The 67,657-nt window shown below is 42.1% G+C and overlaps 3 protein-coding genes across 4 annotated transcripts in view; 1 reads left to right on the plus strand and 2 right to left on the minus strand.

Moving 5' to 3' along the window:
• The window catches only part of CALML4 (calmodulin like 4), a 16,521-nt gene extending 10,653 nt beyond the window's left edge, over nucleotides 1-5,868 (minus strand). The window contains exons 1-4 of the mRNA XM_075855299.1: nucleotides 5,579-5,868; nucleotides 5,346-5,376; nucleotides 2,278-2,418; nucleotides 1,439-1,627 (exon numbers count right to left, since the gene is read on the minus strand). Of these exons, the coding sequence (XP_075711414.1) occupies nucleotides 1,439-1,627; nucleotides 2,278-2,418; nucleotides 5,346-5,376; nucleotides 5,579-5,581 (364 nt within the window). The 5' untranslated portion in view covers nucleotides 5,582-5,868. The remainder of the gene's footprint in view (nucleotides 1-1,438; nucleotides 1,628-2,277; nucleotides 2,419-5,345; nucleotides 5,377-5,578) is intronic.
• Nucleotides 5,869-10,951: 5,083 nt separating this feature from the next.
• CLN6 (CLN6 transmembrane ER protein) lies at nucleotides 10,952-22,320 on the minus strand. Of its 2 annotated transcripts, none has more exons than XM_075858342.1 (7): nucleotides 21,967-22,320; nucleotides 19,423-19,537; nucleotides 14,218-14,316; nucleotides 13,568-13,756; nucleotides 12,813-12,868; nucleotides 11,817-11,939; nucleotides 10,952-11,500 (listed from the first exon to the last, which is right to left on the minus strand). In XM_075858342.1, the coding sequence occupies exons 1-7, from the start codon at nucleotides 22,017-22,019 to the stop codon at nucleotides 11,230-11,232; spliced, it is 906 nt and encodes a 301-aa protein (XP_075714457.1). In that variant the 5' UTR covers nucleotides 22,020-22,320; the 3' UTR covers nucleotides 10,952-11,229. The 2 variants fall into 2 exon arrangements, with proteins under 2 accessions (XP_075714457.1, XP_075714459.1); XM_075858344.1 differs by lacking the exon at nucleotides 21,967-22,320 and adding an exon at nucleotides 21,300-21,618.
• Nucleotides 22,321-22,376: 56 nt separating this feature from the next.
• On the plus strand, nucleotides 22,377-28,680 carry FEM1B (fem-1 homolog B). Its single transcript, XM_075858341.1, has 2 exons — nucleotides 22,377-22,687; nucleotides 26,458-28,680. Exons 1-2 carry the CDS (start codon nucleotides 22,434-22,436, stop codon nucleotides 28,091-28,093), a joined length of 1,890 nt encoding a protein of 629 aa, XP_075714456.1. The 5' UTR covers nucleotides 22,377-22,433; the 3' UTR covers nucleotides 28,094-28,680.
• The last annotated feature ends 38,977 nt before the right edge of the window (nucleotides 28,681-67,657 follow it).

The following is a 67,657-nucleotide window of genomic DNA, read 5'->3' on the forward strand; positions in this document are numbered from 1 at the left end:
TGTGTGTGTGTGTGTCACCATCTACAGGGGGCACGGTGGGTGGGTGTGTGACCTGCAGGGGTGCTCTGTGTGTCCACTTCTACAGAGGTGGTGTGTGTGTGTGTGTGTGTGTGTGTGTGTGTGTGTGTGTGTGTGTGTGTGTGTGTGTGTGTGTGTGTGTGTGTGTCACCTTCTACAGGGGGGTGTGTGTGTGTGTGTGTGTGTGTGTGTCACCTTCTGCAGGGGTCACTGTGTGTGTCACCTACAGGGGGCGCTGTGTGTGTGTCACCTTCTGCAAGGGGCGCTGTGTGTGTGTGTGTGTGTGTGTGTGTGTCACCATCTACAGGGGGCACGGTGGGTGGGTGTGACCTGCAGGGGGGGGGGGTGCTCTGTGTGTCCACTTCTACAGGGTGCAGTGTGTGTGTGTGTGTGTCACCTTCTGCAGGGGGCGCTGTGTGTGACCTTCTGCAGGGGACGCTGTGTGTGACCTTCTGCAGGGGACGCTGTGTGTGTGACCTTCTGCAGGGGACGCTGTGTGTGTGACCTTCTGCAGGGGACGCTGTGTGTGTGACCTTCTGCAGGGGACGCTGTGTGTGTGACCTTCTGCAGGGGACGCTGTGTGTGTGACCTTCTGCAGGGGACGCTGTGTGTGTGACCTTCTGCAGGGGACGCTGTGTGTGTGTGACCTTCTGCAGGGGACGCTGTGTGTGTGACCTTCTGCAGGGGTCGCTGTGTGTGACCTTCTGCAGGGGTCGCTGTGTGTGACCTTCTGCAGGGGTCGCTGTGTGTGACCTTCTGCAGGGGTCGCTGTGTGTGACCTTCTGCAGGGGTCGCTGTGTGTGACCTTCTGCAGGGGTCGCTGTGTGTGACCTTCTGCAGGGGACGCTGTGTGTGACCTTCTGCAGGGGACGCTGTGTGTGACCTTCTGCAGGGGACGCTGTGTGTGACCTTCTGCAGGGGACGCTGTGTGTGACCTTCTGCAGGGGACGCAGGGGTGTGTGTCCTACAGAGGGCGTTGTCCGTGGCACCTTCTACAGGGGGCGCTGTATGTGCGAGTCACCTACAGGGGGCGCTGTATGTGCGAGTCACCTTCTACAGGGGGTGCTGTGTGTGTGTGACCTTCTGCAAGGGGAGCTGTCCGTGGCACCTTCTACAGGTAGCGCTTTGTGTGTCACCTTCTGCAAGGGGCGCTGTGTGTGTGTCAGTCACCTTCTGCAGGGGTGTGTGAGTGTGTGTGTGTGTGTGTGTGTGTGTGTGTGTGTGTGTGTGTGTGTGTGTGTGTGTGTGTGTGTGTGTGTATATATATATATATATATATATATATATAGACACAGACACCCTTTTGCCCATCCTCTGGCAATTGCAGCCTATGGGCACGTTTAGTGTGTATGCCTGGAGATTTTCTGACGTACACGCTAAACGTAATGTTAACAGGGCCTTTTTTCTATATTAATTTTACCTTCCTCGGGTGTTAATTTTTCTCCCATTCTAGTTAGTTTAGCCTTGAGCTCAGCCAGTGGGATCTTTCCCTTCTTTTGACTGTCGGTCATCAGCATGGCTACAAGGATCTCATTCTCTGGGTCTTCCTGCTTCTGCTGACGGTACATAATGGTCAAGAAGGTTGAGAAATCCACTTCTCCATCTTTACCTGCAAAGTAGAGACAAGCGTTATTAACAGCAGGTGCATACCTATGACAGGCTCCATGCACACAACCGTATTTTCATCCATCCGTAAATATGAATCCGTAGTCATCCGAAACTTATCTGCATATACGGAATGGTGTCCACAAATACGGTTCGAAGTGCATCCCTATATACGGAATGCACAAAAAGAACAAAACCACAAATGATGTGCAATATCTGCAAACCTGGTGCCGCCTAGCAACGCTTCCGTAATTACGGATAGCTACGGGTGCACATCCGTAGCCGTTCGTAATTACGGAAGCGCCCATAGACTTCTATGTGGAGTCCGTGCCGTAATTACGGACAAGAATAGGACATTTTGTATATTTTATGGATCATTTCTTCGGAACGGACACCCATCCGTAAAATACGGAAAGGTGTCCGTAGCCCATAGAAATGAATGGGTCCGTAATTACAAATGAAAAATACGGTTGTGTGCATGTGGCCTCAGATAGAATACATCACTTATTACAAAACTACAAATAATCTACTTTGCATGCTTTTTGTTAGAAAACGCCACGCAGCTAAATGTGCAATTTTAAAATCCCAAGAGAGTCAAGTAAGATAGCTACAATATTTGATTTTCCAGGATATTTCTATCCCAGTAATTCATACCAATTTTCTGCACCTGCAGGTGACGGTTGACTTCTAGAGGGGTAGGACAAGTCCCCAAGCAGCGCATAACAGTCAGAAGATCTTGAGCAGGAATCTTACCCTTTCCCTTTTTATCATACAGGTTAAAACATTCCTTGAACTCTGTGAGAGAGTAAGAGATGACAGTGAGCAATACAACAGGTGAATAAAAAGGTTACATTTACAGTACATAGTCTAACCAGCAAGGTCGTACATAATAAGGGGGAGAGGAAAAAGCACGGCGCCACATAGTGTGAGTAAGCCCAGAAGTAGCAGTCAGTGAAATACAAATGAATGCTCACCACAGGACCGTAGAACAATCGTGTTGAATTGGTTAGTAGAAGGGAGTGCTGCTGCCGAAATCCCAACCGGTCAGGCCCATTGGCCACCGCAATGTAGACAATTAATGAATTAGGAAAAAACGGGAATAAGTGCGGCGCTGCTTCTCAATGATAGTACAAATAATGTAGAATGATGAAGTTTATTGAACAATCCAGGCTACGCGTTTCAATGCCACCATCATTGAGAAGCAGCGCCGCACTTATTCCCGTTTTTCCTAATTCATTAATTGGGTACATAATAAGGGGGCATCGCAGCAAAAAATTCATAAAGGGTCCTGCTAAGTGCTTGTTTGTGCCCCCATCCTGAGACAGGAGCGCTATGACCCTCAGGATGCTTTACCCACTTAGTCCTGCACAGCTTTGCGCCACCTATGCCGAAGTTTGGTGGGGCCATTGTGATCCAGGGCCTCTCTTTCCAGCAGCTTCAGAGCAGGAGTCTAGGGTATATACACTTCAGTCACCACAATTTGTGTAGATTTTAATGCACATTTTTGAGCCAGAAGTGGATCCAGGAGGAAGGAGAAGTATAGGTTCTTCCTTTATATTTCCTATTTCTTTTGAAACCACTTCTGGCTTTGGCTCAAAAATCTGCATCAAAATCTGCAACAAATCACAATGTGTGAACATGCCCTTATTATTTGACATAATAGTTACAAATACATTAAACACAATAACCTACCCCCATTAGGTCCCCTTCAAAACGCTAATTGTGTCCATAGGCTACGATTGCCAGGCAGAGGCCAAAAGGCTGTTTTCCCACTGCAGATTTTGCATGTGTTTTTTTTAAGCCAAAACCAGGAATGGAACCTAAACAGAAGAAATTTATAAAGAAAAGACTTATAGCTCTGCTCTCCTGGATCCAATTCTGGGTTTTGGCTAACTAAATGCAGGCAAAATCTGCACTGTGGGAACCCAGCCAAAGAACGTCCATTTGAAGTATGTCTGTCTGATATATGTCAGTATACGGAAGGAAAAAAAAAAAGAAGGTTATCTAATAGTCTAGACTAGCCCTGATCCTACGGTATCCTGTAAATTAGGCTGGACTTACATGGGACCTAAATGCTGCAGATTTTCCATGCGGGAAATCTGCAGCATATTACTGTCCGAGCCATATGGATGAGATTTTAACAATCTACCAAACATTTTCAGGACAGAAATCTGAGATTTTCAAAACCGCAGCATGCTAATTCTGTTCTGGATGTTCACTGTGGATTTGAACTTTTTCAATGTAGAAGGAGTGAAATACGCACTTACAACTAGTATTTTTCTGTGGAAACGCTGCGGCTAAATTCACAGCATTTGTCCTGTGTGAATCCAGGGGCTGCGCACGCACACGACTTTCTCCGTTCTGTTCAATGAGCGTTACGGAAATAACTGAGTAAGCGCTGCTCGGCTGTTTCTGTAATCCCGTACAACAGAATAGAGGGAGACACGCGCTTTTTATTATGGAGTCCAATGTATTAGCAGTATACAGTAACCTCATCCTCATGAGCTGCCCCTAATGGCGGCTGAAGCCAGACAGAATTGTATAGTTTAGAATTTTGGGATGAGGATCTAAATCTTTCTAAAACCTGATTTGCCAGGTTGGATATTTCAGACTTTGGCTCCAGGTGTCTTATGTTCATGTGATGACGGTCATCCAAAGCAGAAATGAATACATTCCTGCCTTTACATCATCCTCATCATCAGCTTAGGGCAACTAAGATCAGATACTATCTGATGTGCCTGTGAGAGCTCCAGCCCATTATATTCTACCAGCCTCTTAAAGGCTATGACCACCTTTGCAACCACTTTTTTTTTTATTGTCCCAATGCATATAAAATAAAAGAAAGGAAGTAACTTTTCAATAGATCTTAGTTAAACTGTCCTATTGTTATGTTTATACTACTTCTTTGCAGACCTTTGTGTCTTTATTGTAACAAATACCAAGTAATCTCTTTGTAGCCGGATTCTACAGTCTAATTGCCTTCCTTTGGTCCTCTATTCAAAGCTAACAAACATTCTGTAAGCTAGCGTAAAGTAGGGGACAGATAGGAGAGTATTACTGCAGGATCAGACTACAAAGGGTTTGTTGTCTGTTACTATGGAGACGCATTGGTGAGTTGCTTTATTTTATATTTTATACACATTGGGACAATAAAACCAATTTGAATTTAAAAGGTAGTCATAGCCTTTAAATGTCCATCATCTCAGCATAGCATGGGGACAAGGACACCACTTTCATGCATGTCCATGTTCTTCATTAATCTTTAGTTCACAAATGACTGGGCGCTGAATATACACAACTATTAGCACCAAATACGGTCACAATCAACAATAGGATAAAATCGTGACAGGGTAGGACATGGGGTTATAAACGGTTAGACTTTCCCAACACTATTATAAATATCTGAAAGCAGATCTATTGTTCAATTGCAAAACAGGGCAGAGGGTTAAAAGTATTAACTTTGCTTCCAAATGAAGGACCCTTGGGAAGTATAGATGGACAAAAGGGTCGCCTCCATATTAATAGTATAAATGAGCCCAAATGGGAGACAGATAAAATAAAGTTGGTATAATAGTTTACTTTGAGTTGATTTACTAGAACTTCTCGCTGTCAATTGCCGGCCATTCTTATACTATAATGGGCAGTGCAGTGTTTGATGAAGCACAAATTATTATTGATTAGGACAACAGAATGTCAGGCCTCCCACGCTCCCCCAAACTTACTTTGTATGTCATCCTGAGACAGAAACTTGGTCTGCAAAAAACACAATATCAGTTACCGAATGGCGAGATATTGCCAACAACACATACAAAGTGTAATAATAAAAAAAGATGAGAAACGAACGAAAGGTCTTCATCTTATAACAATATTATTAGCATTGATCTGCCCTCATGAAATAGAAGGGTACAGGAATGGCGCGCCACCGTGATAATGTGCCAATCTGAATATAACCTACCATCTCTGTGCTGTTCCTGCTTCCTGATCTGCGGGAGATGTTAAAGTCCACACAGGAAGAAGAACGTCCTGCATTCTATTGTCATGGAGACCCGGGGTCAGATTCCAGCAGTATCCGCCAGGTAACAGGTCCGATTACCCTCATAAAACAGCCGTCACAGAAGACTCCTATTCCTATGAAATATTTATGGCCTATACAACTCAACCTCTTGAATCATTCTCATGCTTATCCTTGTCCTAGGGAGTAGAAGAGATTCAAGACCATTAACTCCTTGTTTTCTGCAAATGCATATAAACCTAAGATTACCCCAAGTACATCTTATCCTCGTATCACCTATGGTGGGTCAATGCGAGCTTGGGTAAGTGCAAGGAAAAACATTCTTTTCTTTATGTCTGCCACAGAATTGGTTCAGGGCTTTCCACGGGATGAAAGTCCATGGGTAGAGCGGTCTACAAACTACTTTCCTCCTCAATTATAAAGATGTCCAGAAACCAATGTTAATGTTCACCTTTAAAATCACTTAATATAACTGCATTAACATTAGGCTCATCTACACAAGTGTGTTCGTCTGTACTAGTTCCATATCTGGAAGGTTCGTCAGTCAATGCAGGGAGACGTATATTTTTATGCATAGATTTCCTTTATGCAGTATATTCTATCGTCTTTATTGGTAATATACTTTCCCTATAGTGAATAGTTTAAAAAAAATAAAAAATCAGGAACGGACTCTTAAACTAGGGTATAATCCAACTATTTGAGTGAAGCTTCCAGGTGAATTCTTGAACATACCGACATCCAACAATCAATATAGTTTTTAATATTTATTTTCCGACAATCCAAATAGATTAAATTGATTGCATGCGTTTGTTTTTTTAATATCATAGACACAACTGTGATTACCACCGGATTTCATTTGTAGTCGTACCATCTCAGCAGCCAATAAACTGTGATAAATATTATGACATAATAGTAGGCTGGTTTCACTCATCCGTAATATGACCGCCAAAAAACGTACCCACGACAGTTCTACTGAACTTAAACGACTACACAACCATACAGTGCGACAAGGTTATCTACCTTGTCTGACAAATATCAGAACCTGCAGGGCCCGGGAAATTTCTGTATTTGCTTCAGGGACTCCGGAGGACTGTTATTACTATTTTTTAGTTGGGGTGCGCTCACACAGCCATATTGTTGGCCTGTGATATATCATTCTTTGTCCTGCCAAAAACAAAAAGCAGGGCCAGATCTCAATTGGCAAATTATTGCAAATTATTTTTTTTTGCCATTATAGTGTAGTCTTTATTCTTGATATATCAATTGCTGATGTTTTGATTGTACGTCCAGGTACACAATAAAACCGGATTTAAAATAGTCCTCATACATTTATTGCTGCCCATTCACGAACACGTAGCTGCTTGTGTGTCATTGACAGGACAACATGGCTCAACAGATGGGCTGCCCGCCAGCAGGAATCCTGCCTCCTACGTAGCAGTACGGTTGTGGCACAAGCCTACGGTCACAATAGTATGTTACAGCTCAATCTGAGAACTGTATATTTTGTACCAAAAAATGGGTTAGATCCCATTAGGGAAACGTAGCAAAACCTTTCAAAGGTTTATTTTTTTATTTATTTTTTAACAGATTTTCCTGCTTTCCCAGGACGGGATCCTATACCATGTTTGTCACTAAATACATGTCTCCCACAAAGAGTTTTAATACACTGTGTGAATATAGCCTAAAGGGGTTTTATGAGAGGAAAAAATAAACACGTGGTCGACTTTCTTCCAGAAACAGCACCCCTCTTGTCCATGGGCAGTGCCCGGTATTGCAGCTCAGCCCTACTTAAGTGAATGGAACTGATGTGCAATTCTAGTTTTTGTAATCTCGAACAACCCTCTTAAGTTTCAAGCTATTTTATAGCAAATACCTTTATATCAGGACCTATATATTATATGGTAAACTGGTTATCCACAGCACTCACATGGTGGGAATATCTCCACTCGATAACGGCATGATGCAAATTCCAAGTCCAGAGATCCCTTCTGGACAATGAATTGATGAAAATAAAAACTTGGACATCATCCTATATATTATAGTCTTCAGGCCACTACAAATAAAAAATTCGCTTTTGGGTAGAGATTTCAGTGTCTTACACCCCCCCAACACAGTTAGCTGGGTTCAAGAGGTGTAAGGATCAGAGGTGTCTTCTACTTTCAGGATGCTCCCACTGGTGGTCCTCTTCACATATCACAAGTGACTAGGAAAGAGTTGGACCTCAACCACTTTCCCGGTCAAAAAGTGGCAGCATAAAGCAATGTCTGTAGGAGTGGCCTGGACTTCTAAGAGTTGATGCCAACTTACAGTATTTACTATCAGAAAGGCCCAATAAAATTAAGAAATTCATTAACGGAAACGCTTTTCTATGTTTTTTCTCTGAAAACACATAAGAGTAACTTTTCACCTCCCCATACATGTGCAGCATATAATAGACTAATACAGGTCTAGAATACTCTTTCTGTATACATGAATGAGGCGTATGTAGGTTTTCTTTTTATAATAGGCAGGGTTGCACAAACCCTGGGGCACGTTACATATTTTCTTCTACCCTCCTCCGTAATTTAGATATCAGTGCCGTTATATTTGGCGCCCGATATTTAAATAACCCCTTGAACGGTCAATGGGGCGTGTAATGGCAAAGGGGCGTGTAACATGGCTGTGACTCTGTCCAATCAGATATGGACAGTCTTACAGCAAGAGCTAGGATAGAGTGTGCACGCGCACTCTCACTCTTCAGCTGTCAAGATTAGTCTTCTGCCGAACTGGCAAGGGGGCGTGTCACTGCTACGGACAGTGTAAGAGCTGGAGAGAGGAGAGCGCGCATGCTGTCCGTAGCAGTGACACGCCCCCTTTCCAGTTCGGCAGAAGACTAATCTTGACAGCTGAAGAGTGAGCGCGCGCACGCACGCACGCCAGATTGACAGTTCAGGGGGTTATTTAAATATCGAGCGCCGAATATAATGGCACCGATATCTAAATAACAGGGTAGAAAAATTTTCTAAAGTGCCCCAGGGTTTGTGCAGCCCTGCCCATTACATGCTGCACATGTATGGGGAGGTGGAAGCTTCTCTTTAAGATAGAAATACCGGTGAAAACAAAAGTCTTAGGCTGGGTTCACACGACCATGTTACGTCCGTAATGTACGGAACGTATTTCGGCCGGAAGACCCGGACCAAACACACTGCAGGGAGCCGGGCTCCTAGCATCATAGTGATGTACGACACTAGGAGTCCCTGCCTCTGCGTGGAACTACTGTCCCGTACTGAAAACATGATTACAGTACGGGACAGTTGTCCTGCAGCGAGGCAGGGACTCCTAGCATCGTACATAACTATGATGCTAGGAGCCCGGCTCCCTGCACTGTGCTCGGTCCGGGTCTTCCGGCCGAAATACGTTACGGACGTAACATGGTCGTGTGAACCCAGCCTTAAAGTGAAGCTCTGTCTTTTAACGATAATTGCCAGCCCTAAGGAAGTCAATCAGTTATCACACAATCCAAGTCTCATAAGAAAAATAATAATACTGCACAATAAAAAGAAAAAAATATAGCTTTTATTCTGAAATAACCATCCACAGGAAATTGCAGACAATTCGGAGTTGTCATATTGCAAAATCTGCCATCATATATGATGGGTAACAATAGTTAGCATTGTGTAAGAAGATGCATATCCACAATTGATTGTCTAAATGGATCCTTAGATCAATAGGCCCACAGCTCCGGACAGACATTGCATATTGAAATATATAAAAAAAATTTTTTACCTAATTCTTTGTAGAAGTCTAGTAATGTAATAGAGCACACAGCAGCTGAATAAAGCAATTGCCATATACTAAAATAGAATTATTCTGCATGAAAAACAACCAAGTCTACTACAATAAGAAGAAAACAGGCTCTCCTCTTCTTAATCCCCTCTATTTGGGTTATATACTAGTCCTTCACAATGAATTAGAATATCAAAAAGTTAATTTCAGTAATTCAATTCAAAAAGTGAAACTCATATTCTATAGATTCATTACACACACAGTAATCTATTTCCAGCATCTTTTTCTTTTAATGTTTAATATTGATGATTACCCAAAATTTAGTGTGTCCGAAAATTAGCATATCAAAGAAGCCCAGATTTCAAAAAGGATTTTTAATACTGAAATGTTGTCCTACTGAAAAGTCTGTCCAGTATCTGCCCTCAATACTTGGTCGGGGCTCCTTTTGCATGAATTACTTCATCAATGCAGCGTGGCATGGAGGCGATCAGCCTGTGGCACTGCTGAGGTGTCATCAATGCGGCGTGGCATGGAGGTAATCAGCCTGTAGCACTGCTGAGGTGTTATGGAAGCCCAGGTTGCTTTGATAGCGGCCTTCAGCTCGTCTGCATTGTTGGGTCTGGTGTCTCATCTTCCTCTTGACAATACCCCATAGATTCTCTATAGGATTTAGGTCAGGCGAGTTTGCTGGCCAATCAAGCACTGTGATACTGTGGTTTAGTAAACCAGGTATTGGTACTTTTGGCAGTGTGGACAGGTACCAAGTCCTGCTGGAAAATGAAATCAGCATCTCCATAAAGCTTGTCCGCAGAGGGAAGCATGAAGTGCTTGAAAATTTCCTGGTAGACGGCTGCGCTAACTCTGGACTTGATATAACACAGTGGACCAACACCAGCAGATGACATGGCCCCGAAACCATCACTGACTGGAGGAAGAGTGGAGAGGTATCAATCCAAGTTGCTTGTGGTCCAGTGTAAATTTTCCAGACTCTGGGACCTTGATTTCCAAATGAAATGCAAAATTTACATTCATCTGAATACAGGACTTTGAGCCACTGAGCAGCAGTGTTGGGCCACTGTGTTATATCAAGTCCCGAGTCAATGCAGCGTCTACCATGAAACTTTAGAGAACTTCATGCTTCCCTCTGCTGACAAGCTTTATGGAGATGCTGATTTTATTTTCCAGCAGGACTTGGCACCTGCCCACACTGCCAAAAGTACCAATACCTGGTTTACTAACCACAGTATCACTGCGCTTGATTGGCCAGCAAACTCACCTGACCTAAACCCCATAGAGAATCTATAGGGTATTGTCAAGAGGAAGATGAGACACCAGACCCAACAATGCAGACGAGCAGAAGGCCGCTATTGAAGCAACCTGGGCTTTTATAACACCTCAGCAGTGCCACAGGCTGATCCCCTCCATGCCACACCGCATTGATGCAGTAATTCGTGCAAAAGGAGCCCCAACCAAGTATTGAGTGCAGATACTGTACATACTTTTCAGTAGGATAACATTTCAGTATTAAAAATCATTTTTGAAATTAGGCTTATTTAATATTCAAATTTTCTGAGACACTAAATTTTGGGTTTTCATTAACTGTTAGCCAAAATCTTTAACATTAAAAGAAAAAGAAGCTGGAAATAGATCACTCTGTGTGTAATGAATCTATATAATATAGGAGTTTCACTTTTTGAATTACTGAAATAAATTTACTTTTTGATGATATTCTAATCCATTATTTTAACCTACTAGTCCTTCTCAATCAGTTTATTGCAAGTTCCACGCCTAAAGAGGACTACAACAGGAAAAGCAGATCCCGGCTCCTTTCAGTGCAAACTGTTGATGTGCAGTGTATAGAACGCCCAGGGCTCAGGAATATATATTACTCCAGGGTATTTCTTGCGCAGAATTTTGTCATTCCATAACCATACAATCCAGACTGCTATGAGAAGCAAAGTGACGGAAAATGAGAGCAGCAGGAAAAGGCCATTACTGTCCAGGCGCAGCCCTTTACGCTTCTGGTGCATGATGAGTGCAAGCATTGCAAAGAACGTGAATATGAAGATGATAAAAATCTGCCCCTCAGTCACCAGGTACCTGCAAAAAAGGGCAAAGTAAAACGAAGACAACAAATACACCAAATACACCCTGTTCAGCTTGTTCTCTTTCAAATTCATTTCACTGCTCAATGTTCTTAAAGCATATCTACTGGTCTGTGCACCTGACAGCATCTTCGCTACTGGTGGGAGTCAGGGGCTTCGATCTACTCTTACCATATATATTGGATCCGCTATACAACCATTACCCCATTTGGTGTTGAGCCCCCCGTTCCAAATATACTACAACATAGGGCTGGTATAATTATAAACATAAACGTGGGGTGCCCACTTAGGAGTGCTATACAGATACTTGCCAGTAATACAGGCTGCTTGGGAGAAGCAATGACCAGGCCGAAATAGGCATCTCACTTTCCCGCTTCACAGTTGTAAAGCAACCAGAGAAGTAGATGAACAGGATGAGAAAAAAAGGAAGGTACCTAAAATAACAAGCAAAACACCCAACAATTAAATTCCATCTATACAGTTTTATAAAGTAAAGATTAAGAGAACCATTGTGATCTTAAGGAAGTCAAAACACAGCGCGGTTTCAAAGTAACATATACATTTTGCAGAGTTTTTCTTTACATAATCTAAATGCAGGGGATCAATAATTTTGCAATCAAAGTGAAATATCACAAAAATAGTGTCATTTCAGCACAGAAAAATAGCAAACACGGCCGCAAGAGCTTTTAAATGTACTACTTGTTCTGGCGTTCTAGAATATTTTTCCCATAGCCTTACATTGTAAAGTCTTCCACAGTGAAAATATAAAGCAGCTACGCCACGTGTGACTGCACCCGTAAGGCCATATGCACATATTCCCCGAGGCAAATCTGCAACGTAATACAGTACCAGTAAAGTAAATGAGATTCCAAGTAATCTCATCTACACGTTGCAGAATTTCTACGCACGTAAATTAACTCGCTGTACGGATTTTAAAATTAACTGATTTTGCGTTTCCATCTCAGAATTGTATCTTACAAGTTTATGAAAAGACGACCGCCTCAAAATGTAAAATCTGCACCTAAAATGCATAATAAAAATTTGCAATGTTAAGTGCTGATTTTACCTGCGATTTTGATGCGTATTTTCAGCATCAAATTCCACAATATGTGCATGTAACCGTAAAAGTCTTCTGCCACATTTGTGAACTAGTTCAATAGATGCACGGTTTCTCAATTGACGTGTCTTGGGGGACATGGCGCATGCCAAGCTGTAGCTACATAACCGGATACGGTTTGGTGGTAGGCCTGTGCTAGGAAATGAGCTCCAAGGTCATTGGTGACAAAAATAGTCATGTAAATTCTTACCACATGGAATGACCCAAGTACTCATCATAGTAGTACAACAACTCAAAGGAATCCACCTAAAACGTAAAAAAAAAAAGAATGAACGCATAAGGCAAGGTGCACTAAATGACAATGAAATAATGACAAACCGTTTGGAAATTCTTTTTGCTGGCTGAAAACAAAAATGAAAAAAATGGAGTGGTCTAAGGGCCTGTTCACATCAGCGTCGAACTTCCGTTCACGGGTTCTGTTTGACCTTTCTGTCGGAGGAACTGATGAACAGAAAGCCAAAACGGAAACCATGAACGGAAGCCTGACACCGATGTGAACAGGCCCTAACCGACTCCTAAAGACTGCAGAAATTTGTCTACCCCTATGGCCAGCTTAAAATGCCACGGTCATAAAACAGTGGTACTTTAGATACAGGAAGCTACAAAGGTGCCTAAGGATAATTAGAATAGTGGGCATAGGATGGAGTTTGGGGGTACTGTAAGCCGCTTGCGGAGTCCTCTGATAAGGAGGTGTGGGTAATCACTTCTGGAGAGCGCTATTGGTCAGCGGCTCTCCTCCAATCAGTGGTACCCAGCTGTTATATGACAAAGACATACTTTGTTATTTCACATTTGCTATAAGTGATGTAATTTGAATTTATTGGCACCACGGTATTAACAAAGCACAACTGACAAAGCTTTCACTCGTGTCATTGTAGGGTTTTCTCCCCTCCCATACGTATGCTGCAGAACCCAAATTCCCATTTTACCTCCCTGCCGTCTTACCAGGGTGGGGGGCTGTAGATTTTGCATAATTGGGTTGTCTCGCACAGACAGGTGAAGCTGGTATCCGCTGAAGATCAACCTGTGATTGACAGAATCTCCCACCAGGTGGATACTTGCCCCCATGACGAATGTCATAATGCTGATGTATATCACAGAGTTAGGGAGGGTCTTTGGAGATCTTTCAATCAACTGGAAAATACAAAATATTATATATATATATATTATATATTTTATTATCTTACAAATGGTTAGCAGATTGGTTAAAACAGACTACTGAATCACGTGATTAAGATTCAATTTGGGAATGACATAAATAGTAATTTTCCAAATATATTATCATTGGACTCTCTTAAAGCAATACAAACACATTCTGTCATGATTGGAGAAAGTAAAAATAGAAGCCTGTATTCTGATGACGGCTAAATTCCCTACAGGATAGCAGATTGTTCCAGGTTGTAAAGGAACGATTCTAATATCACAAGAAACCTTCCGTTTTTCTATTTCTTAAAAACTTAACTTCCTATTTTCTGTTCTAATGTACATATTTTTCTTTCTACTTTTAATGTGGCTGCAAGGATGGAGCTCCGGTCTTTAATGTAGTTCACTCTTGAATATTCTCCTAGTCCAGAGTACTATTAATCCCATTTCACCTTCAGCAGCAACAGCGGAGTTATAATGTTATAAGCCATATGGAAGTAGTCGCCGGCACTGGGTTTATTCAATGGGAACCAATCCAAAGGAAGGATAATCTGCAGAGGAAACAGAAAACATGACGTCACCAGTAAATCACTTGATCTCCAGTCGCAATGAGAGGATACATCTGGAAAAACACACAGTGAAACATTATGCATTTGGAGCCTTAGGGAAGAAAAATCTTTATAATATGTGGAATTTAATACATTTCTTATGATTTGTGAACACTTCGCTCAACGTTTCGGTCCTCCCTGAGCTCGCCTTAGGACACCTGCATTACGGTTTGACAAAGAATGTTACAATGCAAAGAAAAAAGGCCACTAAATACAATTAATGTTAAACTATATAATGTGGACTATACCAATAAGATATTAGCAAGTATTAAATGGGCTCTTCCACAAATAACATTTATTACCAATCCACAGGATAGGTGATAAATCTCTGATCGCTGGGGGGGCCCGAGCCCCCATTTCTCCTCACTGCACGACCACAGTGAGAACTTTGAATGGCGCGGGGCTGCTCCATTTAAAGTCTATTGTACTGAAGGAGACAGTCAAGTACAGCACTCAGCTGTAGATATGATATCAATGTCTAGTGAGACAACAACTTCACTGGAATTTGTTAATATGCTAAAACAGGCTAAATACAGTCTATATCTAGCTTAATGTTAGGGAAAGATACAAAATGCACGAATATTCTGTAATACGATCAGGTTGCTAGCTGGGAATCTCTGTCTCAGACCTGCAGTGGATGACGTCATAGGGATTTCTTCTTTGGCGTCAGAGGGGGACCCTTAGGCCAAATTCACAAGAGCAAGGGGAAACTGACGTGAAAAAGGTGACTTTCACATCCGAGGTGCCCACGTGCGGGTCCTGCTTTCACGGATCACCATAGTCTTGAGCCTATGGAGGGATCTGTGAAAACTGAACAAAATAGGATAGGTTCTATTTCTCAACAGAACCTTCACACGGTCCGTTGAAATAACGGCCATGCGAACGGCCCCATTGAACATGCGTCCATGTGACGGCCATTGTTTTAACGGCCATCACACGGACGTATTCAACGCTCGTGTGAATCAGGCCTTATGCTGTAGCAGCCGTCAGTGCTGGCTGCGGTGTGTCTCTAACTCAGTGGAGATCGGGGGTTACTCTGATATCCAATTCTGGACAGGAATTTAGGGCAAGACCTAGATATAAGGTGCAGTGTTAAGGATACCTGCTGTCTCCGAGCTTCCCACAATCAGTTCTCGAAGTATTGCTGACTGTCCAAGAACAGGAAAGTAGGCAGGTATCTTACGGTCTTCTTTATCAATTGATGGAAGCAAAGTGCAGCCTTGATGTGGGGTTAGAGGGATTGTTTAATCTGTACATTTAGACCCTCTCCTTTAAAGGCTATGTGCACCTTTGATGTTTTTTTTTATTTTTTATAAATAGATCAGTCGTTGTGATTAGTGTAACGTCTTCATTAGTTTGTATTAAAAATGTGTTTTACTTTTTGAGATACAGCTGCTCTGTATTCTCTATACAGAACAGCTGTATCGATCGCTATTCACTGAATCCATCAGTCCCACGGACCTGACGGGTTCAGCGAGAGCGGGTCCTGTGTGTCTCTGACACGCAGGATCCACCTGTAAACTATCACATCTAAGTTCATATGGCCTCATGCCTACCTCAGTTATTTTCTTCAGGGTGCGATCTGTTTTTTTTAACGGATAGCACACTGACGCATTGATTTCTATGGGGCCACGCACACTCCCGTTGTTTTAACAGAACCGTGTGGCCGTTCCGACAAAAATAGAACAGGTCACAGAAGGAACATATTGGCCCGCTATTACTGGATACTCTTAACCATGCTCTGCTCACCCACTCTCTCCCCTCCACCTTCTATGATATCTCTATCATAGTCCTATTGATACCTGGTGATCCAGAGTGCTGTGGTTCATATGTGCTGATTTCCTTAGTCAATGCAGACTATAAAATCCTAACTAAAATTCTTGCTAAAAGGCTGAATCAGGTTATTTTGACAATAATTAATCTGGATTAAAGTGGGTTCATGCCTGGAAAATCTTCCACCATTAATATTAAGGGAGTGAAAACAATCATACAGGTGGGCAGAGCTTATAATAGGCCATGGGCTATTGCCCCATTAGATACCATGAAGGCATTTGACTCGAATGGTCATTTTTGTTAGCCTGCCTTCACCGTTTTGGCTTTGGACCCAATTTTATAGCCTGAATCCAGCTACTGTATAAATCTCCCAGGGCTAATGTGGTAGTAAATGGTATCCCCTCTGACTCCTTTCCCCTTGCCAGGGGAACGAGGCATGGTTGTCCCCTTTCACCAGCCTTCTTTGCAATAGCTATAGCGGTTCGCTTACGGTCTACCCCTGCAATAACGGGTGTGCAATGGAGGCGGACAACTAGTGTAGTGCGTTTGTATGCAGAGGACATGGTTCCTTTCCTACGTAATCCTAAGGAGTCCTTTGGCCTTGCCATCAATCTACTCGATACTTCAAGGTTTTCGGCGCTGAGAGTTAATTGGTAAAAATCAGCTATAATGTATACAGCCTCTAATCCAATTCCAGATCCGATAGTGTCACAATGTGGTTTGGCGGTAGTTTGCAAGTCCCCGTACTTAGGGATATTGATCTGTTATTGACTCATATAAGCCTGAAATTCAAATTGTGGTCTAAATTACCATTGTTGATTGCTGGACGTATCAATTTCATTAAAATGGTCATCCAACCTAAATGCCTATATATATTACAACATATTTCAGTCCCTCAATCATATTTCTGCTCTCTGAACTCTTTACTTATTAAATTTATCTGGGGCTCCTCTCGCTCAAAACTCAAACGCACTACCCTACCGTTCCCCAAGACAGTTGGAGGAATGGAACTACCAGACCGGCACACTTATTTCTTAGCGGGCCAATTGCGCGGCGTAAGAGACTGGTTTTTGGGTGAACCTTTGTTGAACTCGACTAGTTACACGGCCTCCCTTGTGGCTGGAAATAATCTTGTTAGTTATTTAGAATACCCTCAATATACACGACCTACAGCATTACTCCCCTTACATAAAATAGCTTTAACAGTATGGCGCATTGCTAAAAACACGTTGCATTTTGCCGATATTCTCCCAGACCTGCCTTCATGGAATAATCCCACCCTGCCATCCCTACATAGTATACCAGACTCTCAATTCTGGCAGAACTTGGGAATAGAGAGGGTTGGCGATGTATTTGATGAGGGATCCTCTCTCACACTAACACAGTTGCAAGAGACTTACAACTTCCCTCAGCTACAATGGTATAATAGATACCTCCAGCTTCGACATGCCATCCAATCTCAGTTTCGGCCCAACAATAGCATTATATCGGACTATCCTTATTGCTATATTAAAGTCACAAGGACCTAAGGGCCTCATATCAGCACTTTACACTCATTTACACCCTTCTAAGATAACTTCGATACCGATGTCCATGTTTGATAAATGGTTAATGCAGATTCCAGATCTCACCCCAGACGATAAAATTGAAGTGTTTAGTTCTCATATGTCGATTTCCCCGGCAAATAATAATAAACGGATTCAGCTTTATATTATACACCAATCCTATTTGACACCCACTAGACTACATCAAATGGGTAGAATACCCACAACAGAATGTCACATACGCCATCGCCTGGATACAGATTTCTGGCTTCTTATGTGGGACTGTTCATAGATCGGCACCTTTTGGCACGAGTATGTGACTTCCTCTCCTCCATTCTACCCTCCCCTGTTCCCATCTCTCCTAAGATCACTTTACTCTTAGATGAGGAAATATGGCCACACTTCATGCGAATATTCTTGAAAGAAACTTTGTTTTTGGCTAGGAAGGCTATAGCTATCCGCTGGATGGCTGACAACACGCCCTCTATTGCACAGCGGAAGGATCTTGTAAATACAGTAGTAACCTATGAGAGACTGGTATACCAACATAGGGGATGTCCGGATAAATTCTTTAAAATATGGGGCCCATGGTTGAGCACCTCTGAAACCTTTGATGTGGAGGAACCTTAACTTATGTCTTACGACACATATGTCTAACCTTCTTCGGTCCACTGGTCTAACCATCCCCTATTCTCCCGACACGTATGTAGCTTTCGAACGGCATAGACAAACGGGTTTTATTGTTGTTGATCGATTTGTTAAAAAACTAAATGCTTGAATGTTGCCGATCGCACCTTTTTTTTGTGTTCCATGTGATGTAATAGGACTTATTTTATTTGTGCATTTGTGATACATTATTGTTTGCCATTTCATCCTGTCTGCAACATTTTAAATAAAACGAATAAAACAAAATAGAACAGGTCCTACTCCTGCCATTTTTTGATGTGAACAGTATCGGCCATTCCATTCATTTGGCTAATAACTTGGATGTAAACTATTACAGGTGGATCCTGCGTATTGACCCGCTGACACTGAACCGGTCAGGTCAACAGGACTGACGGAGTCAGTGAATAGTGCTAGATACAGCTGTTCTGTATAGAGAATACAGGAGCAGCTGTATCTCAAAAAGTAAAACATATTTGTAATAAAAACTAATTAAGAAGTTACACCAAAAACACGGACTGACCGGTTTATTAAAAAAAACATCAAAGGTTTACATAGCCTTTAAGGTTGTCTTTGAGGAGCCCGTGTTGTAAAGAGCATCTGGCAGACGACAAGTGCACTGTAAATTAATAAGCACCATTGAGGTAACATGCACCAAGTGACCCCCATACCCAGAGCCTCATGTTACCGTACAGGATAATGTGACACAGCAGCAAACCATTCCTAGTACTGCCACCTTTCACAACGATAACTTAACTTTTCAACATTGAAAATAGTTTTGTGCTCTAGAGGAACTGGAATTTCTCTGCACAGACAGCCCTTTGATTTTAATGATATCTGTGTAATTGCATAATTTCTTCTGAGGTGGCGCTGCAGAGGAATTGAACACTTGCTTAGGTCAAAGCCAGCCATTTCAGCATTAGGTAGTAAAGGACCTTATAAAATTACCGAAGATTAATCTGACGGCATTAGGCGCACGTGCACTGTGCAGATAAAGCCGAAAACCGTACACATACGGATGCACGAGATATCGCAAAACAAGGGACTTACCAATATTTCATGCACTCACCATAACAATCGGACGTCCAAAGTCCAGAAGCCAGTTCTGCAAGGTGAAATAGAACCACAGGTCCAGGTGAAAGCGGTTATATCTTGTGTCATCATGGGGCTGAACCGCACCAAATCTGAGGAACCAGCAAAATTACTGCTCATTAAAATGAAAAGAGATACATAGCTTTCAATGATTATTATTAGGACTATTTAATGAATACATTTATAAGTAATTTTTTTAATAAGGAACATTATTAATCAATCAATTACTGAAATGGAGTTCAGCTCCTCCTTGAGTTCCGAACAGACGGTATGTACATTTTTTTGTGAGAATTTTTAATGGGAAGACACCAGTTTTAGGCTGGGGATGTACAGAGACATTTGTAGCGTGACCGCTCTAGTTCAACTGTTGCGCAACAGTCGCAGTCCATAGAAACACACTACATACAAAAAAAGAAGGGGAAAAAAAAAAAGTGTAAGGATAAAAAAGGTATATAAAGAAAAATTATAATAAATTTGTGTAAGTCAGTGATGTTGAAATTGGAGCGCTGACACTATAAAACGTCTTTGTTAACCCCAGCCTCAAAGGGAACCTGTCACCAGCATTTCACCTATTGAACTCTACTCACCCCTCGCTGGCCGCTGCTGTCAAAATTCCATTGCCGTTAACCCCTCTCCTAAACTCCTCCTCCGACCGTAAATACGTCTGCAAACATTTCGCACTTTTTACGGTAATAATCCGACAGTCTCGTTCGTTTCTCTTCTTATGCCCGCCCACCGCCGAAAACTGGCCCGCCCTGAATGCCGAAATCTCGTGTGAGATCACACGCATGCGCCTGTCATGAATGGTCCGACACTTCCCTGCTCCATCCGGGAGTCAAATCTAGTTACTGCACATGCGCCACTATGGTGTCCCGTTGTGCGCACGCACCAGAACATCAATGCGCAAGTGTAGTTTTTTGTGTGTGCTGGGGCAGGCGAGCAGCTGTCAATCAAAAGTAAGGAGGCGGGGTTAACTCGAAAAGGCTTGAGGAATGAAGATATGACTCTGAGTGATATGACTTATGCTCATTACCATACGGTACAGGAACACTAAAGGTACAGAGCCTACTTAGAAGATAATTACAGGTAACAAAAATTATTTTTCAACCACTTCCACCAGGTATTGCTGGTTTATAGGTGAAATGCTGGTGACAGGTTCCCTTTAGCATGATTGCAGTTTTTAGAAAATAGACCTTATTCACCGTATAACGAAAAGTAAAAAAAAAAAAATCCAATAAGATTTGTGTATCAATTCTTGAGTTTTCAAGATCTCCGCTTGCAGTCATTCAATATGAATCTTCATTACTTACTTCCAGGGGATAAAAATCTGTCCTGGTCTTGTGATGGACACAAATCTCATTACAGTACAGGTATCAGTACTGTATATTGTAATGAGTCATGCAACCGCTTGATAACCACATGACTAGCGCTCAGTACTCCAAACTAATCTATACTCATGCCAACAAACGTTCACGTGACTTACAAGGTTCATCAAGTGCAACAGATTTACTAACGTTTTCCTCTACTTTTCGGTTTAGAAAGATGCAGTGAACCACTCCAGGTAACACATTTCTCCTCTTATATCTAAAAGGAAAATTCCAGGCAAAACTGATACATGGTGTTCTAACTAACGCAGGGCCTGACGGGGCGGTGCATGACTCACATTCAATAAACACCAAAAATAGAAACATGCACTGCCCCCTCAGGCCCTGCACTAGACAGAACACAAAAGGAACACTCCAGGTAAAACTCATACAATAAATCCTGCTCACTCTGTGATGCACAGACATGTCATTTCTGGGGCACGATAGGATTATTCCAAACTACGCCATTGCATTATAATATTACACTTACACTACAGTAAGGGTTAAGCTGACACATGACTTCTATGAAGAATGATTCAAAGCATGAAAAAGTCTAGTTGTGACCCACTTGCAGAGGGCACCGAAAGTAACCACCTAGCACTGAAGCCGAAGGTTGCCCGTACACATTAGATTAAAAAAAATTGACCAATTTCAACCAATCTGTTGTTTTTGAATGTATGGAAATTTTACGTTTGGCAGAAAAACTGATCGATCGTGACTTTGACATGTGACCGGGGGCCTGGCATGTCGATGGACGAATCCTTTCTCTTACACACATCTAACGTGGTTGGGCTGGTAGAAGGGAGTACGCAGCTACACCTAAAGTAGCAGGTGTCAAAAGTTGTGCAAAATTTGTAATCCATAGAAATCAACGTAAATCGTGCAGAATTTGCAAAAGTTGTTCAACACGTCCATTGAGGAACAGAAAGTAGAGGGACTCAAATCATTCAAAGTGACATCAAGCCAAAATAATTGCATGGTAGCCGTACGAGTAGTGGTGCAGGCCGAGCAATTCCTGCATGCCCATCACCATCACTGCTGTACAGCTAAGGGGCATGGGCAGGAGAAGTGTGCACAGGGCGAGATATATAGTGCACAGGCTCCATTACAATTATCTAAAGCTGGAGCTTCATTGCAACTGGATGCCCGCTGGGTACCTGGCCGGAGATCCCGGGGACTGGTGCTGTCTCCGGCGAACTGGGCTCTGCATCCTGATGCTGTGCGGGTATCCGACGCGACCGGCTATAGACCTGGCGGTGTAGCAAGAGCCCAGTGCAGCAGCCAATAAGCACCAACATGGGGGCGGGACGAGGCAGGGGAGGAGCGATAACTACAACTACAATCACGTGACAGGGGAATTAGTTACCCTGGTTACAGAGTGGAGTGTGTCAGTGTTACCGGCTCAGGTAATTACGGTAATATTAGAGCTGATAACATGGCGCCCGGGGCACAAAGACGTAGAACTGACCGGTTATTGTGCCCTCTTAGCCCGCCCCGTGTCATGTAAACACACCCTTCTCCTCAGGTTTCAATGTTTGTACCCGGAACTCGAGTGACGTCTGCGTCTGTTTTGTGCAGGACGGACCGGAAGTGAACACTTGCGGACTTCCTGCTCTGCCCCGGGATGGCCCTGGAGGGGCTGTCAATGTATGTGTATAAGGCTGCGGCTGAGGGTCGTGTATTGACTTTGGCAGCGCTGCTGCTTAACCGAACCGAATCGGAGATCCGGACGCTGCTTAGTGCCGTCACACATCATGGCGGGCAGCGCTCTACTCCTCTTATTATTGCTGCTCGCAATGGACACAGCAAGGTGGTGCGCCTGCTGCTCGAGCACTACGGAATGGACACCCAGCAGACTGGCACCGTGCGCTTTGATGGGTGAGATGAGATGACTGGCAATAGGGAGGAGGTGCCCAGTCCCTTTGGTGTAGATGAGGGAAACCTGTATACACGTGTGGAAATGTAGAGGAATATAACCTGCAGTGTAGAGCAGGGAGGGTAAATCCAGAGCTAGGTGGCCATAGAAGGCTCTGCTGGGAGAGGCTGGACGTGTTACATAACAAAATGGACATGTACAGGAGGGTGAGACTTGGGCAGTCTGGGACTTTGCCCACGCGTTGTGAAGCTCCATGTGTGATCTGATCCTGTTTTATTTATTTTCAGCTTTTTACCTGGCACCATGCGATTGTGTGACCAGTGGAAATCTACGCATCTCGCTGGACCATTGTAGATTTTTTTTTTCTTTCTTGGAATGGAACTCAAATTGACTTGGTTTGAGTCCCATAACAATCCTATTGCGCTGGGCATTGCACAAGATGCCTTGTAGCCCTGGCCCGACAGTCGTCAGTTTCAATGACTTATATATAAAGAAAGTCATGGCATTCCTATCACAAGAAAATTGTGCTGTGGCTCTTTGTTTTTTTTATTTTTTTAAAAGGGATCTTCCCATCTTATAAAGTGGTGACGTGGCGCAAATTTTTTGACTTCCATGATTCTTTCATTCCATGTGACTGGCAGCCCGGGGAGTACAAGGCAGTGCCCTCACGGGTGGAGCTGCTGTAGGCCGGCTCTTGCCTGCTTTTCAGATGGTTGAATAAAGCTTGGAACTTCTAACAGAAGGGCCAATATGCAGCGGACGTGCAGGTCTGCTAACAGAAGGGCCACTATGCAGCGGACGTGCAGGTCTGCTAACAGAAGGGCCACTATGCAGCGGGCGTGCAGGTCTGCTAACAGAAGGGCCACTTTGCAGCGGGCGTGCAGGTCTGCTAACAGAAGGGCCACTATGCAGCGGACGTGCAGGTCTGCTAACAGAAGGGCCACTATGCAGCGGACGTGCAGGACTGCTAACAGAAGGGCCACTATGCAGCGGGCGTGCAGGTCTGCTAACAGAAGGGCCACTTTGCAGCGGGCGTGCAGGTCTGCTAACAGAAGGGCCACTATGCAGCGGACGTGCAGAACTGCTAACAGAAGGGCCACTATGCAGCGGGCGTGCAGGACTGCTAACAGAAGGGCCACTATGCAGCGGGCGTGCAGGACTGCTAACAGAAGGGCCACTATGCAGCGGTCGTGCAGGACTGCTAACAGAAGGGCCACTATGCAGCGGTCGTGCAGGACTGCTAACAAGGGCCACTATGCAGCGGTCGTGCAGGACTGCTAACAGAAGGGCCACTATGCAGCGGACGTGCAGGACTGCTAACAGAAGGGCCACTATGCAGCGGGCGTGCAGGACTGCTAACAGAAGGGCCACTATGCAGCGGATGTGTAGAACTGCTAACAGAAGGGCCACTATGCAGCAGGCGTGCAGGACTGCTAACAGAAGGGCCACTATGCAGCAGGCGTGCAGGACTGCTAACAGAAGGGCCACTATGCAGCAGACGTGCAGAACTGCTAACAGAAGGGCCACTATGCAGCGGGCGTGCAGCACTGCTAACAGAAGGGCCACTATGCAGCGGGCGTGCAGCACTGCTAACAGAAGGGCCAATATGCAGCGGACGTGCAGGACTGCTAACAGAAGGGCCACTATGCAGCGGACGTGCAGGACTGCTAACAAGGGCCACTATGCAGCGGGCGTGCAGGACTGCTAACAGAAGGGCCACTATGCAGCGGGCGTGCAGGTCTGCTAACAGAAGGGCCACTTTGCAGCGGGCGTGCAGGTCTGCTAACAGAAGGGCCACTATGCAGCGGACGTGCAGGACTGCTAACAGAAGGGCCACTATGCAGCGGGCGTGCAGGACTACTAACAGAAGGGCCACTATGCAGCGGACGTGCAGAACTGCTAACAGAAGGGCCACTATGCAGCGGGCGTGCAGGACTGCTAACAGAAGGGCCACTATGCAGCGGGCGTGCAGGACTGCTAACAGAAGGGCCACTATGCAGCGGTCGTGCAGGACTGCTAACAGAAGGGCCACTATGCAGCGGTCGTGCAGGACTGCTAACAAGGGCCACTATGCAGCGGTCGTGCAGGACTGCTAACAGAAGGGCCACTATGCAGCGGACGTGCAGGACTGCTAACAGAAGGGCCACTATGCAGCGGGCGTGCAGGACTGCTAACAGAAGGGCCACTATGCAGCGGATGTGTAGAACTGCTAACAGAAGGGCCACTATGCAGCAGGCGTGCAGGACTGCTAACAGAAGGGCCACTATGCAGCGGGCGTGCAGCACTGCTAACAGAAGGGCCACTATGCAGCGGGCGTGCAGCACTGCTAACAGAAGGGCCACTATGCAGCGGGCGTGCAGCACTGCTAACAGAAGGGCCACTATGCAGCGGGCGTGCAGCACTGCTAACAGAAGGGCCACTATGCAGCGGGCGTGCAGCACTGCTAACAGAAGGGCCACTATGCAGCGGGCGTGCAGCACTGCTAACAGAAGGGCCACTATGCAGCGGGCGTGCAGGACTGCTAACAGAAGGGCCACTTTGCAGCGGGCGTGCAGGACTGCTAACAGAAGGGCCACTATGCAGCGGGCGTGCAGGACTGCTAACAGAATGGCCACTATGCAGCGGGCGTGCAGCACTGCTAACAGAATGGCCACTATGCAGCGGGCGTGCAGCACTGCTAACAGAAGGGCCACTATGCAGCGGGCGTGCAGCACTGCTAACAGAAGGGCCACTATGCAGCGGGCGTGCAGGACTGCTATTGTCCTGCTCCTGTGGTCCCTTTCAGATGAGCATATTTTACATCTGTGTATCTCATTCCGTAATACGCAGCTGATGTTACCAATGAAGCTCTTCACATGGGCGTACATTAAAAAGGCCGCACTCACTACTTTCCTCTGTGTTGCGGGTGGAAAACGCTCAATGAAGTCTATTGAGAGTGATTAAAATACAGACTCGTCCGTATCTGATCCTTGTGTGATCTGTTTGGAACCATTTTTCAAAGGGGCTGTCCTATGTCATTCCGTTATCTCTCCAGAAGACAGCCCATCCGTATTCTTTCTGTAATACTAATGAAATACGGGATGTTTACAAATCCGCTCGTGTGAAGGAGGCCTAACTGAGGACCTCATTATAAAACTGCTTCTGTCCTGTGACTGTGAAGGCGCCTATACACATCAGACAAAGCTCGGCCAAAACCATTCATTTTGTTGGGATTGGATGACAATCTAATGTGTATGGGGGACTCTCCCCTCCCCCAACTGCAGGTTTCAGGGGAAAGAAGGATCGGGATTGTTGAGTTTCAACATGTTTGCTCCTATGTTCCCATGGGGGATATGCCACTGCCAGGTATCTGACAGCGTCTTCTTCCCCTCTTTCGGTTGACATAAACACGCATGCTGAGCTGATTGTGTATGTTTGTGGGGGAGTCAGGAAAAAGAACTGTTCAACAATCGTTTGGCTGACGGTTTGTATGTGTATGGCCCCTTTAAATGGGGGGCATTTACTTGAGTTACGACTAACCTGTCGCTTTTTTCATGCTGCCCTATCTGAAGCAGATCTGCTGACCTTAGCCATATGTGCTTTATGCGGGGGGGCCCCATGTTTATTAGTAATTAAACCGTAAAATCGGGTGTGTGCCCTAAGACGCAGGTCTCCGGGAGATGTCTTCTGGGCAGGTGCACCCCACCTTTCAATGCCTCCTTATATACTGAATTGTGGTGTATTATAGCCTGTCATGATACTCATTTCTATTCTTTCTTATTGTGTCTTTCAGATATGTCATTGATGGAGCTACTGCCCTTTGGTGTGCAGCTGGTGCCGGACATTACGAAGTGGTGAAGCTTTTAGTCAGCCATGGAGCCAATGTTAACCATACAACTGTAACCAATTCCACTCCACTGCGGGCTGCCTGCTTTGACGGGAGACTAGACATTGTCCGCTTCCTTGTGGAAAATAATGCAAACATTAGTATTGCCAACAAGTATGACAACACGTGCCTAATGATCGCCGCCTACAAGGGCCACACTGATGTCGTCCGTTACCTCCTAGAGCAGCTTGCTGATCCGAATGCCAGGGCCCATTGCGGAGCCACAGCTTTGCACTTTGCTTCTGAAGCTGGACACTTAGTTATTGTGCGTGAACTGGTTAAATGGAAAGCTGCAATGGTTGTCAACGGTCACGGCATGACGCCATTAAAAGTCGCCGCTGAGAGCTGTAAAGCCGAGGTGGTGGAATTACTTCTTGCACACTCAGATGTCGATCTCCAAAGTAGGGTAGAAGCTCTAGAATTGCTAGGCGCATCCTTTGCCAATGACCGGGAAAATTACAATATCACCAAGACTTATCAGTACTTGTACCTGGCAATGCTGGAACGGTTCCGAGATCCTGACAACCTTCTGCACAAGGAAGTTCTTCCCCCGATTGCAGCCTATAGTATGAGAACTGAATGTCGCACTCCACGGGAGTTGGATTCTATTCGCCATGATACAGATGCATTACACATGGAGGGTTTGATTGTACGGGAACGGATTCTCGGATCTGATAATATTGACGTGTCACATCCAATAATATACCGAGGTGCCGTGTATGCAGATAACATGGAGTTTGAGCAATGCATTAAGCTTTGGTTGCATGCACTGCAGCTGCGACAGAAGGGAAACCGAAACACACACAAAGACCTGTTGAGATTTGCTCAGGTATTCTCGCAAATGATTCATCTGAACGAGCCGGTGAAGGCGCGCGACGTGGAGAATGTGTTGCGATGTAGTGTCTTGGAGATAGAACGTGGTATGACTCGAATTCAGAATCCACAAGAGCCTGATGCTCATTCCGCACTGGAAAACCATGAATGCAATTTGTACACTTTTCTCTACCTCGTCTGCATCTCCACCAAGACTCAGTGCCCAGAAGAGGAGCAGTCACGCGTCAACAAACAGATCTACCGGTTAGTGCACCTAGACCCTCGCACCCGGGAGAGAGGCAGCCTCTTACATTTAGCGGTGGACTCTGGCACTCCGGTAGACGACTTCCACACTAATGACGTTTGCAGCTTCCCCAGTGCTCCTGTAGCCAAATTGCTTATAGACTGCGGCGCTAATGTCAACGCTACAGACAATATAGGCAACACCCCACTTCATCTGATTGTACAATACAACCGCCCCATAAGTGACTTTCTCACATTGCACTCCATCATTATCAGCTTGGTGGAGGCCGGTGCTCATACAGATATGACCAACAAAGAGAAGAAGACCCCGCTGGACAGGAGCACTACAGGCGTATCTGAGATCCTTCTAAAAACACAGATGAAGCTGAGCTTGAAGTGCCTGGCAGCCCGGGCTGTGCGCCTACATAACATTAAATATCACAACCAGATCCCCCGAACACTTGAGGAGTTTGTAGAAATTCACTAAATGCCTGCATAGCCTAAGCCCACTTACATGTCCGCGTCTCCAGGATGGGGTGTAGACCATTCCGGAATTTTCATTTGCCTATTCTGACAACAAGGGGCTGATTCAGCGCCAATTTGCTTAGTTCATGTGTGTGTTGGTCTTCCAGCTTTGTACAGAACTGTAACTAGGCATGCCGTATGGCAGGGGGCTGCATCCTCCGATAGGAGTGAGACCCAAGATGAGGTGCTGAATTAAGAGTGTGGAGATCCTGTCAGGACAGGACCTCTCATGGGGAACCATAACTCCGCTGTCTTTTTAATTCCATTTAATGAAGCTTTGCACAATTTTAAGTTTAATTATCAGAATAGTTGGAATATCTTCATGAACCAAGTAGCAGCTTTTTATTTTTGAGATGTTAACGCCTTATGGGGAGGAAAACGTCACTCCTCGGGTCTTCACATCACGTCCTTGAATGTGTGCCATTTACCAGTGCTGGACGTATTCCAGTTAGCCATATGTTGAGTAGATTTCTGCTGGCTTTTTATATGGTCATTGTCTGGATTCTCACCTTTTTCAGTCTCAAATAAAATCTCAGGCTGGCTCCTAAACTCTTGTATGTTCACCTATTGAAATTCATTCTTTTACCTAATTTCCGTAACAGAAGTAATTCCAGTCTAAGGCTACGGCTACACCCAGACTATTTGTAGTAAATCTTTCTTTCTATGGAGTAACCCAAACTTTAATGAGCGATTTTCAAGATATTTTCATGTTCTGATAGGGAGGAAAACAGTAACTACTACTTTTTAAAATCGATCAGAAATCCCAGCATGAAGCAATGAAAACATTTGTTTTGGTTTTTTTTTAAGCAAAGTGCTTGACTGGAGCAATTTTAAAGACATTTTCAAGCTACTCATTGTATTTCTAGCGAGAGCGATTTGTATTATTCCTTTTTTTTTTTTTGTGAGCAATTAAAAGTCTAGTGGTAGTCCTAACCTAATGCTGCACTCGGATGGTGCGGTCAAATCGCTGTTTATTATCGCCACAAACTCCCCTTCAGGTCATGTATACCGGTGATTTAGTTTGTATCCATTCATCAGTGATCATCACAGGTGTTCTCACTCTTGGAAGTCTTAAAGGTCCATTCACACGTTGCGGTTAGAACCAAATCCAAAAACCGCATGTGGTTTTACCATAATTTGGTGCATTTTTCGATGCGATTTTATTTTTTCTTTAACACAACTACATCAAATTGCGGTATTTCGATGCGGTTCTAACCTCCTCTCAACCGCAACGTGTGAATGGACTCCAAGGGTCCGATGAGGGCCGTGTAAACGAGCGCCATTCAACGAGGCATCTTGTCCCCATACATTTCTATCATGTCAGCACCACGTCCGGTTTGGGGAACACACTGTCATGACTTTTTCAAGCGGTAGTATTTTGGTCAGTATTTTTCATCAGGATTTGTAAGCCAAAATTAGGAGTAGAAAATAAACAGAGAAAAAGTATATTGGAAAGATTTGTACCTAAACCGACAAACACTGCCATGTGAAGGAGACCTTAATGTTTTTTTCTGAGTTATTTTAAAAAAATTGGTCAAAGTAGCAGGGATGAAAAAAAAATTGCGCCTCAGCCCTGCTGCTCCGTTCCTCCCCGTTGCTGTTTGACAAGCCCGTATACCCACAAGATTACAGCAGCCAACCACTGGTCTCAGCGGTTCTGTGCCGTTTACCCACTGAGGCCAGTGATTGGCTGCAGCGATCATGTGGGTATACAAGCACATCGTTGCTGCAGCTATGTCTATACATAGCGGTGGGGGGACTGGAAGCGGCGCTCTAGTATCACGGGGATCTGTGTGCAATGGCTTCAGTATCCGACATCTCTAGATGATCGTAGGAGTCCAACACCTGGATCCTGCACCAATCATCTATTTCGGCTTTATCTGGGAAGGGAAGCTTTGCAGCGTCGGTGCTGGGGGCAGAAGGCTCTGAACACTGTATAGCGGCTGTGCTGGGTTACTGCAGCTCTGCTCCTATTCACTTGAATGGGAACAAAGCTGCAACACGGCCGCTATACGGTAGTCTGAGCCATACTCTTCTGGCACGACCCTGCACAGCTTCCTGCGCCCGCAGACAGCCAAAACAGCTGATCAGTGCAAGGTCTTGGTGTCTGAACCCCACCGATCATATACCGATGAGCTTTCCTGTGGATAGGTCATCAGTGTGTGTGTGTGTGTGTGTGTATGTATGTATGTATGTATGTATATATATATATATTTTTATTTTATTTCATGTAGTAACAATGTTGGGGGGGGGGGTCAATGGCAGTTCTGTGTGGATGTTATTACTGTGCTGGTATTACTCGTACTGTACAGGCTTACATCTAAAAGGATTAGCTGCGTCATGTGCTTCCATTATTGAGGCTCTGAAACAGCAGCTTGCTGTTTTGTGGCTCCCAAAATTGGTTGGATGAGATTAGAAAAAAGGGTCTTGATTTTTTTCCAGAAACACAGCGCCACTTCCACTACCAGACACCGCTCAATGACCAGAGTGGCGCAGTTTCTGTGAATTAAGAAAAAAACTTTTTTTTTTTTTGTTCTAATGTCCATTTTCCTTTTACTAAACACTGCTACTTTATCACGCTTTGTGATTAATCTCAAGAGGTCAATCCTTACATACTCTGAACCCCCCTCCCCCCCCCCCCTCAAGAGACAGCAATCTCTACTTAGATGCTTAGACTAGGATTTACTGCAGAGAATGACCTGAATTAGTGATTTAAATAATCATTCCACGAAGTACGGTGGAAGAAAAAATAATTGCCAGAAGTTCATAAGATTAAAATTGCTACTCGTACGTGACAAAAAACAAGGGCGTGATATTTGCAGAGCGTAACGTTGTCCATACACATAGGAATGCAGCTGATCGATCGTCTGTGGTAATATTCAATCACATGATCTCACCAGCAACATAACAGAGTAATCTGGCCGATCAGTGAGTCAGTTTAAAAAAGACACCCCCTGGGACCAGCGCAAAGTGGCAAATGTTCACAGGTAGTTTTGCCCGACCACAGGTGAAATTTTCCAACCTGGTCGGTCGTAGTTTTGGCAGACAGAAGACTGCCGTCGGCCATTGTGAGCGATCGTTCGCTTTAATTCGCTTAAAAGATAGTTGGCCAAAATTGGCCATTTCGGGTGCCTAACACAAGGTCAGTAGGTGTTGTCCTCCTCAGTCATATCTGGGACTACATTCGGTTTTATTGCTTCCCTGCTGGCCATACACATGAAAGAACAGTTGGCCGAACGCTAACTCGGCTACTATAAGCCAAGTTGGCTTAGAAATTTCTCCCGACTCCAAAATAAATGTGCATGCTTGGCTGTGCGTGCAGTTTTATTTCAATGGGGAGAGGCAGTGGCTTATTGCCTGCGGGAACAAAGTATTAGGTATGTTGACATCCAACATCCCCATAATCCTTTATTTTATTTTTATTTTTTTCCTGGCATTGGGGAGAGTCGGACGATTTTTCACTTATGTGTATGGCTAGATTTAGGCTAAGTTGAAAGTTTGCGTTTTTGTATATCTCAAAGCCCGAACCACAGAGGGAAGCCTGTTGGAATTGTTTCTAGAACTGCTTCGATGGAAAGCTATGATCACATTTTTTTTTACATTTTTCAATGCTACTTTTTTTCACTATGAATCCAATGGGGAAAATCCACAACATGATTTTCCAACGCAAAAGGCATATGAGATTTTTACTTCTGTCGCTGGTTTTTCCCCACGACGGTACCACCCCCCTTCCCCCGCCCAGTACAAGCCGTGCTCATTCCTCCATGTGCAGCACATTTTATCAGCAGACGAATGGTCAGTTACTCTTTATATGGGAAGCTACAATACTGCAGAGTTCAATGCATTCTAGGAGCTTATCAAGGCTGGTAGGCATGTCTATCAATACACGGTAGACAGATTGCTAGTGACAGACAGCAGAATTTTAAATGCAGCTTTGAATCTAAGGCTGGGTTCACACGACCTATTTTCAGGCGTAAACGAGGCGTATTATGCCTCGATTTACGCCTGAAAATAGGGCTACAATACGTCGTCGTTTGACAGCTGTCAGACGAAGCGTAAATTGACTGCCCCGGCAAAGAAGTGCAGGGCACTTCTTTGCCACGTAATTTGAGCCGTTCTTCATTGAACTCAATGAAGAGCAGCTCAAGATATACGAGCGTCACAGACGCCTCGTATATTACGAGGAGGAGCATTTACGGCTGAAACGACGCAGCTGTTTTCTTCTGAAAACAGGCTGTCATTTCAGCCGTAAATGACAGCTAGCGTGTGAACATACCCTAAATGGAGAAGATGCTTTTTTTTTTCTCAAAACAAACTGCTTACAGAGTTACATATGCCGTCATATACAAGATACCCAATTTAAAATTATATATATATATATATATCACAAGATGTAATAGAGAATAAAGTGATAAGATTTTTAAATAGTATTTAATCTTAATTTTTAAATAGCACAAAATACATAAGAACATGTGAGGTACCAAATTCTGCATGACCAGAACAGGTAAGTAGCAGTCATAGAAGAGAGGCCGGATTGTCCTTGCGTGATGTCATGGCTCCACTGTATTACATCGCTGACATCAGAGAACATTAGATGCCAGTCAACACTCTGTCTGCCCCGCTCTTGTGTCTGTCCCGAGGACTGGTGATTTATATCCAGTATACACAGCCTGGTATACAATCATGCACTAGGAGGGCTACTCACAGTATACCAGTACTTATGAGAGTAGATGCTATAATTTCCCAGGAAAAGTGACATACATGAGGTATTTTCTAAAGTTGGCTAAAGACATAAAGATTTGGGCACTAAACAATATGACGCTAGAAAAGGGGCAAACATAAAAATATATTCCCCACATTGTAAATAATTTTTCTCAAGAAAAATGGAAATATTGTGCATTTGCATAGCCCCAAATGTATTTTTTTTTATATTTTCCATCACATTTCAACATACACATTAGAGGAGATTTATCGAAACCGTTGCAAAGGAAAAGTGGAGGGGTTTGCCCATAGCACCCTATCATATTCCACCTTCCGTTACTGAAAAATGAAATCAGCGAGTTGAATGGTTGCCCTACTTTTTCCTTTGCACCAATTTTGATACATCTATTCCACAGGTTAGATACACGCGTACCTGACCTAAAACTGGCAGGGAATGCCAGGCCGAAAAAATGCACCAAATAGTGGTGTTGATTTATTTTATTTTTTTGTCTAGAATCGCCGCTGCGGAAAACAAAGTGGATTCTTACCTTTCTGGAGTTGCCATAGCAACGTGTACCTCTCTCTTCTCTGTGCAGACCGCCCTCTTGTGATTGTCTACAGCAGTCAAATGGGATGAAATATCCCAAGAGGCCAGGCAGCATGGAAAACAGCCGCAAAAAAAAGGAGCCATCACTATGACGATATCAGGGGGAGATGGTACTTTTGTGCTGTTTTTTTTTTTCAGATTTGTGCTTTTTGTGGTGGAATCGCAGCATTTTCGCATCAAAAATTTCAACATTTTCTATTTGTTGTTTTACCTCGCCATTGACAGAAAAATTTTGCAACAATTCCGCAGCATAAATCGACATGATGCGGATTAAAAGAACGCACTACAGGTACAATTGTGCTCACTAAAAGGCATCGGAGTGGTACCCAACTGTGCAATTGTTTGGTTCATTTTGTATTGGGGCCACCTAAGGAGTGACATAAAACACTTCCCAGCAGTCCTGAATCCTAAGAAGCAAAAAAAGTCTTCATGAACCCGGCCGTATAACTGCTTAGTATACCCTCCGAGTGATAGGGAGTGAAAATACAGTGCCATATGGGGGCACTGTACAGTGGCACATGAAGTGCATACAGTTCTGCTGGCATAACATTTGGTGGATTAAAAGGGAGATAGAAACTTGGGAATAATTGGGTCTCTGGTATAAAAGTAGCGCAGATAAAGTATGAATTTTCATTCGCTTACCTGCCCCCAAAAAATGACAATTGGTTATCTATGGACTGCCCCACTTTTTGACAGCACTAGATTTAGGCCTCATTCACACATTGCGTATATGTTGTGAATTTTTGGTTGCAGAAACTGCGCCACAATTCAGTAACCATGTACAGTACAATGTAAGTAAATGGCGTTTCAACAAACCACGTTTACTTACAGCGTAAACAAATCTGCAGTGGATTCTAGACATTTTCTAATCGGTTTCAATGAGATGCGTGAATTCCGCAACAAAATTTTGGAGTGGATTTGTAGACTGGTACACCAGCGTAGATGTGTGAACCCAGCCTAATACACGAGGCCCAATGACTCGTTTCTGTAACTCCACTTATAACGGTGGAAGTAGTCCAGTTTGAGATTGGGAACATTGTCCTCAACCATAGTATGAAAGTTTATTATTTCCTACAAATTTACTATGACGGCGATCAGTGCATGATCGTAAACCAAGGCTCTATTTCTGGAGAAGCTTCATCTCGATATTGAGATTCTTCCCACTTACTGACTGTCATTCTAGAAGGAGAAGTCGTTTCCCATCCTCTGTTCCCTGGCCATGTTACAGTGGTCTTTTAAGAGCAATAAAATAATAGAAAATGGGAAGAAGAAGAATAGTAATTCCAGGCATACAGTAAGACGGGAGTCTTCCAGGGAAGCAGGCAGTGGTCTCCACCTTTTGGCAGTGACTCGTAGGTCGATCCCTGAGCAGAACCTGTCAGAGTTTGCAAGTTCAGTCTTTGGCTGTAAGTTTCTTGAATTTCAGGTCAGTAAAGAAATAAATAGAGGCCAAAGAGGAAGCCGAAGCTCTTTCACCCTACTCCCTGAGGCAGCATTGGGTGGTAATGTTCAAGTTACCATCGCGTCTTCAGCCCTGTGCAAGTCGGCCTTTCTGAGACAATTGCAACTGTATTTGTTTTCAATCCTCAGAGTTGCGGCCTGCTTCTCTCCCTGGCCCCCTTAGGTTGGTATATATATGTATTGGCACAGGCAGTGGGCCAAGAGTTTGCTGTTGCAGCCTCACTCCATATCTTTATCTTCGTCCTCTCGCTCATGGTGACTGCGTTTAAAGAATCCCAGCTAAACATAAAGAAAGAAAACAAGCAGGTTATACATGAGAAAAGCTAATGCTGGCGCTACAGAACAATATCTGTTGTACATGTGATGACGTGTTGTGTCTCATAGCCAAAGTGTTGTTACACCCATCTGCTAAAGGGTGATGCAGAGCAACCTGGCTGCAAATCCATGCTGTATCATGGTCAGGACAACCCCGGGCAACAACCAGTGTGATTGCCCTTTACAGCAGGACTACATGCACTTGATGCTGCCAATGGATATGCAGGCCCCATGTCAAGGGATCGATATTATGGTTGTCCAGTGTGTTAGACACACAGGACCCGCTCTTAGCCGAGCCATCAGTTTAGCTGAACATCACGGATTCGGCTCATAGCAAATACTAAAGATTCTATGTATACATGATATACACTCTGACGGCACTCCCTGTGATTGTTTACATGTACGTAGCATGTGACCACTGCAGCCAATGAGAGGACTCATTGGGGACAAATCGTAGTTCTATCATATTGCCAGTATACAACACATAGCCACTGCAGCGGTCACGTGATAAGTAAGTAATCACAGGGAGTTGATAGGTAAGTACTGCTTATTTGTCTCATTTCCAGCAATTGCCCCAAAAATTTCACAACCCAGATAACCCCTTTAATCAGACATAAACTAGTCATATTTTCCTACAGATCGGTGCTATTCGTCTGCATATGTCCATATCATGCACTATAACCCAATGGAGGAAATATGCTCCAGTGCTGATATACATTAGCTCTAGCAACATGCTGCTCGGGAGATGGACGAATGATAAGCAGTTTGAAACTCTTCACATTTCTCAATAATTCATGTGTCTATACAATGTCCTCTAGCTACCACACTAGTTCATGTGTCTGTAGTATGTCCACTAGCTACCACACTAGTTCATGTGTCTATACTATGTCCACTAGCTACCACACTAGTTCATGTGTCTATACTATGTCCACTAGCTACCACACTAGTTCATGGGTCTATACTATGTCCACTAGCTACCACACTAGTTCATGGGTCTATACTATGTCCACTAGCTACCACACTAGTTCATGGGTCTATACTATGTCCACTAGCTACCACACTAGTTCATGTGTATATACTATGTCCACTAGCTATCACACTAGTTCATGTGTCTATACTATGTCCACTAGCTACCACACTAGTTCATGTGTCTATACTATGTCCACTAGCTATCACACTAGTTCATGTGTCTATACTATGTCCACTATCTATCACACTAGTTCATGTGTATATACTATGTCCACTAGCTATCACACTAGTTCATGTGTCTATAGTATGTCCACTAGCTATCACACTAGTTCATGTGTCTATAGTATGTCCACTAGCTATCACACTAGTTCATGTGTCTATACTATGTCCACTAGCTACCACACTAGTTCATGTGGCTATACTATGTCCACTAGCTATCACACTAGTTCATGTGTCTATACTATGTCCACTAGCTACCACACTAGTTCATGTGGCTATACTATGTCCACTAGCTATCACACTAGTTCATGTGTCTATACTATGTCCACTAGCTACCACACTAGTTCATGTGTCTATACTATGTCCACTAGCTACCACACTAGTTCATGTGTCTATACTATGTCCACTAGCTATCACACTAGTTCATGTGTCTATACTATGTCCACTAGCTATCACACTAGTTCATGTGTCTATACTATGTCCACTAGCTACCACACTAGTTCATGTGGCTATACTATGTCCACTAGCTACCACACTAGTTCATGTGTCTATACTATGTCCACTAGCTATCACACTAGTTCATGTGTCTATACTATGTCCACTAGCTACCACACTAGTTCATGTGTATATACTATGTCCACTAGCTATCACACTAGTTCATGTGTCTATACTATGTCCACTAGCTATCACACTAGTTCATGTGTCTATACTATGTCCACTAGCTACCACACTAGTTCATGTGGCTATACTATGTCCACTAGCTATCACACTAGTTCATGTGTCTATACTATGTCCACTAGCTACCACACTAGTTCATGTGTATATACTATGTCCACTAGCTATCACACTAGTTCATGTGTCTATACTATGTCCACTAGCTATCACACTAGTTCATGTGTCTGTAGTATGTCCACTAGCTATCACACTAGTTCATGTGTCTATACTATGTCCACTAGCTACCACACTAGTTCATGTGTCTATACTATGTCCACTAGCTATCACACTAGTTCATGTGTCTATACTATGTCCACTAGCTACCACACTAGTTCATGTGTATATACTATGTCCACTAGCTATCACACTAGTTCATGTGTCTATACTATGTCCACTAGCTATCACACTAGTTCATGTGTCTATACTATGTCCACTAGCTACCACACTAGTTCATGTGGCTATACTATGTCCACTAGCTACCACACTAGTTCATGTGGCTATACTATGTCCACTAGCTATCACACTAGTTCATGTGTCTATACTATGTCCACTAGCTATCACGTTAGTTCATGTGTCTATACTATTTCCACTAGCTATCACGTTAGTTCATGTGTCTATACTTTGTCCACTAGCTATCACACTAGTTCATGTGTCTATACTATGTCCACTAGCTATCACACTAGTTCATGTGTCTATACTATGTCCACTAGCTATCACACTAGTTCATGTGTCTATACTATGTCCACTAGCTACCACACTAGTTCATGTGGCTATACTATGTCCACTAGCTATCACGTTAGTTCATGTGTCTATACTATTTCCACTAGCTATCACGTTAGTTCATGTGTCTATACTTTGTCCACTAGCTATCACACTAGTTCATGTGTCTATACTATGTCCACTAGCTATCACACTAGTTCATGTGTCTATACTATGTCCGCTAGCTATCACACTAGTTCATGTGTCTATACTATGTCCACTAGCTATCACGTTAGTTCATGTGTCTATACTTTGTCCACTAGCTATCACACTAGTTCATGTGTCTGTAGTATGTCCACTAGCTATCACACTAGTTCATGGGTCTATACTATGTCCACTAGCTATCACACTAGTTCATGTGTCTATACTATGTCCACTAGCTATCACGTTAGTTCATGTGTCTATACTATGTCCACTAGCTATCACACTAGTTCATGTGTCAATACTATGTCCACTAGCTATCACACTAGTTCATGTGTCTATACTATGTCCACTAGCTACCACACTAGTTCATGTGTCTGTAGTATGTCCACTAGCTATCACACTAGTTCATGGGTCTATACTATGTCCACTAGCTATCACACTAGTTCATGTGTCTATACTATGTCCACTAGCTATCACACTAGTTCATGTGTCTATACTATGTCCACTAGCTATCACACTAGTTCATGGGTCTATACTATGTCCACTATCACACTAGTTCACGTGTCTATACTATGTCCACTAGCTACCACACTAGTTCATGTGTCTATACTATGTCCACTAGCTAATGCACTAGTTCATGTGTCTATACTATGTCCACTAGCTATCACACTAGTTCATGTGTCTATACTATGTCCACTAGCTATCACACTAGTTCATGTGTCTATACTATGTCCACTAGCTATCACACTAGTTCATGTGTCTATACAATGTCCACTAGCTACCACACTAGTTCATGTGTCTATACTATGTCCACTAGCTATCACACTAGTTCATGTGTCTATACAATGTCCACTAGCTACCACACTAGTTCATGTGGCTATACTATGTCCACTAGCTATCACGTTAGTTCATGTGTCTATACTATGTCCACTAGCTATCACGTTAGTTCATGTGTCTATACTATGTCCACTAGCTATCACACTAGTTCATGTGTCTATACTATGTCCACTAGCTATCACACTAGTTCATGTGTCTGTAGTATGTCCACTAGCTATCACACTAGTTCATGTGTCTGTAGTATGTCCACTAGCTATCACACTAGTTCATGGGTCTATACTATGTCCACTAGCTATCACACTAGTTCATGTGTCTATACTATGTCCACTAGCTATCACACTAGTTCATATGTCTATACTATGTCCACTAGCTATCACACTAGTTCATGGGTCTATACTATGTCCACTAGCTATCACACTAGTTCACGTGTCTATACTATGTCCACTAGCTACCACACTAGTTCATGTGTCTATACTATGTCCACTAGCTAATACACTAGTTCATGTGTCTGTAGTATGTCCACTAGCTATCACACTAGTTCATGTGTCTATATTATGTCCACTAGCTATCACACTAGTTCATGTGGCTATACTATGTCCACTAGCTACCACACTAGTTCATGTGTCTATACTATGTCCACAAGCTATCACACTAGTTCATGTGTCTGTAGTATGTCCACTAGCTATCACACTAGTCCATGTGTCTATACTATGTCCACTAGCTACCACACTAGTTCATGTGTCTATACTAAGTCCACTAGCTAATACACTAGTTCATGTGTCTGTAGTATGTCCACTAGCTATCACACTAGTTCATGTGTCTATACTATGTCTACTAGCTATCACACTAGTTCATGTGGCTATACTATGTCCACTAGCTATCACACTAGTTCACGTGTCTATACTATGTCCACTAGCTACCACACTAGTTCATGTGTCTATACTATGTCCACTAGCTACCACACTAGTTCATGTGTCTGTAGTATGTCCACTAGCTACCACACTAGTTCATGTGTCTATACTATGTCCACTAGCTATCACACTAGTTCATGTGTCTATACTATATCCACTAGCTATCACACTAGTTCATGTGTCTATACTATGTCCACTATCTACCACACTAGTTCATGTGTCTATACTATGTCCACTATCTACCACACTAGTTCATGTGTCTATACTATGTCCACTAGCTATCACACTAGTTCATGTGTCTATACTATGTCCACTATCTACCACACAAGTTCATGTGTCTATACTATGTCCATTAGCTACCACACTAGTTCATGTGTCTATACTATGTCCACTAGCTACCACACTAGTTCATGTGTCTATTCTATGTCCACTAGCTATCACACTAGTTCATGTGTCTATAGTATGTCCACTAGCTATCACACTAGTTCATGTGTCTATACTATGTCCACTAGCTATCACACTAGTTCATGTGTCTATAGTATGTCCACTAGCTATCACACTAGTTCATGTGTCTATACTATGTCCCCTAGCTATCACACTAGTTCATGTGTCTTCTATGTCCACTAGTTACCACACTAGTTCATGTGTCTATACTATGTCCACTAGCTACCACACTAGTTCATGTGTCTATACTATGTCCACTAGCTACCACACTAGTTCATGTGTCTATACTATGTCCACTAGCTACCACACTAGTTCATGTGTCTATTCTATGTCCACTAGCTACCACACTAGTTCATGTGTCTATACTATGTCCACTAGCTACCACACTAGTTCATGTGTCTATTCTATGTCCACTAGCTACCACGTTAGTTCATGTGTCTATACTATGTCCACAAGCTATCACACTAGTTCATGTGTCTATTCTATGTCCACTAGTTACCACACTAGTTCATGTGTCTATTATGTCCACTAGTTACCACACTAGTTCATGTGTCTATTATGTCCACTAGCTATCACACTAGTTCATGTGTCTGTAGTATGTCCACTAGCTATCACACTAGTTCATGTGTCTATACTATGTCCACTAGCTACCACACTAGTTCACGTGTCTATACTATGTCCACTAGCTAATACACTAGTTCATGTGTCTATACTATGTCCACTAGCTACCACACTAGTTCATGTGTCTGTAGTATGTCCACTAGCTACCACACTAGTTCATGTGTCTATACTATGTCCACTAGCTATCACACTAGTTCATGTGTCTATACTATGTCCACTAGCTATCACACTAGTTCATGTGTCTATACTATGTCCACTAGCTATCACACTAGTTCATGTGGCTATACTATGTCCACTAGCTATCACGTTAGTTCATGTGTCTATACTATTTCCACTAGCTATCACGTTAGTTCATGTGTCTATACTTTGTCCACTAGCTATCACACTAGTTCATGTGTCTATACTATGTCCACTAGCTATCACACTAGTTCTTGTGTCTATACTATGTCCGCTAGCTATCACACTAGTTCATGTGTCTATACTATGTCCACTAGCTATCACGTTAGTTCATGTGTCTATACTTTGTCCACTAGCTATCACACTAGTTCATGTGTCTGTAGTATGTCCACTAGCTATCACACTAGTTCATGGGTCTATACTATGTCCACTAGCTATCACACTAGTTCATGTGTCTATACTATGTCCACTAGCTATCACGTTAGTTCATGTGTCTATACTATGTCCACTAGCTATCACACTAGTTCATGTGTCAATACTATGTCCACTAGCTATCACACTAGTTCATGTGTCTATACTATGTCCACTAGCTACCACACTAGTTCATGTGTCTGTAGTATGTCCACTAGCTATCACACTAGTTCATGGGTCTATACTATGTCCACTAGCTATCACACTAGTTCATGTGTCTATACTATGTCCACTAGCTATCACACTAGTTCATGGGTCTATACTATGTCCACTATCACACTAGTTCACGTGTCTATACTATGTCCACTAGCTACCACACTAGTTCATGTGTCTATACTATGTCCACTAGCTAATGCACTAGTTCATGTGTCTATACTATGTCCACTAGCTATCACACTAGTTCATGTGTCTATACTATGTCCACTAGCTATCACACTAGTTCATGTGTCTATACTATGTCCACTAGCTATCACACTAGTTCATGTGTCTATACAATGTCCACTAGCTACCACACTAGTTCATGTGTCTATACTATGTCCACTAGCTATCACACTAGTTCATGTGTCTATACAATGTCCACTAGCTACCACACTAGTTCATGTGGCTATACTATGTCCACTAGCTATCACGTTAGTTCATGTGTCTATACTATGTCCACTAGCTATCACGTTAGTTCATGTGTCTATACTATGTCCACTAGCTATCACACTAGTTCATGTGTCTATACTATGTCCACTAGCTATCACACTAGTTCATGTGTCTGTAGTATGTCCACTAGCTATCACACTAGTTCATGTGTCTGTAGTATGTCCACTAGCTATCACACTAGTTCATGGGTCTATACTATGTCCACTAGCTATCACACTAGTTCATGTGTCTATACTATGTCCACTAGCTATCACACTAGTTCATATGTCTATACTATGTCCACTAGCTATCACACTAGTTCATGGGTCTATACTATGTCCACTAGCTACCACACTAGTTCACGTGTCTATACTATGTCCACTAGCTACCACACTAGTTCATGTGTCTATACTATGTCCACTAGCTAATACACTAGTTCATGTGTCTGTAGTATGTCCACTAGCTATCACACTAGTTCATGTGTCTATATTATGTCCACTAGCTATCACACTAGTTCATGTGGCTATACTATGTCCACTAGCTACCACACTAGTTCATGTGTCTATACTATGTCCACAAGCTATCACACTAGTTCATGTGTCTGTAGTATGTCCACTAGCTATCACACTAGTCCATGTGTCTATACTATGTCCACTAGCTACCACACTAGTTCATGTGTCTATACTAAGTCCACTAGCTAATACACTAGTTCATGTGTCTGTAGTATGTCCACTAGCTATCACACTAGTTCATGTGTCTATACTATGTCTACTAGCTATCACACTAGTTCATGTGGCTATACTATGTCCACTAGCTATCACACTAGTTCACGTGTCTATACTATGTCCACTAGCTACCACACTAGTTCATGTGTCTATACTATGTCCACTAGCTACCACACTAGTTCATGTGTCTGTAGTATGTCCACTAGCTACCACACTAGTTCATGTGTCTATACTATGTCCACTAGCTATCACACTAGTTCATGTGTCTATACTATATCCACTAGCTATCACACTAGTTCATGTGTCTATACTATGTCCACTATCTACCACACTAGTTCATGTGTCTATACTATGTCCACTATCTACCACACTAGTTCATGTGTCTATACTATGTCCACTAGCTATCACACTAGTTCATGTGTCTATACTATGTCCACTATCTACCACACTAGTTCATGTGTCTATACTATGTCCATTAGCTACCACACTAGTTCATGTGTCTATACTATGTCCACTAGCTACCACACTAGTTCATGTGTCTATTCTATGTCCACTAGCTATCACACTAGTTCATGTGTCTATAGTATGTCCACTAGCTATCACACTAGTTCATGTGTCTATACTATGTCCACTAGCTATCACACTAGTTCATGTGTCTATAGTATGTCCACTAGCTATCACACTAGTTCATGTGTCTATACTATGTCCCCTAGCTATCACACTAGTTCATGTGTCTTCTATGTCCACTAGTTACCACACTAGTTCATGTGTCTATACTATGTCCACTAGCTACCACACTAGTTCATGTGTCTATACTATGTCCACTAGCTACCACACTAGTTCATGTGTCTATACTATGTCCACTAGCTACCACACTAGTTCATGTGTCTATTCTATGTCCACTAGCTACCACACTAGTTCATGTGTCTATACTATGTCCACTAGCTACCACACTAGTTCATGTGTCTATTCTATGTCCACTAGCTACCACGTTAGTTCATGTGTCTATACTATGTCCACAAGCTATCACACTAGTTCATGTGTCTATTCTATGTCCACTAGTTACCACACTAGTTCATGTGTCTATTATGTCCACTAGTTACCACACTAGTTCATGTGTCTATTATGTCCACTAGCTATCACACTAGTTCATGTGTCTGTAGTATGTCCACTAGCTATCACACTAGTTCATGTGTCTATACTATGTCCACTAGCTACCACACTAGTTCACGTGTCTATACTATGTCCACTAGCTAATACACTAGTTCATGTGTCTATACTATGTCCACTAGCTACCACACTAGTTCATGTGTCTGTAGTATGTCCACTAGCTACCACACTAGTTCATGTGTCTATACTATGTCCACTAGCTATCACACTAGTTCATGTGTCTATACTATGTCCACTAGCTATCACACTAGTTCATGTGTCTATACTATGTCCACTAGCTACCACACTAGTTCATGTGGCTATACTATGTCCACTAGCTATCACGTTAGTTCATGTGTCTATACTATTTCCACTAGCTATCACGTTAGTTCATGTGTCTATACTTTGTCCACTAGCTATCACACTAGTTCATGTGTCTATACTATGTCCACTAGCTATCACACTAGTTCATGTGTCTATACTATGTCCGCTAGCTATCACACTAGTTCATGTGTCTATACTATGTCCACTAGCTATCACGTTAGTTCATGTGTCTATACTTTGTCCACTAGCTATCACACTAGTTCATGTGTCTGTAGTATGTCCACTAGCTATCACACTAGTTCATGGGTCTATACTATGTCCACTAGCTATCACACTAGTTCATGTGTCTATACTATGTCCACTAGCTATCACGTTAGTTCATGTGTCTATACTATGTCCACTAGCTATCACACTAGTTCATGTGTCAATACTATGTCCACTAGCTATCACACTAGTTCATGTGTCTATACTATGTCCACTAGCTACCACACTAGTTCATGTGTCTGTAGTATGTCCACTAGCTATCACACTAGTTCATGGGTCTATACTATGTCCACTAGCTATCACACTAGTTCATGTGTCTATACTATGTCCACTAGCTATCACACTAGTTCATGGGTCTATACTATGTCCACTATCACACTAGTTCACGTGTCTATACTATGTCCACTAGCTACCACACTAGTTCATGTGTCTATACTATGTCCACTAGCTAATGCACTAGTTCATGTGTCTATACTATGTCCACTAGCTATCACACTAGTTCATGTGTCTATACTATGTCCACTAGCTATCACACTAGTTCATGTGTCTATACTATGTCCACTAGCTATCACACTAGTTCATGTGTCTATACAATGTCCACTAGCTACCACACTAGTTCATGTGTCTATACTATGTCCACTAGCTATCACACTAGTTCATGTGTCTATACAATGTCCACTAGCTACCACACTAGTTCATGTGGCTATACTATGTCCACTAGCTATCACGTTAGTTCATGTGTCTATACTATGTCCACTAGCTATCACGTTAGTTCATGTGTCTATACTATGTCCACTAGCTATCACACTAGTTCATGTGTCTATACTATGTCCACTAGCTATCACACTAGTTCATGTGTCTGTAGTATGTCCACTAGCTATCACACTAGTTCATGTGTCTGTAGTATGTCCACTAGCTATCACACTAGTTCATGGGTCTATACTATGTCCACTAGCTATCACACTAGTTCATGTGTCTATACTATGTCCACTAGCTATCACACTAGTTCATATGTCTATACTATGTCCACTAGCTATCACACTAGTTCATGGGTCTATACTATGTCCACTAGCTACCACACTAGTTCACGTGTCTATACTATGTCCACTAGCTACCACACTAGTTCATGTGTCTATACTATGTCCACTAGCTAATACACTAGTTCATGTGTCTGTAGTATGTCCACTAGCTATCACACTAGTTCATGTGTCTATATTATGTCCACTAGCTATCACACTAGTTCATGTGGCTATACTATGTCCACTAGCTACCACACTAGTTCATGTGTCTATACTATGTCCACAAGCTATCACACTAGTTCATGTGTCTGTAGTATGTCCACTAGCTATCACACTAGTCCATGTGTCTATACTATGTCCACTAGCTACCACACTAGTTCATGTGTCTATACTAAGTCCACTAGCTAATACACTAGTTCATGTGTCTGTAGTATGTCCACTAGCTATCACACTAGTTCATGTGTCTATACTATGTCTACTAGCTATCACACTAGTTCATGTGGCTATACTATGTCCACTAGCTATCACACTAGTTCACGTGTCTATACTATGTCCACTAGCTACCACACTAGTTCATGTGTCTATACTATGTCCACTAGCTACCACACTAGTTCATGTGTCTGTAGTATGTCCACTAGCTACCACACTAGTTCATGTGTCTATACTATGTCCACTAGCTATCACACTAGTTCATGTGTCTATACTATATCCACTAGCTATCACACTAGTTCATGTGTCTATACTATGTCCACTATCTACCACACTAGTTCATGTGTCTATACTATGTCCACTATCTACCACACTAGTTCATGTGTCTATACTATGTCCACTAGCTATCACACTAGTTCATGTGTCTATACTATGTCCACTATCTACCACACTAGTTCATGTGTCTATACTATGTCCATTAGCTACCACACTAGTTCATGTGTCTATACTATGTCCACTAGCTACCACACTAGTTCATGTGTCTATTCTATGTCCACTAGCTATCACACTAGTTCATGTGTCTATAGTATGTCCACTAGCTATCACACTAGTTCATGTGTCTATACTATGTCCACTAGCTATCACACTAGTTCATGTGTCTATAGTATGTCCACTAGCTATCACACTAGTTCATGTGTCTATACTATGTCCCCTAGCTATCACACTAGTTCATGTGTCTTCTATGTCCACTAGTTACCACACTAGTTCATGTGTCTATACTATGTCCACTAGCTACCACACTAGTTCATGTGTCTATACTATGTCCACTAGCTACCACACTAGTTCATGTGTCTATACTATGTCCACTAGCTACCACACTAGTTCATGTGTCTATTCTATGTCCACTAGCTACCACACTAGTTCATGTGTCTATACTATGTCCACTAGCTACCACACTAGTTCATGTGTCTATTCTATGTCCACTAGCTACCACGTTAGTTCATGTGTCTATACTATGTCCACAAGCTATCACACTAGTTCATGTGTCTATTCTACAGCCCGTTGGAGGAACGTTAATAATAATTTTTTGCTTGCAATTGACTGTTTTCTCACCAACACTGAGAGGTCAGTCGTCTATATCAATATACTACTATAGAATTGGAGCAATTTAATTTAGACATAATTTGTCATATTGTGCCAATCTAGGGGACTTTGGCGCAACGTAAATTACATCCAACATTGTTTTTAATAACAATTTAATAATAAAGTATTTTTTATTTTTTACATCTATGAAACACACTACTTTTCCTACTCCCCCTGTTCCTTCAATCATATATTGACAATCGGTGGTGTACACCTAGTGTGAGTTACTCCGACATATATTATATATAAATTGTACGGGGGTAATACCCATCCAAATATATAACGTTACTTTTTGTCCTGCTTGGACAACTCTGGGTCTTTACCCTCATCTATCAGTGCATAAGCCTTTCAGATGGCTCAATCTATGATAACAGAAAAGTTACAGTCAAGAAATTTACGGCAGAAACAAGAACTTTCTAATGTGTTCACGGCCACAAAAGAGGTTGAATCATCAGGACAAAATGGGAGTGAAGATGTGGGGGACCTCCTTAGACGTTTTAAAGATCTACAGATAAGACAGATACAATCAACTTGGACGAAGTCAACCCTGGAACAATACTTAGAACAAGGTCTTATCTCTAGGGGGCTCCGTGTACCCCTTTTTCCATCTTATGAATTGTCCAAACCAGGCCTTAAAGATAGATGGGAAACGATATTGACAGATTGTTCCAGGGCACTTATGGCTGTCCTTATTGATGATGAATCACATATCTTAGATAATGTGGAAAGAGAATTGGAAGTCCTAACCCCTAAACTGACAGCCCAAGAGACATCGTATGGCTTTGAGGAGGCCTTCTCAAAAACGTTGGAACACATAGATACAGTGGAATCTAAGGTTAGAAATAGGAAAAAGAAGAAATACATGAGAGACAAACTAGACTATACAAAGGGCGAGGTATATAATTGGGGCAAGATGAAATCCAACCGCTTAGACACTAAAAACATGCACCCACAGTCCAAAACCAAGAGAACCCATGATTTCTCAGATACTGACACTGATCTAACTGAGGCCTCTGGGTCAGATACAGAAATCAGAAATTTTGACCAGGACAAAGGTCAGGCAAATTCCCCGAGGAGACACTCAGCCTCAAGGACTGATTACAATACCGTCCCGGAAGTCCCTTTTTTACGGGACAGAGGGAGATGGGGCTTCAGAGGGTCCCAGAGAGGGAAAGGGAAGAGAAAAGATCAACAGAGAAGATGACTTCACAAATGACCAATTCTCTGGGAGATTCCATGAGAGTGATCAACTTATCGCAACATTCCCTTACTGACACACAAACACAAGTCCTGCAGAAGGGTCTTAATTTTTGTCTCACGACGCGTCTTAATAAATTTACAGTGATCAAAGACTTGCACCTTTTTGGTAGGAAATTGATATATAAAAAGATATTTTCAGCAAGAGATACTTACCCCAGTAACCCTGCAGAAGAACTGACACCATATTTTCCAGATTCACTGGACTTTACAGGACAGGAGGCAGCAACCTTGAGAGATCTTGAAGCACTGTTATCGGACAACATGACCGATGGAGATGTACACATGTCAGAACCTCAGAGCAGAAAACATCTTAAAGCAAAATCAATCACTATGCCCCCTATGGACACTTGTCCAGCGGTGAAAGTTTTTCTAGACTTGGTGAGTCAAGACGTATTGTCACTCCCATATCATAGAATAGAGAATAACATCACTGAAGAGGAACGTCATGCATTACAGCAACTCCGATTGTGGCATGACGTTGTCTTTAAACAATCGGACAAGGGGGGTAATATTGTTATCTGGCCTAAGGATCAATATATACGTGAAGCAAAGAGGCAGTTACTTGACAAACAGTGCTACAAACCATTATGGGGGGATCCGACAGCTCAATTCTTGAGTGAATATAATTTAATGATTTCAGAAGCTCTCACAGTGGGAGCGATCACTCCCAATGAAAAAAGCTTTCTCTCCGTCAAGGACCCTAGGGTTTCCACCTTCTATATGCTCCCCAAGGTTCACAAAAATCTTGTGAACCCTCCAGGTAGGCCTATTGTCTCTGGTGTGGGAAATCTCACGGAAAAGTGCAACAAGTGGCTTGATAATGAACTCCGTGATATTGTGTCCAACTTACCTTCCCACACCAGAGACACTATGCAAATACTTAAAGAATTGGATGGAATCAGTCTCAACCAAGATGAAATTTTAGTAACCTGTGACGTGGAAAGCCTTTATACCAGCATTAATCACTCTAGAGGTTGTTTAGCGGTAGACTACTATCTATCTAGAGACTTGAGTCTGAACCCTGTGAGGAAGGACTTTATTCTTCAAGCATTGAGATTTATCCTCACACGGAACTATTTTATATTTGATGGGCGGTTTTACCTGCAGATTAGAGGCACGGCGATGGGAGCAGCTGTGGCCCCTACATTCGCTAACATCTATCTTGGTTGGTGGGAAGAGGCAATTGTTTTTTGTGATGAGCTAAAAATCCTGACGGATAGTGTCTGTCTTTGGAGGCGTTTCATTGACGACATATTCGTCATATGGGGGGGTTCCGTTATGGATTTGGAAAATTTCATTGATAAATTGAATGACAATGAATTTAATCTGAAGTTGACCCTTGACTATAATCAGCAGTCGATTCCGTTTTTGGATGTCCTCATTTACACAGATTCAGAGAGGAATCTACATACGGATCTTCACAGAAAGGTGACTGCCACCAACAGCCTATTAGCTGCTGAAAGTGCACACTCAAAAAACACAATCAGGGCAATACCAAAGGGGGAATTTTTGAGATTGAGACGCAATTGCTCAACCTTTATCAACTTCAAAAAACGAGCAGTTGAATTGAAGGCTAGGCTGCAGGCGAGACACTATTCTAATCGTAACATCAAGGAGGCCTATAACATAGCATTAAGAACTAACCGTGAAGAATTGCTCACTTCTAAAAAGACACAATCTGTGAAAGCTGTCACAACTTGTGAATTTCCAACACAGCCTAGATTCATCACAGACTACCATGCAGACTGGGACAGTATGATGCAGATCATAAACAAACATTGGCATGTACTTAAATCTGACCCTAATCTTAACACAATTTTGGGAGAGAGGGCCCTTTCAGGGTATCGCAAAGGAACCAGTATTTCGAATCTTCTGGTTGCAAGCCATTTCACGCGGGGTGAAGGTAACAGGAGGGTCCAAAATGCAGGGTTTTTCCCTTGCAAGCTATGCAAGGCGTGTAGAATTTTGACCACAACCAAGCAGTTCACTGATGGTTTTGGAGTACTGTATAAGATCAAAGAACATATGAATTGTGGCTCTGAAGGAGTTGTGTATTGTTTGGAGTGCCCCTGCGGCTTGAGGTATGTGGGTAAAACGATCAGAGCACTCAAAATACGTATGGGAGAACATATCAGGACAATCGTAAATTATGACAAAACTGAGAGAGAATGCAAATTCCAAAATAAAATATTCACACCCACTCCAATTGCCAAACATTTTAAAAAGAGACACAATCTGGAATGGCAGACCTTGAAAGGTTGGGCCATTTGCAAACTCAATATGGGTATTAGAGGGGGCAACCTCGATGAGGCCCTATTGAAGAGAGAAAGCGAGTGGATATTCCGTATGAATTCCGTTAAACCATCTGGTTTAAACGAAAATTTCAACTTTGGTTGCTTCCTTTGAATCCGGAACTATCTAGGATCTCTGATAAGGAAGATCTTTAATTATTTAATTATGAACCTACTGAGCTTTATACCCATAATTTGTACCTTGGGATACATGCCGAATTATCAACATAGTTCAGTACTATGGATCTATGAGTTTATCCTTACCCGATATGGTTATACCCATTGACAGTAGTCTCTTTTTGAAACTCATTGATATTCTCGTCTCACCCATGGTTATGAGTGATTGAGATTGATCTTTTTAGTATTGTTTTTGTCATCAATAAAATGACTAATGGACTATATTTATGCAATATGTTCTGGCATTATCCAGGGATGGCTTATGGTGATGATTTTTGTCATGCATTTCCCTTTCCCCTTTTCTCCCTTCCACCTTTTCTGTCACATCGTTATTACATTCACATTCAAACTATCGATCCTGCAGTATAACACTGTGTGTACTCTAATTATATATTATAGTGTCTGGATCTAACTTCTAACTTAGCTTCTTGTTACAACTAGATAGGTTTGAGCTTGGGCAATGTTATTCTAGCATGGATACAATCCTGGAACTAAACGGAAGTATCATGTTGCACTGTTACTTTGTCTCCACTCCTAAACTGTTTGGATTGGTCACCATTCCTGTCAATCAGGAATTTTTTTTGCATATCTGGCCTCTGATTCCGGCGGTCACCACCCCTGGAAGAAGCCGGAAGTACCGGCGAAACGCGCGTCGGGTGTTCTTTTAATACCACTGTCAATGTTGGATGCTTAATATTGCTCCGTACTGCCTACTAGCAGTTCTATTCACCATCTACCCTGCAGAATATCTGCTTTAGTTAGGGACAATGGCCTGCCGAGGCTGCACGCTGGGCAGCTGACTTAGTTTGCTCTGCACAGGGGAACGGAGCCGAGCTGTGTGTGAGTAAAGTCCGTACACAGACAGCTGATAGCGGCTCTCCTTCCCCCAGCCCTCACCACGTGTGTGTGAATGACCTGGCAGCTCAACTTACATAATAAATAATAAAGAAACTGTGCTTCAGTATACTAACTGCCTGACAGGCAGAGTACTCACCCCTGCAAGGCACTGGTGCTCGTTGTTCAGGCACACTGCCTGTGTGGCCGCCCGTCCGGGAGCACGGCCGATCTGTTACTCCCCCTTGCAGAGCTGTCACAGCATAGCAGTTTCAACTCTGCTATGCTGAGATACACATACATGATAACACACAAGCTGTGATTCGCAAGTCATTGACTGCCTGACAGGGCAGAGTATTTGCTGATACATCATTCACAGGTCACTATCTAGGCAATTCAACAGTGCTGTCACTTGTTGTGGCTTGTTCCTTTCCTACTCCTGTGTAGTTGCTGGCACGCTGCGGTTTCGACTCTGCTGTGTCGTGTCTGCTCACACAGGATATTTGTGCATGCAATCTATGCAGTTATATGCATGTACATTGAACCCATTGCAGCAAGATTGATGTAGGGGTTTCCCCATCGCTGGGCTTTATCTACAGCCCGTTGGAGGAACGTTAATAATAATTTTTTGCTTGCAATTGACTGTTTTCTCACCAACACTGAGAGGTCAGTCGTCTATATCAATATACTACTATAGAATTGGAGCAATTTAATTTAGACATAATTTGTCATATTGTGCCAATCTAGGGGACTTTGGCGCAACGTAAATTACATCCAACATTGTTTTTAATAACAATTTAATAATAAAGTATTTTTTATTTTTTACATCTATGAAACACACTACTTTTCCTACTCCCCCTGTTCCTTCAATCATATATTGACAATCGGTGGTGTACACCTAGTGTGAGTTACTCCGACATATATTATATATAAATTGTACGGGGGTAATACCCATCCAAATATATAACTATTCTATGTCCACTAGTTACCACACTAGTTCATGTGTCTATTATGTCCACTAGTTACCACACTAGTTCATGTGTCTATTATGTCCACTAGCTATCACACTAGTTCATGTGTCTGTAGTATGTCCACTAGCTATCACACTAGTTCATGTGTCTATACTATGTCCACTAGCTACCACACTAGTTCATGTGTCTATACTATGTCCACTAGCTAATACACTAGTTCATGTGTCTGTAGTATGTCCACTAGCTATCACACTAGTTCATGTGTCTATACTATGTCCACTAGCTATCACGTTAGTTCATGTGTCTATACTATGTCCACTAGCTATCACGTTAGTTCATGTGTCTGTAGTATGTCCACTAGCTATCACACTAGTTCATGTGTCTGTAGTATGTCCACTAGCTACCACACTAGTTCATGTGTCTATACTATGTCTACTAGCTACCACACTAGTTCATGTGTCTGTAGTATGTCCACTAGCTACCACACTAGTTCATGTGTCTATACTATGTCTACTAGCTACCACACTAGTTCATGTGTCTGTAGTATGTCCACTAGCTACCACACTAGTTCATGTGTCTATACTATGTCCACTAGCTATCACGCTAGTTCATGTGTCTATACTATATCCACTAGCTATCACACTAGTTCATGTGTCTATACTATGTCCACTAGCTACCACACTAGTTCACGTGTCTATACTATGTCCACTATCTATCACACTAGTTCATGTGTCTATACTATGTCCACTAGCTATCACACTAGTTCATGTGTCTGTAGTATGTCCACTAGATATCACACTAGTTCATGTGTCTATACTATGTCCACTAGCTACCACACTAGTTCATGTGTCTATACTATGTCCACTAGCTAATACACTAGTTCATGTGTCTGTAGTATGTCCACTAGCTATCACACTAGTTCATGTGTCTATACTATGTCCACTAGCTATCACACTAGTTAATGTGTCTATACTATGTCCACTAGCTACCACACTAGTTCATGTGTCTGTAGTATGTCCACTAGCTACTACACTAGTTCATGTGTCTATACTATGTCCACTAGCTATCATACTAGTTCATGTGTCTATACTATATCCACTAGCTATCACACTAGTTCATGTGTCTATACTATGTCCACTATCTACCACACTAGTTCATGTGTCTATACTATGTCCACTATCTACCACACTAGTTCATGTGTCTATACTATGTCCACTAGCTATCACACTAGTTCATGTGTCTATACTATGTCCACTAGCTACCACACTAGTTCATGTGTCTATACTAGGTCCACTATCTACCACACTAGTTCATGTGTCTATACTATGTCCATTAGCTATCACACTAGTTCATGGCTCTATACTATGTCCACTAGCTACCACGTTAGATCATGTGTCTATACTATGTCCCCTAGCTATCACACTAGTTCATGTGTCTTCTATGTCCACTAGTTACCACACTAGTTCATGTGTCTATACTATGTCCACTAGCTACCACACTAGTTCATGTGTCTATACTATGTCCACTAGTTACCACACTAGTTCATGTGTCTATTATGTCCACTAGCTATCACACTAGTTCATGTGGCTATACTATGTCCACTAGCTATCACACTAGTTCATGTGTCTATACTATGTCCACTAGCTATCACACTAGTTCATGTGTCTGTAGTATGTCCACTAGCTATCACACTAGTTCATGTGTCTATATTATGTCCACTAGCTATCACACTAGTTCATGTGGCTATACTATGTCCACTAGCTACCACACTAGTTCATGTGTCTATACTATGTCCACTAGCTATCACACTAGTTCATGTGTCTGTAGTATGTCCACTAGATATCACACTAGTTCATGTGTCTATACTATGTCCACTAGCTACCACACTAGTTCATGTGTCTATACTATGTCCACTAGCTAATACACTAGTTCATGTGTCTGTAGTATGTCCACTAGCTATCACACTAGTTCATGTGTCTATACTATGTCCACTAGCTATCACACTAGTTAATGTGTCTATACTATGTCCACTAGCTACCACACTAGTTCATGTGTCTGTAGTATGTCCACTAGCTACTACACTAGTTCATGTGTCTATACTATGTCCACTAGCTATCATACTAGTTCATGTGTCTATACTATATCCACTAGCTATCACACTAGTTCATGTGTCTATACTATGTCCACTATCTACCACACTAGTTCATGTGTCTATACTATGTCCACTATCTACCACACTAGTTCATGTGTCTATACTATGTCCACTAGCTATCACACTAGTTCATGTGTCTATACTATGTCCACTAGCTACCACACTAGTTCATGTGTCTATACTAGGTCCACTATCTACCACACTAGTTCATGTGTCTATACTATGTCCATTAGCTACCACACTAGTTCATGTGTCTATACTATGTCCACTAGCTACCACACTAGTTCATGTGTCTATTTTATGTCCACTAGCTACCACACTAGTTCATGTGTCTATTCTATGTCCACTAGCTATCACACTAGTTCATGTGTCTATAGTATGTCCACTAGCTATCACACTAGTTCATGTGTCTATACTATGTCCACTAGCTATCACACTAGTTCATGGGTCTATACTATGTCCACTAGCTACCACGTTAGATCATGTGTCTATACTATGTCCCCTAGCTATCACACTAGTTCATGTGTCTTCTATGTCCACTAGTTACCACACTAGTTCATGTGTCTATACTATGTCCACTAGCTACCACACTAGTTCATGTGTCTATACTATGTCCACTAGCTATCACACTAGTTCATGGGTCTATACTATGTCCACTAGCTATCACACTAGTTCATGTGTCTATTCTATGTCCACTAGTTACCACACTAGTTCATGTGTCTATACTATGTCCACTAGCTATCACACTAGTTCATGTGTCTATTCTATGTCCACTAGTTACCACACTAGTTCATGTGTCTATTATGTCCACTAGCTATCACACTAGTTCATGTGTCTATACTATGTCCACTAGCTACCACACTAGTTCATGTGTCTATACTATGTCCACTAGCTATCACACTAGTTCATGTGTCTATACTATGTCCACTAGCTATCACACTAGTTCATGTGGCTATACTATGTCCACTAGCTATCACACTAATTCACGTGTCTATACTATGTCCACTATCTACCACACTAGTTCATGTGTCTATACTATGTCCACTAGCTAATACACTAGTTCATGTGTCTGTAGTATGTCCACTAGCTATCACACTAGTTCATGTGTCTATACTATGTCCACTAGCTATCACACTAGTTCACGTGTCTATACTATGTCCACTAGCTACCACACTAGTTCACGTGTCTATACTATGTCCACTAGCTATCACACTAGTTCATGTGGCTATACTATGTCCACTAGCTATCACACTAGTTCACGTGTCTATACTATGTCCACTAGCTACCACACTAGTTCATGTGTCTATACTATGTCCACTAGCTACCACACTAGTTCATGTGTCTGTAGTATGTCCACTAGCTACCACACTAGTTCATGTGTCTATACTATGTCCACTAGCTATCACACTAGTTCATGTGTCTATACTATATCCACTAGCTATCACACTAGTTCATGTGTCTATACTATGTCCACTATCTACCACACTAGTTCATGTCTATACTATGTCCACTATCTACCACACTAGTTCATGTGTCTATACTATGTCCACTAGCTATCACACTAGTTCATGTGTCTATACTATGTCCACTAGCTACCACACTAGTTCATGTGTCTATACTATGTCCACTATATACCACACTAGTTCATGTGTCTATACTATGTCCACTAGCTACCACACTAGTTCATGTGTATATACTATGTCCACTAGCTATCACACTAGTTCATGTGTCTATACTATGTCCACTAGCTATCACACTAGTTCATGTGTCTATACTATGTCCACTAGCTACCACACTAGTTCATGTGGCTATACTATGTCCACTAGCTATCACGTTAGTTCATGTGTCTATACTATTTCCACTAGCTATCACGTTAGTTCATGTGTCTATACTTTGTCCACTAGCTATCACACTAGTTCATGTGTCTATACTATGTCCACTAGCTATCACACTAGTTTATGTGTCTATACTATGTCCACTAGCTATCACACTAGTTCATGTGTCTATACTATGTCCACTAGCTACCACACTAGTTCATGTGGCTATACTATGTCCACTAGCTATCACGTTAGTTCATGTGTCTATACTATTTCCACTAGCTATCACGTTAGTTCATGTGTCTATACTTTGTCCACTAGCTATCACACTAGTTCATGTGTCTATACTATGTCCGCTAGCTATCACACTAGTTCATGTGTCTATACTATGTCCGCTAGCTATCACACTAGTTCATGTGTCTATACTATGTCCACTAGCTATCACGTTAGTTCATGTGTCTATACTTTGTCCACTAGCTATCACACTAGTTCATGTGTCTGTAGTATGTCCACTAGCTATCACACTAGTTCATGGGTCTATACTATGTCCACTAGCTATCACACTAGTTCATGTGTCTATACTATGTCCACTAGCTATCACGTTAGTTCATGTGTCTATACTATGTCCACTAGCTATCACACTAGTTCATGTGTCAATACTATGTCCACTAGCTATCACACTAGTTCATGTGTCTATACTATGTCCACTAGCTACCACACTAGTTCATGTGTCTGTAGTATGTCCACTAGCTATCACACTAGTTCATGGGTCTATACTATGTCCACTAGCTATCACACTAGTTCATGTGTCTATACTATGTCCACTAGCTATCACACTAGTTCATGTGTCTATACTATGTCCACTAGCTATCACACTAGTTCATGGGTCTATACTATGTCCACTATCACACTAGTTCACGTGTCTATACTATGTCCACTAGCTACCACACTAGTTCATGTGTCTATACTATGTCCACTAGCTAATGCACTAGTTCATGTGTCTATACTATGTCCACTAGCTATCACACTAGTTCATGTGTCTATACTATGTCCACTAGCTATCACACTAGTTCATGTGTCTATACAATGTCCACTAGCTACCACACTAGTTCATGTGTCTATACTATGTCCACTAGCTATCACACTAGTTCATGTGTCTATACAATGTCCACTAGCTACCACACTAGTTCATGTGGCTATACTATGTCCACTAGCTATCACGTTAGTTCATGTGTCTATACTATGTCCACTAGCTATCACGTTAGTTCATGTGTCTGTAGTATGTCCACTAGCTATCACACTAGTTCATGTGTCTGTAGTATGTCCACTAGCTATCACACTAGTTCATGGGTCTATACTATGTCCACTAGCTATCACACTAGTTCATGTGTCTATACTATGTCCACTAGCTATCACACTAGTTCATGTGTCTATACTATGTCCACTAGCTATCACACTAGTTCATGGGTCTATACTATGTCCACTAGCTATCACACTAGTTCACGTGTCTATACTATGTCCACTAGCTACCACACTAGTTCATGTGTCTATACTATGTCCACTAGCTAATACACTAGTTCATGTGTCTGTAGTATGTCCACTAGCTATCACACTAGTTCATGTGTCTATATTATGTCCACTAGCTATCACACTAGTTCATGTGGCTATACTATGTCCACTAGCTACCACACTAGTTCATGTGTCTATACTATGTCCACAAGCTATCACACTAGTTCATGTGTCTGTAGTATGTCCACTAGCTATCACACTAGTTCATGTGTCTATACTATGTCCACTAGCTACCACACTAGTTCATGTGTCTATACTATGTCCACTAGCTAATACACTAGTTCATGTGTCTGTAGTATGTCCACTAGCTATCACACTAGTTCATGTGTCTATACTATGTCTACTAGCTATCACACTAGTTCATGTGGCTATACTATGTCCACTAGCTATCACACTAGTTCACGTGTCTACACTATGTCCACTAGCTACCACACTAGTTCATGTGTCTATACTATGTCCACTAGCTACCACACTAGTTCATGTGTCTGTAGTATGTCCACTAGCTACCACACTAGTTCATGTGTCTATACTATGTCCACTAGCTATCACACTAGTTCATGTGTCTATACTATATCCACTAGCTATCACACTAGTTCATGTGTCTATACTATGTCCACTATCTACCACACTAGTTCATGTGTCTATACTATGTCCACTATCTACCACACTAGTTCATGTGTCTATACTATGTCCACTAGCTATCACACTAGTTCATGTGTCTATACTATGTCCACTATCTACCACACTAGTTCATGTGTCTATACTATGTCCATTAGCTACCACACTAGTTCATGTGTCTATACTATGTCCACTAGCTACCACACTAGTTCATGTGTCTATAGTATGTCCACTAGCTATCACACTAGTTCATGTGTCTATACTATGTCCACTAGCTATCACACTAGTTCATGTGTCTATAGTATGTCCACTAGCTATCACACTAGTTCATGTGTCTATACTATGTCCCCTAGCTATCACACTAGTTCATGTGTCTTCTATGTCCACTAGTTACCACACTAGTTCATGTGTCTATACTATGTCCACTAGCTACCACACTAGTTCATGTGTCTATACTATGTCCACTAGCTACCACACTAGTTCATGTGTCTATTCTATGTCCACTAGCTACCACACTAGTTCATGTGTCTATACTATGTCCACTAGCTACCACACTAGTTCATGTGTCTATTCTATGTCCACTAGCTACCACGTTAGTTCATGTGTCTATACTATGTCCACTAGCTATCACACTAGTTCATGTGTCTATTATGTCCACTAGTTACCACACTAGTTCATGTGTCTATTATGTCCACTAGCTATCACACTAGTTCATGTGTCTGTAGTATGTCCACTAGCTATCACACTAGTTCATGTGTCTATACTATGTCCACTAGCTACCACACTAGTTCATGTGTCTATTATGTCCACTAGCTAATACACTAGTTCATGTGTCTGTAGTATGTCCACTAGCTATCACACTAGTTCATGTGTCTATACTATGTCCACTAGCTATCACGTTAGTTCATGTGTCTATACTATGTCCACTAGCTATCACGTTAGTTCATGTGTCTGTAGTATGTCCACTAGCTATCACACTAGTTCATGTGTCTGTAGTATGTCCACTAGCTACCACACTAGTTCATGTGTCTATACTATGTCCACTAGCTACCACACTAGTTCATGTGTCTGTAGTATGTCCACTAGCTACCACACTAGTTCATGTGTCTATACTATGTCCACTAGCTATCACGCTAGTTCATGTGTCTATACTATATCCACTAGCTATCACACTAGTTCATGTGTCTATACTATGTCCACTAGCTATCACACTAGTTCATGTGTCTATACTATGTCCACTATCTACCACACTAGTTCATGTGTCTATACTATGTCCACTAGCTATCACACTAGTTCATGTGTCTATACTATGTCCACTAGCTATCACACTAGTTCATGTGTCTATACTATGTCCACTAGCTATCACACTAGTTCATGTGTCTATACTATGTCCACTAGCTACCACACTAGTTCATGTGTCTATACTATGTCCACTATCTACCACACTAGTTCATGTGTCTATACTATGTCCATTAGCTACCACACTAGTTCATGTGTCTATACTATGTCCACTAGCTACCACACTAGTTCATGTGTCTATACTATGTCCACTAGCTATCACACTAGTTCATGGCTCTATACTATGTCCACTAGCTACCACGTTAGATCATGTGTCTATACTATGTCCCCTAGCTATCACACTAGTTCATGTGTCTTCTATGTCCACTAGTTACTACACTAGTTCATGTGTCTATACTATGTCCACTAGCTACCACACTAGTTCATGTGTCTATACTATGTCCACTAGCTACCACACTAGTTCATGTGTCTATACTATGTCCACTAGCTACCACACTAGTTCATGTGTCTATTCTATGTCCACTAGCTACCACACTAGTTCATGTGTCTATACTATGTCCACTAGCTACCACACTAGTTCATGTGTCTATTCTATGTCCACTAGCTACCACGTTAGTTCATGTGTCTATACTATGTCCACTAGCTATCACACTAGTTCATGTGTCTATTCTATGTCCACTAGTTACCACACTAGTTCATGTGTCTATTATGTCCACTAGTTACCACACTAGTTCATGTGTCTATTATGTCCACTAGCTATCACACTAGTTCATGTGGCTATACTATGTCCACTAGCTATCACACTAGTTCATGTGTCTATACTATGTCCACTAGCTATCACACTAGTTCATGTGTCTGTAGTATGTCCACTAGATATCACACTAGTTCATGTGTCTATACTATGTCCACTAGCTACCACACTAGTTCATGTGTCTATACTATGTCCACTAGCTAATACACTAGTTCATGTGTCTGTAGTATGTCCACTAGCTATCACACTAGTTCATGTGTCTATACTATGTCCACTAGCTATCACACTAGTTAATGTGTCTATACTATGTCCACTAGCTACCACACTAGTTCATGTGTCTGTAGTATGTCCACTAGCTACTACACTAGTTCATGTGTCTATACTATGTCCACTAGCTATCATACTAGTTCATGTGTCTATACTATATCCACTAGCTATCACACTAGTTCATGTGTCTATACTATGTCCACTATCTACCACACTAGTTCATGTGTCTATACTATGTCCACTATCTACCACACTAGTTCATGTGTCTATACTATGTCCACTAGCTATCACACTAGTTCATGTGTCTATACTATGTCCTCTAGCTACCACACTAGTTCATGTGTCTATACTAGGTCCACTATCTACCACACTAGTTCATGTGTCTATACTATGTCTATTAGCTATCACACTAGTTCATGGCTCTATACTATGTCCACTAGCTACCACGTTAGATCATGTGTCTATACTATGTCCCCTAGCTATCACACTAGTTCATGTGTCTTCTATGTCCACTAGTTACCACACTAGTTCATGTGTCTATACTATGTCCACTAGCTACCACACTAGTTCATGTGTCTATACTATGTCCACTAGTTACCACACTAGTTCATGTGTCTATTATGTCCACTAGCTATCACACTAGTTCATGTGGCTATACTATGTCCACTAGCTATCACACTAGTTCATGTGTCTATACTATGTCCACTAGCTATCACACTAGTTCATGTGTCTGTAGTATGTCCACTAGCTATCACACTAGTTCATGTGTCTATATTATGTCCACTAGCTATCACACTAGTTCATGTGGCTATACTATGTCCACTAGCTACCACACTAGTTCATGTGTCTATACTATGTCCACTAGCTATCACACTAGTTCATGTGTCTGTAGTATGTCCACTAGATATCACACTAGTTCATGTGTCTATACTATGTCCACTAGCTACCACACTAGTTCATGTGTCTATACTATGTCCACTAGCTAATACACTAGTTCATGTGTCTGTAGTATGTCCACTAGCTATCACACTAGTTCATGTGTCTATACTATGTCCACTAGCTATCACACTAGTTAATGTGTCTATACTATGTCCACTAGCTACCACACTAGTTCATGTGTCTGTAGTATGTCCACTAGCTACTACACTAGTTCATGTGTCTATACTATGTCCACTAGCTATCATACTAGTTCATGTGTCTATACTATATCCACTAGCTATCACACTAGTTCATGTGTCTATACTATGTCCACTATCTACCACACTAGTTCATGTGTCTATACTATGTCCACTAGCTATCACACTAGTTCATGTGTCTATACTATGTCCACTAGCTACCACACTAGTTCATGTGTCTATACTAGGTCCACTATCTACCACACTAGTTCATGTGTCTATACTATGTCCATTAGCTACCACACTAGTTCATGTGTCTATACTATGTCCACTAGCTACTAGTTCATGTGTCTATTTTATGTCCACTAGCTACCACACTAGTTCATGTGTCTATAGTATGTCCACTAGCTATCACACTAGTTCATGTGTCTATACTATGTCCCCTAGCTATCACACTAGTTCATGTGTCTTCTATGTCCACTAGTTACCACACTAGTTCATGTGTCTATACTATGTCCACTAGCTACCACACTAGTTCATGTGTCTATACTATGTCCACTAGCTACCACACTAGTTCATGTGTCTATACTATGTCCACTAGCTACCACACTAGTTCATGTGTCTATTCTATGTCCACTAGCTACCACACTAGTTCATGTGTCTATACTATGTCCACTAGCTACCACACTAGTTCATGTGTCTATTCTATGTCCACTAGCTACCACGTTAGTTCATGTGTCTATACTATGTCCACAAGCTATCACACTAGTTCATGTGTCTATTCTATGTCCACTAGTTACCACACTAGTTCATGTGTCTATTATGTCCACTAGTTACCACACTAGTTCATGTGTCTATTATGTCCACTAGCTATCACACTAGTTCATGTGTCTGTAGTATGTCCACTAGCTATCACACTAGTTCATGTGTCTATACTATGTCCACTAGCTACCACACTAGTTCATGTGTCTATACTATGTCCACTAGCTAATACACTAGTTCATGTGTCTGTAGTATGTCCACTAGCTATCACACTAGTTCATGTGTCTATACTATGTCCACTAGCTATCACGTTAGTTCATGTGTCTATACTATGTCCACTAGCTATCACGTTAGTTCATGTGTCTGTAGTATGTCCACTAGCTATCACACTAGTTCATGTGTCTGTAGTATGTCCACTAGCTACCACACTAGTTCATGTGTCTATACTATGTCTACTAGCTACCACACTAGTTCATGTGTCTGTAGTATGTCCACTAGCTACCACACTAGTTCATGTGTCTATACTATGTCTACTAGCTACCACACTAGTTCATGTGTCTGTAGTATGTCCACTAGCTACCACACTAGTTCATGTGTCTATACTATGTCCACTAGCTATCACGCTAGTTCATGTGTCTATACTATATCCACTAGCTATCACACTAGTTCATGTGTCTATACTATGTCCACTAGCTACCACACTAGTTCACGTGTCTATACTATGTCCACTATCTATCACACTAGTTCATGTGTCTATACTATGTCCACTAGCTATCACACTAGTTCATGTGTCTGTAGTATGTCCACTAGATATCACACTAGTTCATGTGTCTATACTATGTCCACTAGCTACCACACTAGTTCATGTGTCTATACTATGTCCACTAGCTAATACACTAGTTCATGTGTCTGTAGTATGTCCACTAGCTATCACACTAGTTCATGTGTCTATACTATGTCCACTAGCTATCACACTAGTTAATGTGTCTATACTATGTCCACTAGCTACCACACTAGTTCATGTGTCTGTAGTATGTCCACTAGCTACTACACTAGTTCATGTGTCTATACTATGTCCACTAGCTATCATACTAGTTCATGTGTCTATACTATATCCACTAGCTATCACACTAGTTCATGTGTCTATACTATGTCCACTATCTACCACACTAGTTCATGTGTCTATACTATGTCCACTATCTACCACACTAGTTCATGTGTCTATACTATGTCCACTAGCTATCACACTAGTTCATGTGTCTATACTATGTCCACTAGCTACCACACTAGTTCATGTGTCTATACTAGGTCCACTATCTACCACACTAGTTCATGTGTCTATACTATGTCCATTAGCTATCACACTAGTTCATGGCTCTATACTATGTCCACTAGCTACCACGTTAGATCATGTGTCTATACTATGTCCCCTAGCTATCACACTAGTTCATGTGTCTTCTATGTCCACTAGTTACCACACTAGTTCATGTGTCTATACTATGTCCACTAGCTACCACACTAGTTCATGTGTCTATACTATGTCCACTAGTTACCACACTAGTTCATGTGTCTATTATGTCCACTAGCTATCACACTAGTTCATGTGGCTATACTATGTCCACTAGCTATCACACTAGTTCATGTGTCTATACTATGTCCACTAGCTATCACACTAGTTCATGTGTCTGTAGTATGTCCACTAGCTATCACACTAGTTCATGTGTCTATATTATGTCCACTAGCTATCACACTAGTTCATGTGGCTATACTATGTCCACTAGCTACCACACTAGTTCATGTGTCTATACTATGTCCACTAGCTATCACACTAGTTCATGTGTCTGTAGTATGTCCACTAGATATCACACTAGTTCATGTGTCTATACTATGTCCACTAGCTACCACACTAGTTCATGTGTCTATACTATGTCCACTAGCTAATACACTAGTTCATGTGTCTGTAGTATGTCCACTAGCTATCACACTAGTTCATGTGTCTATACTATGTCCACTAGCTATCACACTAGTTAATGTGTCTATACTATGTCCACTAGCTACCACACTAGTTCATGTGTCTGTAGTATGTCCACTAGCTACTACACTAGTTCATGTGTCTATACTATGTCCACTAGCTATCATACTAGTTCATGTGTCTATACTATATCCACTAGCTATCACACTAGTTCATGTGTCTATACTATGTCCACTATCTACCACACTAGTTCATGTGTCTATACTATGTCCACTATCTACCACACTAGTTCATGTGTCTATACTATGTCCACTAGCTATCACACTAGTTCATGTGTCTATACTATGTCCACTAGCTACCACACTAGTTCATGTGTCTATACTAGGTCCACTATCTACCACACTAGTTCATGTGTCTATACTATGTCCATTAGCTACCACACTAGTTCATGTGTCTATACTATGTCCACTAGCTACCACACTAGTTCATGTGTCTATTTTATGTCCACTAGCTACCACACTAGTTCATGTGTCTATTCTATGTCCACTAGCTATCACACTAGTTCATGTGTCTATAGTATGTCCACTAGCTATCACACTAGTTCATGTGTCTATACTATGTCCACTAGCTATCACACTAGTTCATGGGTCTATACTATGTCCACTAGCTACCACGTTAGATCATGTGTCTATACTATGTCCCCTAGCTATCACACTAGTTCATGTGTCTTCTATGTCCACTAGTTACCACACTAGTTCATGTGTCTATACTATGTCCACTAGCTACCACACTAGTTCATGTGTCTATACTATGTCCACTAGCTATCACACTAGTTCATGGGTCTATACTATGTCCACTAGCTATCACACTAGTTCATGTGTCTATTCTATGTCCACTAGTTACCACACTAGTTCATGTGTCTATACTATGTCCACTAGCTATCACACTAGTTCATGTGTCTATTCTATGTCCACTAGTTACCACACTAGTTCATGTGTCTATTATGTCCACTAGCTATCACACTAGTTCATGTGTCTATACTATGTCCACTAGCTACCACACTAGTTCATGTGTCTATACTATGTCCACTAGCTATCACACTAGTTCATGTGTCTATACTATGTCCACTAGCTATCACACTAGTTCATGTGGCTATACTATGTCCACTAGCTATCACACTAATTCACGTGTCTATACTATGTCCACTATCTACCACACTAGTTCATGTGTCTATACTATGTCCACTAGCTAATACACTAGTTCATGTGTCTGTAGTATGTCCACTAGCTATCACACTAGTTCATGTGTCTATACTATGTCCACTAGCTATCACACTAGTTCACGTGTCTATACTATGTCCACTAGCTACCACACTAGTTCACGTGTCTATACTATGTCCACTAGCTATCACACTAGTTCATGTGGCTATACTATGTCCACTAGCTATCACACTAGTTCACGTGTCTATACTATGTCCACTAGCTACCACACTAGTTCATGTGTCTATACTATGTCCACTAGCTACCACACTAGTTCATGTGTCTGTAGTATGTCCACTAGCTACCACACTAGTTCATGTGTCTATACTATGTCCACTAGCTATCACACTAGTTCATGTGTCTATACTATATCCACTAGCTATCACACTAGTTCATGTGTCTATACTATGTCCACTATCTACCACACTAGTTCATGTCTATACTATGTCCACTATCTACCACACTAGTTCATGTGTCTATACTATGTCCACTAGCTATCACACTAGTTCATGTGTCTATACTATGTCCACTAGCTACCACACTAGTTCATGTGTCTATACTATGTCCACTATATACCACACTAGTTCATGTGTCTATACTATGTCCACTAGCTACCACACTAGTTCATGTGTATATACTATGTCCACTAGCTATCACACTAGTTCATGTGTCTATACTATGTCCACTAGCTATCACACTAGTTCATGTGTCTATACTATGTCCACTAGCTACCACACTAGTTCATGTGGCTATACTATGTCCACTAGCTATCACGTTAGTTCATGTGTCTATACTATTTCCACTAGCTATCACGTTAGTTCATGTGTCTATACTTTGTCCACTAGCTATCACACTAGTTCATGTGTCTATACTATGTCCACTAGCTATCACACTAGTTTATGTGTCTATACTATGTCCACTAGCTATCACACTAGTTCATGTGTCTATACTATGTCCACTAGCTACCACACTAGTTCATGTGGCTATACTATGTCCACTAGCTATCACGTTAGTTCATGTGTCTATACTATTTCCACTAGCTATCACGTTAGTTCATGTGTCTATACTTTGTCCACTAGCTATCACACTAGTTCATGTGTCTATACTATGTCCACTAGCTATCACACTAGTTCATGTGTCTGTAGTATGTCCGCTAGCTATCACACTAGTTCATGTGTCTATACTATGTCCACTAGCTATCACGTTAGTTCATGTGTCTATACTATATCCACTAGCTATCACACTAGTTCATGTGTCTATACTATGTCCACTATCTACCACACTAGTTCATGTGTCTATACTATATCCACTAGCTATCACACTAGTTCATGTGTCTACACTATGTCCACTAGCTATCACACTAGTTCATGTGTCTATACTAT

The sequence above is a fragment of the Rhinoderma darwinii genome, chromosome 3 (genome assembly GCF_050947455.1).
Source record: "Rhinoderma darwinii isolate aRhiDar2 chromosome 3, aRhiDar2.hap1, whole genome shotgun sequence".
Classification (NCBI taxonomy): domain Eukaryota; kingdom Metazoa; phylum Chordata; class Amphibia; order Anura; family Rhinodermatidae; genus Rhinoderma; species Rhinoderma darwinii.

Excerpts from the sequence above, each read along its gene's own strand:
- CLN6 (XM_075858342.1), bottom strand. The coding sequence starts at position 22,019 with ATGCAGAGCCCAGTTCGCCGGAGACAGCACCAGTCCCCGGGATCTCCG. Across the intron at positions 19,538-21,966 it reads TCCCCGGGATCTCCGGCCAG|ATTTGGTGCGGTTCAGCCCC; the intron begins GTACCCAGCGGG and ends CTGGTTCCTCAG. Across the intron at positions 14,317-19,422 it reads TTGGACGTCCGATTGTTATG|ATTATCCTTCCTTTGGATTG; the intron begins GTGAGTGCATGA and ends TTTCCTCTGCAG.
- FEM1B (XM_075858341.1), top strand. The coding sequence starts at position 22,434 with ATGGCCCTGGAGGGGCTGTCAATGTATGTGTATAAGGCTGCGGCTGAG. Across the intron at positions 22,688-26,457 it reads GGCACCGTGCGCTTTGATGG|ATATGTCATTGATGGAGCTA; the intron begins GTGAGATGAGAT and ends TGTGTCTTTCAG.